This window comes from Beta vulgaris, chromosome 9 (assembly GCF_026745355.1).
Source record: "Beta vulgaris subsp. vulgaris cultivar EL10 chromosome 9, EL10.2, whole genome shotgun sequence".
NCBI classification, from domain to species: domain Eukaryota; kingdom Viridiplantae; phylum Streptophyta; class Magnoliopsida; order Caryophyllales; family Amaranthaceae; genus Beta; species Beta vulgaris.
In genome coordinates, this window is record NC_079210.1 from 32,905,644 (window position 1) to 32,977,732 (window position 72,089).

A 72,089-nucleotide genomic window follows, 5' to 3' on the forward strand; every position below is an offset into this window, starting at 1 on the left:
ATATCATACATAAACTTTGTTATAACGGACGTGAGAAAGAAACAAATAATTGAATGCAAAGCAATGAAAAACAGACAACAGATTTATCTGGTTCACCAATTTGGCTACGTCCGCGGGTAGAGAGAGAATATTTTGTTATGTGAGGAAAACCATATTACAAAGAGCATTAGACTAAATTCTTAGTCTAAAACAATTAGGTAAAATAACCTATTTATACTCCGCATCGAAAAACGCGTTTTCCCATAAATCGGGGCTTCACCCGATCGGGTGGTATTTTCCCAGATCCCAATTGTATGCGGGCCCAATCAGGCGACCTCCAAATTCAGCTGTTGACAAAATCATTCTTAGGCCTGATCGGGCGGCACTCCAGAACTGCATTTTTTACGCATTTCGTCGAACACATTCAAGTCATTAATCATAAAAATCTCCACCTTGACTTGAATCCTCTCACAATAACCCAGAAAACAGATGCATTGATCACAACGCCCAGATTCTCCCTACAAATAGATTTGTCCCAAAAGACAACCAGACCAAATTAGTCCCTGAGGACCCTAAATTTGCCCCAAGAGGGCATATAACAATCACGAACATTGAGTAAGTTCAAACAATGTTGAAACTTACTCTGCGGAACCGGCTTGGTGAACATATCAGCAGGATTATCAGCAGTTCCTACCTTCTTCACCTTAATTCTTGTCTCACTCATCAGAAAATGATATCTCACATCAATATGCTTAATCCTCTCATGATGGACTTGATCCTCGGCTAAACATATTGCACTCAAACTGTCACCCGTATTTCGTCTTCGTAGGTGAAGGCATTAGTAGATAAGACAATTGAGGTCCAATAACTATTCCATTAAAGTAATAAAAAGATGTTTAGAGTTTAGTTCAGTTAAAGTTATCTACAAAATATTATATGATTATATTATTATTTATCCCTGCATGTTATTTATCTAGTATCATGTTAGGAATGCTTATGTTTTAGTATGTAGTACTCAGCTTTGCTGATTACGTGCTTTGTTTGTGACAATGATCATGGCTTTGTCTTATTGATTCTGTGATGATCTATTTTGGTGAGCAGATTCATTAAAGCATTGACATTACAGGTTTGTAGATATGCATCATTTGGAATTTGGAATGGAGAGAATGTGTAACTAGTGTATTTTACTTTTCTGCATTAATAAGAACATATTTTGTTAAGTTTGTTTGCGTAGACTCATTTAGATGGTTTGAGTTCTAAATACCTATTTATTTGTTTATTGATAATAAAGTTTAAAGATTAGTTATTTGTTTTCTGTTGCAAAAATTCTAAATAAGCCAATACATTATCACATGGGCGATAATACTTAGGTAATTCTCTACTTTTATATTATAAAGGTATTTATGAAAAGAGAGAATTATCGGGGTGTTACATTGGCGCTGCAATGAGCTGGTACTACCAGCCACCTTGCTGCTGTTGTTGATGTCCTTTTTCGCTTCTTTGTTGGAGCACAGTCTCTCCCCTGCCGTGCGTGTCATCCCTACTCGAAGTGAGTAGAGGTAAATCATACCTCCTTATTTTCAGTATCAGGTTTCCTATCAGAATTTACAAATATGAAGCCCAAGTTGTTATTGTTCTTGTTGCTGTGTTGATGTTATTGTTGTTGTCCTGTTGTGGTGTCTCCTTCGTTTGTGGGCTGTTGGGGTGCGGTTTTGCACTACCGAAACGATGTCATGTCATGATGTTACTACTGTCGTTTTGTGGTGGTGGCTGTTATGATTCTTGAATCATTGTTGCTGCTATTATGTTGTTGTTCTGTTGGTGTAGTATTGTTGTTGTTGGGGTTATTGTGGTGGTGGTGTTGTGCCACTATTGTTGGGTTGTTGTTGTATTGTTAGGTTGTGGTTGTTGTGGTATTGCTGTTATTCTTGATTTAGGGGAAGGTTGTGAGTTAAGCTTAGTTAGTTTGGTTTAATAATTAAAATTCTCATTATGATTTGAAGATTATGAAATTGAGATGGTTAGTGTAGATAATTTCTATATTGGGAATTGGTTATGGTTTCATTTTCTAGTTTAGAAAGTTAAGATAGGTTATTGATTATCGTTCTCATTGTGAGGTGATTGTTGGAGGATGATTATGGAATTGAATCTCATTTGGAGATGAAGATTAATGAACAAGGTTGTATTGTTGGAATTTGGAATGCATTTAGGTAACTTTTTATGTTCAGTAAAATCATTTACTCATGTCCATGTGTGTGTGGATCTCTGTTCTGTTTTTGATACTTAAGTTTGTATTATGACGATAGATATGAATGTGAGGATGAAATGTCATTAATTGATTATGAATACGCAACTATTTTGCTGGCTTAGTTTATGAACTGAAAATAAAAAGTCGGCAAGGTATGGGTGAAGGATGGTTACTCTTTTGACCTGATACGGCTGGCGACGCTTCATAACAAACCTTGGGGGTAGTAGTGCTGGGCTCCATAACGAACCCTTGAGGCAGTGTTTGTAGAAAGTCGGTATTTGCCACTGATTTGTTTAAGAGAATGAGCTATGCTAGCATTGTAAACGAAAGAAATGATTTGACAAATAAAATGTTTATAACGGGCTGAAGTAAAGGTTACGAGTTTTTCACTCATTTTGGAAATTTGTTTGTTTTGTATTTCTTTATTGAATTTGTAGGTTGTGGATTGAGAGTTCGTCGTTGGAAGTGGCTGGAGCGAGATTAAGAATTGGATTATGGACTAAGTTTCTTTTTTAGATAACTGATTCGAGAATAGTTATTAATATTTCATTGTATGCAATATATGGGGATTTAGTCAAGTTATTTGTGTATTTTAGGATATTTTTTCCGTTGCGAATTAATTTAATTGAGATTCTAATTTTAGTTTATGGTTGTAGAGTGTGTTTCTATTAGCAACTCGGAAGGCGGGTTGTTACAAGATGGTATTAGAGCAACCTTCATTCTTTTCCTGTTGCTTCTTCTTTTTAGGACATTCAGTTTTCCAAAACCCCTTTTCTTTACATTAATTACAGACATCAGTAGCTTTAGGACACGTAGAATTCGAATTCTCATGGTTCAATTTCTTTTTACCAGATTTTTCTTTGTCCCTTACCCCTAGTAACAACTAATCTCGATGCCTGATGTCTCTAGTATGAAGTGCAGATCTTAATTCTTATGATGACATACTATCTTTCCCAACAATAAAAGAATCCACAAAATTCCCATACGATAAAGGCAAAGATACTAACAATATTAAAGCAGCATCCTCATCATCTATTTTAACATCAATATTACGAAGATCTAGTAAGATAGTATTCAATTTATCTAGATGATCCCTCAAAGACGTACCTTCTTGCTTACGCAAGCTGAACAGACATTGCTTCAAGAGCAACTTGTTGGTTACCAATTTCGTCATATATAGACTCTCTAACTTCAACCACAGCCCAACAATAGTTTCCTGCTCCACAACTTTAGTAATTATGTCGTCAGAAAGACATAACATAACTGTTGAATTTCCCTTTTCCTCCATAATGTACATCTCAGCGGTGAGTGAATCCGTTGACTTCTTTGCCAAAGGTGCCCACAACCCCAGTTGCTTCAGTAAAGCCCGCATCTTGATTTGCTACAGACTAAAACTACTCCTCCCAGTGAATTTATCAATTTTCACATTCATCCCATGCATCTTTCTCACACAGATCGAACATAAAGCTCTTGATACCAATTTGTTATAACGGACGTGAGAAAGAAACATAATTGAATGCAAAGCAATGAAAAATAGACAACATATTTACGTGGTTCAACGTTTGCTCGACGGAGTTTCAACGTTCGCTCGCCAGGTTTGTCACTCGCCAAGTTCATCGCTCGCCAGGTTCGTTGCTCGCCAGAGTTTCAATGTTCGCTCGCCAAGTTCATCGCTCGCTAGGTTCGTCGCTCGCCAGATCGGTTCGTTCGTTCGACGGCGTTCGCTAGTGGCGTTTTAACGTTCGAGGCTCGCCACTAGCGGTTATCACGGCGGTTTTGTATTAGGATTTTTTTTGGATTTTTTATTATTATTATTGTCCAGGTCTGATGTTTATTTTTATTGATATTTTTTTTATTTTGTTAAAATGAATTGTTAGGTTTTTTTTTTTGTTTTTTTTTTTGTGTATTTTTCTTGTATTTCTTTTTATATATATATATATATTCTTTAAAGTTAATTTTCTATTCTGTTGGGATACAAACTACACTGTATATTTACCTTTGAGATGAATGAGAAAGGCAAGGAAAACAATTCAACCTAAATCTATTGTTAACAAAGTGCTACAATTCGCGTTTGTTAGTGTTTGATTGTTTTCAACATTTTTGTTTTCCAAATCTGATGGTAAAATGCAAAAAAAAAAAAAATTTACCTGTACTAGTACCTATTGCTGCAGTTTTGGCTAGGAACTGCAGCAATAGGTGTAATATATTGCTGCGGTTTTGGCTACGAACCGCAGCAATATCTTAAAATATTGTTGCGGTTAAAAACCGCAGCAATATAATATTTACCTATTGCTCCCCCTTTAATTGTTGCACGGTCAAAACCGCAGCAACATGCCACTTAATGACCGCAACAATAAGCAATTATTCTACTAGTGTTTTATATTTAGTAATTGTCGGGATGTCTAAGGACATACTCCTTCAATCTCCCATTTGTCCGAAGACAAGAGCGCAATGTTAAATTCCTTAAATCACTTAATGCCAAATTTGATAACATAATGTTATTCTCAAATTTATGTTCCTTAATCGCTGAGTTCGAACTGCTTAAATACGGATTAACTCTTTAATCCTATTCCGCATGGCCATGCAATTTTCTACTTCTCGCTCATCAAGAGGCCCAGACACCATTCCTATTAAATAGGAGGACTTATCCACTCTTGTATGACCATAACTCCCACTCAGTTCTTAGCCCACCTGATAACTGCCTTTATAACCTTCTTTTAGGGCACGACGTTTAACAATGTCAAGGTTAAACTAGTCATATTGTGGTATGTCTAAGTAATCCACAAAATATAGTCGTTTGATTCTACTTATAGAATCTAATTAGGTCAAGTCTCAATGTATCAAGTATACATCCATATAATCAATTAGACATCACTATGTCTCCATATCCCATGGAATTGCGCTATCAATTAATTATACACCATTCTATTGAATAAATCACTTATGTCCAATTCAGTGATTTAGACTAGGGACTTCAAATAAATTGTGATTTCAGTTTACCTTATAGGATTTCGATATCAAAACTTTTTCGATAATCCTATTTGAATACACAAATTATTTGGACATTTTATTTAATACTAAACCAAATAATTAAATAAGAACGGAATTTCATCAATAAACATTTCAAAGCATAATAAATGTCTTTACAATTGTAAACATGAAGTAAACAACCTAAATCCATTCTCTCATATGCTTAATTCCCATGGACCTAGTATGACACTTATGCTTAGGTTGAGCAAGCGGTTTAGTCAGAGGATCTAGTACGTTATCCTCAGTATGAACCTTGCTTACTTTCACATCCTCTCTACCAACGGTTTCTTGAATAAGATGGAATTTCCTGAGCACATGTTTAGACCTTTGATGCGATCTAGGTTCCTTTGACTGAGCAATGACACCATTGTTGTCACAATACAACTCAATGCCATTATCAATGCTAGGAACAACACCAAGCTCACCAATGAACTTTTTGATCCAAACAGCTTCCTTTGCTGCATCAGTTGCTGCAATATACTTAGCCTCTATGTAGAATCCGTGATGATACTCTGCTTAGAGCTCTTCCAGCTCACAGCTCCTCCATTAAGACAAAATATGAAACCAGATTGAGACGGAACCCATCTTTGTCGATATGGAAGCTTGCATCGGTGTATCCAGTAACAACCAACTCATCATCTCCACCATAAACCAAAAAATTATCCTTAGTACTTCGCAAGTACTTAAGGATGTTTTTGAAGCACACTAAGTCTTGCCAAGTAGCATTTTCGATCTATATATATAGATCTTTATTCGTAATATGTACTCTGCCTCTCCTAAGTCTTTCATATAGAAACAGTTTTTAAGCCATTCCTTGACAGACTCAAGCATGATTCATCCACATACAAGACTAAAAATTAATACTACTCCCATTTAACTTCTTGTATACACAAGATTCCTCTTCATTTCTAAGAAAGCCAAATTTCTTGACTGCCTCATCAAATCTGATGTTCCAACTCCTTGATGCTTGCTTTAGTCCATAAATGGACTTCTTAAGCTTGCATACCCTCCCTGGATTTTCTAGATCTTTAAAACCTTGAGGTTGTGTCATGTACACATCCTCTTTCAAGAACCCATTCAAGAAAGCGATTTTGACATCCATCTGCCATATTTCATAGTCACGAAAGGCAACAATCGTAAGGATTATCCTAATGGACTTCAACATGGTACTAGTGAGAAGGTTTCATCATAGTCAATACCATGACTTTGCTTGAAACCTTTCGCAACCAACCTTGCTTTGAAAACACTAATGTTCCCATCCTTGTCTGTTTTTAACTTGAAAATCCATTTGCATCCAATGGGTTTTACTCCATCACGCAAATCAACCAAGTCCCATTCTTGATTCTCCGACATGGAATCCATTTTAGATTTCATGGCCTCAAGCCATCTTTCGGAGTATTGACTATCCAAAGCATCGTTGTAGCTAGTAGGTTCTTCTAATTATAAAATCATTGTTTCATAACTTTCAGTCAAAAGGAAATCAATATATCTCTTCGACAGAATGATCGTCCTACTAGACCTATGTCGGGGAACAATAGAAGAAGTTTCTACCCCACTAGGTTGAGTGACATCGCATGGAGTATCTCCAAGTGCGACGGTAGGAGGTGCGTGAGTTGAATGCACCGCATCGTGAGTATTTTCATGCCAGGTCGTCTCTTATGAGGTGTTATCCTCATCCATTTGTTACTCATCTCGAACTTCTTCAAGATATACATTTCTCCCACTTGTTTTTTCTGGAAATAAACTCCTTTTCCGGAAAGACACCATTACGAGCAACAAACACTTTGTTTTCCCTTTGGTTATAGAAGTAATATCCCTTAGTCCCTTCTGGATAACCCACAAAGAGACATTTATCGGATTTGGGTGAAGGCTTATCAGAAAGTAAACGTTTTACATAAGCTTCACAACCCCATATCCTTAGAAAAGACAATTTTGGAGCGTTTCCAATAATCCACATTTCATATGGGGTCTTTTCAACTGCTTTAGATGGTGCTCTATTAAGTGTGAATGTCGTTGTTTCAAGTGCAAATACCCAGAATGAAATAGGAAGATCAGCAAAACTCATCATAGATCGAACCATATCAAGTAGAGTTTAATTCCTTCTTTCAGACATTCGACTGTGGTGTTCCTGGTGGATTCCATTGTGAAAGTATTCCACAATCCTTCAAATGATCACCAAATTCTCGAGATAAATATTCACCACCATGATCGAATAGTGGTGCCTTAATTTTCTTCCCAAGTTGGTTTTGTATTTCATTCTGGAATTCCTTAAATCTTTCAAAGGATTCCGACTTATGTCGCATGAGGTAAACGAATCCAAATTTGCTTACATCATCAGAAAAGTAAAGAAGTACCTAAACCCGCCTATAGCCGGCGAGATCATAGGTCCACATACATCCATATGTATGAGGGCTAAGAGGTCATTGGTCCTTCCACTTGAACATGTGAAAGGAGACTTTGTCATTTTTCTTATCAAAAAAATTCACAAGTATCAAATGATTCGAAATCAAATGATTTGAGAATTCCATCTCTATGAAGCTTGTCAATACGCTTTGAACTTACGTGGCCTAATCAACAATGCCATAAGTATGTAGGGTTTGAATAATATCTTTTTTTGTTTCTTACGTGTCTATGTTATAGATGTGGGTTTCTAAGTTTAGCACATATAAAGCATTTGATAACTTGGCTGAGACATAGAATAAATCATTCAAGTAAGTGTAACAACAATTATTCTTAATTATAAATGAAAAACCTTCCGAATCAAAAATTGGAATCGAAACAATATTCTTGGTAATAGTTGGAACATAATAAGAATTATGTAGTTCTAATACTAAACTAGAAGGTAAAAGTAGACTACTATCTCCCACAGCCAAAGCAGCAACTCGTGATCCATTGCCCATGCGGAGGTCCACTTCTCCTTTACTCAACGTTCTACTTCTTTCTAGTGCCTGCACATTATAGATAATGTGAGATCCACACGCAGTATCAAATACCCATGAAGTTGAAGTAGATAAGTTAATCTATATAACATAAATACCTGAAGTTGAAGCACCACTCTTCTTATCTTCCAGATATTTAGGGCAGTTCCTCTTTCAGTGGCCAATCTTATGGCAAGCACTCATGTAGTGTTGGCACTTTTGCCTTAGGAGTGACCTTTGGCTTAGAAGTATATATCATCCGAGGTAACAGTCTTGCCCATGTTCTTCTTCATAGGTGCCCTCTTTTTCTTGAATCGCTTGCCTTCCTAACCATAAGAACATATGTTCAGGTTCAACTGGCAAGCTCTTTTCAGCCTGAGTAAGCATACCATGCAGCTCTTGCAAGGTAGCCTCCCCTCCTTGCATGTAAAAATTCAACTGAAAATTAAAAACATTTGCAGGTAAGGATTTGATCACAATATCAGTTGCCAGTTCTGGGGGATAAGGGGAGCCCAATTTTTCCATGATCTGAAAATGCCCAATCATATTGAACACATGCGGACTAACGAGTTTCCTTAGCCCAACTTCCACTCCAGCAACTTACAATAAGCTTCAAACCTCTCCAGCCTCGCGTTCTTCTGAAACATAGTTTTCAGCTGTTGGAGGATGAAATAGGCGTGCAGACCATTAAAACATTTTCAAAATTCTGGTTCCATGCAAGCAAGCATCAAGCATGTTACTCGCAGAGAATTCGCCTCAATGGTTTATCTTGCTCTCCTTTCAACTAGAGTAGCAGTATTTAGCAGGGGTTCAGGGAGAGGATTGTCAAAAACATTTTCCCGTCCTTCGGCTCTGAGAACGTTTCTCACAGCCATTTCCCATTCTAAGAAGTTATTTGAAGTCAATTTGTCTTTTTCGAGTAAATAACGCAAATTAAAACCGGAGGTGTTGTTTGAACCAGACATGATAACTACAAAAAAAAAAGAATAATAAAGCAAGATTTAATCAATTTTTATCAAGAAAGAAGCATTAAACAAATGTTAATTACTAATACCCTATTCAAAATAAAATTCCCCTATTGAATAAAGAAATAACCAAGATCTCATCCCACTACAATCAAACGGACTTTGGCCCTGCCTCCAATTTATAGTAGTTGAGGTAAGTAAACAACTTACTAATCATAACTATATATAATTCTTGGTAGACAGGTTAACAACTCCTTGTTTACTCCTATAGCTTAGCTTTAAAACCCAAAACTTTGTCTTTTGATGATTTTGTTGAATTAAACAAAATATTAACATGTAAGTTTCAAATAAACCTATGCTACTATCCCTTGATAAAATGAGCAACACCCTACTTTGGCAGAACTTATTACTTACTATCTAAGGCGTTATAGGTGTTATTTGCAAAAGCAATTAAAACTTAATATTACATGTTGGGGATCCAAGTTTACTATGTCGGTTAATTCAAAGTGAACACATAACATAAATAACCACACATATAAACTTAAGCATACATTTAAACATGTTAAACTTCTAAATAATATAAGCATTAATTAGAAGTGATCCTAGTATGATCCTTAAATCTAGGATAAATAATCTTCATGAACTCCTCCTTGAATCTTTATAGATCTCCATCCTTGATTCGCATGGAACTTTATTCTTGAGTACATAGAATTTATAATGTAAATAACTAAAATTTAAATAACAAAAATACAAACGATTCGTAGATCGTATTTAATTTACATTCAAATATAACGATTTGCATATCGTATTTACGGTCCTAATTTGGGCCATACTAGTCATAACATGCAAAATGCAATACCATATATATTATATTAAACATTCATGCATTTATAATATAAAAATAAAATAAACACAAACTATTTACTTATTAACCTTTAATAAGCCAATACAACTTTCCATAATAATCATAAAACTTAACAAATTTAAGCTATAAATGATATTGGAAACTTTATTATTTTTACTCAATTACTTATTTAAATATGGCATTAATTAATATTGATAACTGAATTTGCATTATTGAGAAGATTTGATTTATGCTCAAAACTTAGAACATCATATTTTTCAAAGAATTTTATTTTCTAATAATAATAATTTGGAAACTGTTGTCAAGCAAATTGCCAGTCCACAGACCCAAAAACATTAGCGTTCGCCACAGAAGAACGCATTGGTGGAACCACCGATGGAAAACCACCAGCTATCACACGCCAACGCAACACCCACTGCATTGACGACGGCAGTCACGACAGAATTCACCGATAAGCCTACCGCCACCATCACACGCCTGCAGGAGCTCGCCAGCGTGTGCCAATTGCAACGCATGTCAAACTTGCGATGTTGGTTGTGTCTTCCACCACTTGAGCGCGTCGGCGCCCTTCGCCGGCGACCCAGAACTTAATCTCGCCGACCCAAAACCAGCCTCCACCGTGGCTCGATGAATGCTGATGGTGCTACTCAGCCGTGGTGGGCAACCCTTTTGAATTTTGTAACAATTTACCAAAATTCCAATTAATCTTTAACAAAGAATTTATTTAAAGATTTAGGATTTAATTGGGTTTTAAGAATCCAAAAATTATGGCAGAAATTTTAAATCAGTCAACAATTCTTAAAAAACATTTAGGTTTATTGATGTAAGATTTGAGTGAAAAATCTCCATTAAACACTAAATCTATCAAGATTTTCAAAATTTTGGGTTAAAAAATCAAATTATTTCCTAAATTTAGAAAATTAACAATTGAATTCTGAAAAATTCGAAAACAAAAATATTTTTAAGGGTGATCTAATGAATTTTCTTTTAAAAAAAATAAGATATTTTAATTGTTATCTTAAAATTTTATGAATAATCAAATTAAACATGAAATTTATCCAAAATTCATTAATAATATGATAAAAATTCAAAAATAAGTGAGAAAATAATCAAATTATTTTCAGTCATCATACTTTCTAGATCTATGTGGGTGACGAATATTAGATTTATTTAACAAGTAAAAAAAACAAATCTTTTAATTGTTAACAAATTATTTCAATGATTAATAATCAAATTAAATATTAAATAATTTTAAATCAAACAAATATATTTATTAACTTCCAAAAATGCCAGGGTGAAATAAACAATTTATTTCTTCCATAGTATAAAAAATTTGAAGCTTTGTAAAAATATTTAAGCATAAAACAATTATTTATAATTTCCAATCAATTAGTATGAAATATTAATTACGCAAATTCAAGCTATAAATAAACCCTTAATTGAATAAATATAATAATTTTGCATACAACTACGTGATCATAAAATTTTATGCAAGAGGCAAAACTGATACCACTGTAGGAATATAGCTGAACATATAGCAGAATTTCAGGAAACACACTTCCTAACATCTATCACAAGGTCGCATGCATAACATAAATATAAATCATATTATTATAAGGAAAAGAATGTATAACCTTTGTAGCGTATCTGTTATAGCCTGAAAATCAGTGGCTACAATGATGACACATGGCACCATCCTAGCCTTACATGTGGCATTCGCTTATGAAAAGAAAGTACATAGGTCTGCAGGTTATTTGGGCTAGAGTACACTTTTTTGAGGAAAAGGTGTACTGAAAAACTCTCGTGTGGCCCTAAAATTGTACTTAGGCCCAATGCAAGTAAAGCCTGATTCAGCAATAGAGTGAATTGTACTCACCAATCAACACTTGCCACGTGTCATGGTATTATTGCTTAGCCAATCAGATGCCCCCAAATTAGGATGACATCAAGGTACAACAATCATTTCAAACAATATAAATAGTCCTTGAAATCAGGGAAAAGGTCTTTTTTCAGAGCATAGTACTGTTATTCTTCCATAAATTATCTCTCTCTACTTTCTCTCTCTAAAAGTTCCTTCATATCCCTGATATCTGACTTAAGCATCGGAGGGGGAAATACCCCCCAAACCTCCAGGGTGGTCCCTTTTTTGCAGGTTGCTGATCGGAGTTCAGTATCGGGATCTGAGTCCAATCATTGTTGCACAAGTCTCCAAATTAAGAACCTGAAGTTGGGAGTTGTTGTATTAAATTACTCGTTTCATACTACGTAACATTTGGCGCCGTCTATGGGGAGACACAACAATGACGGATTGTCACTCATCCAACGTGGCAAGGAATAGAAGTTTCAGAATTCAAGTGGAGGATACGGTGTATGACGAGAGGCCACCCCGAGGACGGGACATGCACCATGTTGCCCTTCATCTTGAGGGAAGGACTGCGACCCCTGTCATCCAGGAAAACCTTGATCGTCCAGTGACAGCTGGTCACCTGGAAACTGTCTTAAATGACTTTCAGACCAGAATGGCCGCTGTTATGGAAGAACAGATTAAGAACAATATGTTGTTCTTTCAGATAAGCCAAGGAAAAGAGGCTGCTGAGCCGCTCAAAGGAAGGTCCTAAGAAGGTCGTCCAGGGACCAGCCGGCCACCACGGACAGAGTTGTCCAGGCCACCTTCTAAGGGAAAGCAGCCAGCTGTTAGTGAGTCAAGGTGGAAGATGGACTGGAAGCTGGTTTTCCGTCCAGGAGATAATATTCTTCCCACTGGTCACAAGATGGAGAAGAACACTAGAGAGTACCTGGAGGCTAAAAAGGGTTGCTGCTCTTCAGCGTTCAGCCTCTGGTTCTACTCCTTACATGAAAGATCTGTCATTGAGAGTTCCATCTAAAACAGTAGGAAGAAGTCATGGACCTTCGGCTATTCAGCCAACGCAAGAGAAAACAGTTTTGCAGCTAATGGTGTATGGGCGTTAGGCCTTAGCTAACACCTCTTCTAATCCAGTATTGAAGGAGTACTGCCGGGAGCACATACCCACCGAGGGTCAGGCTGGGCACTCCAAATTAATTAGCCGACTCCCTTTTCGGTCAGAATCAGGGATTCCCCTCCTTTACCAAAGGTTAAGCTCCCGACGATCGAACCTTTTGATGGTACAACGAATCCAGATGATCACTCGTCGGGAGTTGGGAGTTCGGAGTTGTTGTATTAAATTACTCGTTTCCTACTACGTAACATTTGGCGCCGTCTGTGGGGAGACACAACAATGACGGATTGTCACTCATCCAACGTGGCAAGGAATAGAAGTTTCAGAATTCAAGTGGAGGATACGGTGTATGACGAGAGGCCACCCCGAGGACGGGACAGGCACCATGTTGCCCTTCATCTTGAGGGAAGGACTGCGACCCCTGTCATCCAGGAAAACCTTGATCGTCCAGTGACAGCTGGTCACCTGGAAACTGTCTTAAATGACTTTCAGACCAGAATGGCCGCTGTTATGGAAGAACAGATTAAGAACAATATGTTGTTCTTTCAGATAAGCCAAGGAAAAGAGGCTGCTGAGCCGCTCAAAGGAAGGTCCTAAGAAGGTCGTCCCGGGACCAGCCGGCCACCACGGCCAGAGTTGTCCAGGCCACCTTCTAAGGGAAAGCAGCCAGCTGTTAGTGAGTCAAGGTGGAAGATGGACTGGAAGCTGGTTTTCCGTCCAGGAGATAATATTCCTCCCACTGGTCACAAGATGGAGACGAACGCTAGAGAGTACCTGGAGGCTAAAAAGGGTTGCTGCTCTTCAGCGTTCAGCCTCTGGTTCTACTCCTTACATGAAAGATCTGTCATTGAGAGTTCCATCTAAAACAGTAGGAAGAAGTCATGGATCTTCGGCTATTCAGCCAACGCAAGAGAAAACAGTTTTGCAGCCAATGGTGTATAGGCGTCAGGTCTTAGCTAACACCTCTTCTAATCCGGTATTGAAGGAGTACTGCCGGGAGCACATACCCACTGAGGGTCAGGCTGGGGCACTCCAAATTAATTGGCCGACTCCCTTTTCGGTCAGAATCAGGGATTCCCCTCCTTTACCAAAGGTTAAGCTCCCGACGATCGAACCTTTTGATGGTACAACGAATCCAGATGATCATTTGTCAGCCTATAAGCACCAGATGTACGTCCAAGGAGGTGACGATGCTACATGGTGTAAGAATTTTCCAGCTACATTGAAAGGAGTGGCGCAGAAGTGGTTCAACAATTAACCTCCTAACTCAGTGAATAACTTCACTAAGCTTAGTATCTTGTTCACTAGCCATTTTGTGGTAAATCGCCAAGAACAGAAGACAAGCATGCATTTAGGAAAGGTAGTTCAAGGGCCTAAAGAAGCCTTGAGAAGTTATGTGAAGTAGTTCAATTTGGAAGCGTTGCAGATCCAGGATCTGAATGCTGGAGTGGCGTTTGACGCCTTCATCCGAGGTCTAAGACCTGACAGCTTTAAGTTTGATTTAGTGAAGAAAAAGATAACAACCTTAACAGAGGCTCTGAAGGAAGCCGAAGCATTCATCCATGCCACAAAAGTTTGTGCAGAAGCCAAACAGCCGGAGGTAAAGAAAGCTGAAGAGGCAATTCAGCCAAAATAGAATCTCCCCAAGAAAGCTGAAATTTGGGCGATGACTTCAATGACCACCTCATCCAAGAGGAGCAGGATATCTGAGCCGGCAGCCTCAGTTGAGCCCATAGAGTTCAACAAAGATCAGTATTCCATTCTCATGGAAATTAAAGACCAGCATTAATTAAAGGCGCCGGCAGAGATGAAAACACCCTACAAAAATAGGGACAAAAGTAAGTACTGTCATTTCCACAAAGATTATGGTCATGAGACGAATGAGTGCAAGCATCTCAAGAGAGCATTGGAGGATTTGGCCCGGAAGGGAAAAATGAACTCTTATCTACCTTCGCCAGGAAGGAAATTCCAGAAAAAAGATAATCGTCAAGGAAGAAGGAAAGATGACGAAAGTACTCATGAAGACGTTGTAATGGTAATCTCTGGGGGATTCGCAGCTGGAGGTCCAACAACTCGCGGCCATAAAAATTATCTGAGGGAACTCAGCCAGGTGATGCTCACCAATCAAGCATAGGCTGATTCTTTCCCCGGGGTTGTGGTAAGTGAGCAGGATCGGGGAGAGACAAGAACCCCTCATGACGGATCCTGATTGATACAGGAAGTTCCACCGACATCATTAGCGCGGATTGTCTTTCAAGTTTAAAGTTTGATGAAAATGAATTGGTTCCAGTAAATCATCCGATCATTGGTTTCGGAGGGGGGGTAATTCATCCTATGGGGACGATTACCCTGCCCGTCAGAGTTGGAGACAAAGAAGCTGCGAGAACGCTTTTTGTGAAGTTCCTGGTAGTACGAGACCTGACGGCATACAACTTCATCCTCGGACGACCTACCTGAAATCATATCAAAGCCGTCATTGTTACTCACCTGATGCTTATGAAGTTTGAGTGTGATAATGGGAAAATTGGGTCTTTGTATGGAGACCAGCAAGCGGCCAGAGAATGCTATCTTATTACGTTGAGACCATCATCATGGAAGGAGAAATCAAAACGGCCAAAGGCTATAGAGGTAGAGCCGGCCGAAAAGGTGAAAGGCCATATAACTGAGTTGAAGCATGAGGTAGAGAAAGCCCAGGCAGAGACTCTCCAAGAAGGCAAGCCGTCAATGCTCTTACCCAGCAAGAAAAGGAGGTGTTTAGCTATCAAAGAAGAGAAGAATTCATCCGATGAAGTTATGGCTATCATGACCTTGGGACTAGAGCGTCCCGAGCCAGTAGAGTCCCCGGTGGAGATCTGTAGTCCGGAGAGGACATTGAAGATTGGGTCCGTCCTAGGTTCTGAAACCGACGCCTTGGTTGCGTTGTTGCGAGAGTTTGAAGATGTTTTTGCTTATACTGTGGAAGAAATGCCGGGAATAGATCCCGAAGTGGCAGTGCATAAGTTGAACATTGAGCCGGGGCAGAAGCCAGTCCGGCAAAAGAAAAGGCATCTGGGGCCGGCCAGAAATCAAGCAGTTGATAAGGAGGTTCAGAAGCTGCTCCAATCCAAATTCATCCGCGAAACCTATTACCCGGATTGGGTGGCCAATGTGGTCATGGTTCCCAAGCCGAATGGTACTTGGAGGATGTGTGTTGATTACACAGACTTGAACAAGGCTTGTCCTAAGGATAGCTTCCCACTGCGTAAGATTGACCGGCTGGTTGACTCCACGGCAGGGCATGCCCTGCTTAGTTTCATGGATGCTTGCTCAGGTTTTCACCAAATTCCTATGTGCCGGATGATCAGGATAAAACCTCTTTCATTACTGAAAAAAGGGCTATATGGTTGGCTTCGGATGCCCTTCGGCCTGAGGAATGCGCCGGCCACATTTCAGAGGCTCATCAATATTGTCTTTCAGCCGCAGCTAGGGAAAAATATGGAGGCTTATATTGACGATATGATCGTCAAAAGCCGAGAAGAAAAGGATCACTTGGAAGATTTAAGAGAAACCCTCATCACCTTGAGAAAGTACAAGTTAAAGCTCAATCCGCAGAAATGCGTATTCGGCGTAGTGGCCGGGAAGTTTCTAAGGTTTTTGGTCGATCAGTGAGGGATTGAGGCCAAACCAGACAAAATTCAAGCAATTCTGAATATGACTTCTCCGTCCAAGATCAAGGAGGTCCAGCGTTTGACGGGATGTCTGGCCGCTCTTGGATGGTTTTTATCAAAATCAGGCGACAAGTGTCATCACTTCTTTGCAACTATAAAAAAGAATGCAAAGTTTGAATGGACAGAGGAAGCTGAGAAAACACTTCAGCAGGTTAAAGACCATCTTCGGCAGTTACCTAGGCTAATCATCCCAGCCGAAGGGGAAAAGTTGTATGTTTACCTGACCGTGTCCCCATTCGCGATAAGTGTTGTTCTCCTAGCGGAGAGAGATTCAGTACAAATACCCGTTTATTTTGTGAGCCATGTGCTAAAGGACGCAGAGGGCAGGTATTCGTCTATAGAGAAGTTCGGCCTGACACTGCTAATGGCCAGCCGGAAGTTGAGACCTTACTTTCTTGCTCACAGTATTCTAGTCTACACTGATCAGCCGTTAAGGCAAGTATTGCATAAGATGGACGTATCCGGAGGAATGTTGATGTGGGCCGTAGAACTCAATATGTTTGATCTGACATTCGAACCCAGAAAAGCAATTAAGGGGCAAGCTCTGGCGGACTTTATTGTAGAGCTTACCCGGCCTACAGTAGAAAGCATCCAAGACCCAGCAGAGGGAAAGAGGCATTGGACCCTAATGGTGGACGGATCATCGACTGCTAATGGATGTGGAGCCGGGATCATTTTCCAATCACTAGAAGGGGACAAGTTTGAGTATGCTATGAAGTTCCAGTTCCAGGCTTCAAACAACGAAGCAGAGTATGAATCTCTCTTAGCCGGCATCAGAATGTGCAAAGCGGCTGGAGCCCTGGAAATTGAAGCTAAAACTGATTCCTTGCTAGTCGTCAGCCACGTGAATGGAGACTTTGAATGCAAGGAGGCGTCTATGAGTAAGTATATGAGCCTGATAAAAGAGGAGGTTAAGTCTTTGAAACGATTCGTCCTGGATCAAGTACCAAGGTCTGAAAATCATCAAGCTGATGCTCTCTCCAAACTAGCCAGTTCGGCTGAAGGGGATGTGCCTAGAATAGTGTTCTGGGAGGTCAAGGCGGCCAAAAGCATTAATGCCAAGGAAGTCCTGTTTCTTAGCCGAGAAGATAAGTGGATGAGCCCCATTATTGAATATAAAAAGACAGGCCGGCTGCCCCTTGATCCTCAAGAAGCTAAGTATGTGAAGGCTAGGGACAAATGGTTTGAGTTATGGAATGGAACTTTGTACAAGAAATCCTTCAACCGGCCTCTTCTCATGTGCATCAGTAGAAAGGACGGATTGGACGTTTTGAAAGAAATGCATGAAGGAGCATGTGCTTCCCACATTGGGGGGAGGGCGTTAGGAGAAAAAGCTCTAAGGACTGGCTATTTTGAGCCGACCTTGAAGGAGGACGCCTTGCTCTACGCGAAGAAATGTGATAGTTGTCAAAAGCATGACAACATCTATCAGAAGCCGTCCAATTACTTAACTCCAATCATTTTTCCTCTTCCCTTTGTTAAATGGGGAATGAACATCCTTGGCCCTTTTCCTATCACTGCCGGCCAAAAGAAGTTCGTAATAGTAGCTGTCGACTACTTTACAAAATGGGTGGAGGCTGAAGCACTAAGAGGCATTACCACCAACGACGTAAAAGGGTTCATCTGGAAGAACCTCTTCACAAGGTTTGGAATGCCCCAGTCCATTGTCTTTGACAATGGACCACAATTTGAAACACCCAAGCTTCGTCAATGGCTGGCCGATCAAGGAATCAGGGCTCACTTTGCGGCAGTGGCTCATCCGCAGGCTAATGGGCCTGTCGAAGCTTTTAATAAGATCTTGTCGGCCGGAATAAAAAAGAAGCTAGGTAATGCAAGGGGATTATAGTTTGAAGAGTTACAATTGGTCTTGTGGTCCATACGAACAACGGCCAAAAACTCAACGGGTGAAACTCCATTCATGCTCGTCTATGGATCAGAAGCCGTTCTCCTTATTGAGGTTGAGGAACCAACTCTGCGAGTAATGATGTACTCAGAAGATGCTAAATGGGCTGCCCTTCGGACGACCTTAGACTTGGTTCCTGAAGTTAGGGGCAATGCGCTGCTGAAAATGCAACTCTACAAGCTAATAATGGCTAGATAGTTCAACAAAAGAGTGGCTAGGCGGCCATTGAAAAAAGGAGACCTCGTCCTGAGAAAAATGGAAGCAGTAGGCCGAGCCAAAGAGCTAGGCAAGCTCACTCTAAATTGGGAAGGCCCCTACAAGATCGTCGAAGAAGTTCAAGAATGGTACCTTTCGTCTGGAAGGAATGGACGGTTGTTCTATTCCTAGGACGTGGAACTCTGATAATTTGAAAAAATACTTTGTTTAAGATATCTTGAGAAAGTGTAATCTTTTCTTAGTGCCTTGCAATGAAAAAAGTAGAAATGTATACATGTACCTTGGCTCTTCGTCAAACAAAATTCATATAATATAACTCTACTTCTCTCCTATGGCTGTCTCTCTGTTTTATTTATTTGCTTTAGTTAAAAATGCGTACCTTCGTCTGATAAAAATTCAGGCCGAACAAGTTATTAACTTAGTTTTAAAACTTTAATTATTAAACTTAAGCGTCTGATAAACGTCTAGAAATATTCGGCCAATAAGAGCCATTGATCAAATAGACGTCTTGAAATATGTTTTGAACTATTCGACCAATGAGAGCCATTGGATCAGATTAAATGTGTTAAGACGAGTTGCTTTCGTACTTAGGCATAAATATTTGATCAAAAAACAAGACGTCCATTGCATAAAAGTATAAAGCATTGGAGATGGAAAAAGATAACTCTTTTATAGATAAAAGAAAAGATTACAAACTAATTACAAAAGTAAGAAATTGAAAAAACTACAAGTACAAGAGGCCCAAGGCCAAGACTATGGGAAGAGAAGAGAAGACTAAGGCTCTAGAGGATCAGTGTTGTTCTCGTCTTGAGTATCGGGGTCGACCTCTTCCTCTCCTTCATCATCTGAAGATTCTTGGAAGATGGGAAGTTCCTCCCCAGCCACAACAGCCTTCTGGACGCTCTCCTGGAAGTCTAGCCGCCGGACAAATCTAGGGATGTCATCCTCCTCGGCTAGCATTTCAAAAGCTTTCACAGCCCAGGATCGAGAAGTCTCGATCACCTCTTTCAGCGACTCCTTGGCCGCCTCAAAAGTGGAGTCAACCTCATTAGCCAAGGCCTGGTTTTTACCTCGGAGATAACGATTCTCTCTCCGAAGCTCCGCCGCGGCTAGCAGGGTTGTGTTTCTCTCGTCCTTGAGAGAGCGTTCCAAAGCGTCTCTCTCGTCCAGAAGTTCAGTCAGCCGAAGAAGGTAAGCCTTGTTCTGGGACTCTATTTTGGCCGACCGCTCCTCCCAAGCTATCTTGGACTGTTGATGCAGAACCTCCTGCTCGGCCATAGAAAATTAAGCAAGGTTGGCTGCCTTGGTAACGTCCTGGACGAGCTTCTTATTCTCTTTCCTTAAAGGCTTTGCCCAGCCTTTGGTTATAATGGCGCGAGCAAACAGCTAAAGAAAAAGATGAAATATGGTTAGGACGATGGCAGAGTAATAAAATTTACAGGTATAGAAATCAAGCGTCTAAAGGAGAAAGGCATACCTCGGCAGTGAGTTGGGACATATAGCCAACATGTCCTAATGAGGCTCCCCTCAAACCCTTTAGGTAAGGTTGAGGGAAGCATTTGAAAAGCTCATGCTTGAGCTTCTCACGATTGGCCGATGCCATCCTCGCGAAAGCCGCCGAGGACTCATCGTCCGAACGAGTAGGAGAGCCGGCTGGAGCTTCCTCAGCAATTGCCTTTCCCTTATCTGAAAGAGGTGACTCGTTAGTATTTTGGACGGGTATAACGACAGTCTGACGGTTGGAGGGACTCATTGGCCGCCCGCCAACGCGCAATGTTCTAACTATATTCGAGTAATAAGACTCACCAGAGGATCGGGAGGCCGTCCGATATGCCTCTGGCATCTGGGAAATTAGTTTGGCAACTGGCCCAGAATAGGCAGACCCGGCCGCGGCCGCGTACGGCATGGCAGGTTGGGTCCCTGCTCCGTCCAGAAGAGCAGCCGCGTCCGCTTTCTCAGTAGCTAGTGGGCCGACAGGGCCCCTATAGGTGACCAAGGCCATTTCCTCGGCCTTGGGAGGGTCATCCTCAGCAGGAATATCGATCACGACCTTGGGAGCAGGCCGTTATGGTTTCTTCTTCTTTGCCGTGAACCCCTTTGTTTTTTTTTGGAGGAGGAGCATCACTGGTGGTGGCCGGTCTTTTCTTGGAGGCCGCCTTCTCCGCTAACGTCTTGGACGTTGGGGCATTTTTCTGAAAAAATTAAGTAACAATGATTAGTCAAAAGAGAAGATTGGAAGAGAAAGGAAACCGTCCAAATAAGCTCAGGAAGTTCTATCCTTCGAAGAAGGAAGACGTCCAGAGTCAACTATGGACGTTCTGCTCCATGGAGAGGGAGCTCGTCCAGAGTCAGCTCAGGACGTTCTGTCCTTCGAAGAAAGAAGTCGTCCAGAGTCAACTTCAAACGTTCTGCTCCACGGAGAGGGAGCTCGTCCAGAAGTCATCTCAGGATGTTCTGTCCTTAGAAGACGAAAGTCGTCCAGAGTCAACTTCGGACGTTCTGCTCCACGGAGAGGGAGCACGTCTAGAAGTCATCTCAGGACGTTCTGTCCTTAGAAGAAGAAAGTCGTCCAGAATCAACTTCGGACGTTCCCCCTCATAGAAAGGGAACTCGTCCAGAGTCACTTCAGGATTTTATGCTCCTCGAAGAAGGAGCTCGTCAAAAAAAAAAAAGAGAGAAAAGGAAAAATTTTGCAAAGTATACCAGTGTATCCGTCCTCTTCTCAGCGCCGAATTTGCTGAACTCCTTCCAGAGGGAGTCTGTGAATCTGGTCGAGCTCATGTCTCCTATCCAAGACTTTTTCAGTTTAGCTCTGGCCGAATCTGCAAAAAAGAAAGAAGGAAGAAGCTAAGTTAGACGAATGATAATTTAGACGAAAGTTCTACTTAGGAAAACTAAACGTATTATACCTCTATCCTCGGCCTGCCGCAAGCCGGCAGCAACCAGGAAGTTTTCATGGTAGAACATCTCTTTAAATGAGATCCAATTGGACGGACCCTTAAAAGAGGTATTGTTGATGGAATACTCCGAAATTCTGAAGTATTACACCATCTCTTCAGCCGAATTACTCTCCAGCTCTAAGTAGGAAGCCATTCGTCCAGTATTGTTGGTACTTCGGCTGAAATAGCGAAGCCGTCTAGCAACCGCTTCGTTAGGCGCCTGGACGAATAGGAATTCGGCCTTCCAGGAGTGCATCTTGGATGTGTTATCCCAAGACGTCAGGAAGCCCTGACGGTTTCACACACTGAACCAACTTCCTTCTACTGTTTTAGGAACTTTGGAAACATAGTGGATTCGGGAGAAGGCGGCCAATGAAGGATCAACCCCCTTCAACTCAAAAACAGCCGAGAAGGTCAAAATGTTTTGCCAAGAGTTCGGGGCAAATTGATTGTGGCCTATGTTGTAATAATGAAGAAGTTGGCTCATGAAAGGGTGAAGAGGAAATCGTAAGCCGGCATCTAGAGCAAGGCGATAAACGGCAAAATGACCCGAAGGGGCGCTAAGTATGGTGTCCTCTCGGCCAGGGATGACAAAACGGTAACCCGGCATAGGCATGGCCGCATCGAAAGGCCTAAGGTCATAACCTACTCGTCCTAGCCAAGTATTATCGGCCAGGATGAATCTAGGGTCAGAAAGAGGTCCTAGCCGGCGCCTAAATTCAGACGAAGTAGTGGACGACTCCTCCGACTCACTAGCTGGACTAGAGGAAGTCTCCATCTCGCTAATAACCTCATCAGTGGCTGCTTTCATTCTGGCCGGACTGGGGTCAGGAGACCTCTTGGCAGTAGCCTCTTCCTGGACGCTTCCAGGGGAAGGATGGGGGATTTCTGGACGGTCGCTTTGGACTTCGCATTCCCCGTCAGTGGGAATTCGTCCAGTGGATGCCTCCATTTCTGAGCTGGAGGCCGGAAGGTTAACCCCTCGTCTGATGCGAGCCGTTTGCCTGACGTGCACCAGATTACCCTGCACAGGGAAAGACTGGGTCGTTTGACTTTGCCGTCCATGACTAAAGAAAAAGAATGCATGTCCGGCCGAGATAGGTCCAACTCTAGAATGTGCCGAGGAATACATGCCCTCTTTTCTAGGGTCAGTACCAACCCTTGAGCGGCCGGGATAGTTCGATGAAGAAGACGAATCCATTTTCTTAAAAAATGCGGGAAAATACAAGGGAAGTGAATAAAGTAATACCTGTAGAAAATACTCGGACGAATGTCAAGGACGAGCTGGATGAAACCTCGGACGATTTGAAGAACAATTAGCAGGAGCTTGGACGGGAGTAACTTCTCTCTCTAAAATCTCAGTAAAAATTGCAGAGTCTCTCTCTCTAGAAAATCTCTCAAGGATGTTAAAATGATTCCAGAAGCGACAAAGGTTCATATTTATAGGGAGGTAAAAGTGACCCCCTCATCCGGTAAAAAGTAATTGTTGCCTCCTTTTTGAAAAAGCGAAGGGCAGTTCAGGTCGGTTAAAAGAGGAAACCAACTGCCTTGGCGCCTAAATGGTAACTTCCTCTTTTAAGGGGCAAATGTTGTAGCCTGAAAATCAGTGGCTACAATGATGACACGTGGCACCATCCTAGCCTTACATGTGGCATTCGCTTATGAAAAGAAAGTACATAGGTCTGCTGGTTATTTGGGCTAGAGTACACTTTTCTGAGGAAAAGGTGTATGTACTGAAAAACTCCCTTGTGGCCCAAAAATTGTACTTAGGCCCAATGCAACTAAAGCCCGATTCAGCAATAGAGTGAATTGAACTCACCAATTAGCACTTGCCACGTGTCATGGTATTATTACTTAGCCAATCAGATGCCCCCAAATTAGGGTGACATCAAGGTACAACAGTCATTTCAAACAGTATAAATAGTCCTTGAAATCAGGGGAAAGGTACGTTTTTCAGAGCATAGTACTGTTATTCTTCCATAAATTCTCTCTCTCTCTACTTTCTCTCTCTAAAAGTTCCTTCATATCCCTGATATCCGACTTAAGCATCAGAGGGGGACATACCACCCAAACCTTCAGGGTGGTCCCTTTTTTGCAGGTTGCTGATCGAAGTTCAGTATCGGGATCCGAGTCCAATCATTATTGCACAAGTCTCCGAATTAAGAACCTGAAGTTGGGAGTTGTTGTATTAAATTACTAGGTTCATACTACGTAACAGTATCATATTATAATGGAAGATCATATTGCAAGTGCTAGAGATCAAAGAACAACAACTGATATCGCTCTACTTATTCCACCAGCACCAATTGAATTTCCATGTTTGCTAGAACAAAAGAGGATGAACAAATTTCACTCTCTTGCTTTTTAGGGAGGGTGGCCGGATTTTCCAAGTGGAAATATTAGGGTTTTTCTCTCTCTTTTTCAGTTTGAAAATTATTGACCAAAAAGAACGCTCTATTCCACTCTCCTATTATAACCTTTTATAATAGTAGGAGAATAGATTTAGAGAGAGACCTAACCTAACCCTAATTTCTCCTATTGGCGGTTTCCTTACTTCAATAAGTTACTACAATGTGTGACCTTATAGGATTAGGTTAACTTAGTTGTACGTTCAATCAATATTGTCCCACTAACCAATATTTATTCTCTAGCAAGTAAGTGTGATTGTTAAACTAACGTAATTTATTATCGCTATGATAATTCCTTTTATATTTAGTAATTGTCGAAATGTCTGAAGACATACTCCTTCATTATGCAATCTACTAATTATCTTAGGATAGATGTCCGTTAGTTATTATTCCTAATGTATGGAAATTTTCTAGCATATGAGATGTTTTCTTACTCCCTGATCTTTTTTCTCTACCCATGCATTAATTTTGTGAGTGATATTTTGCTAGCACAATTTTTATCTTAAGAAATAATATTATTTATTAATCATAATCTTTGTTCCTAAAATATCCAGTAATGTAAAACGTAGCATAGTATTAGTTATCAAAATTCAAAAAACTATGTCAGGTAAAAGAAAACACAATAATATGATCTAAAAAATTGTATGACAGATAATGAAATTTTAAGTATAATTTAACCATGAGTAAGGTGCTTTTTTTTAAGTTGTATGTTACATGTAATTTGTGAATATTTGATTATTATCATTAACTAATATTCTATAAGTGGTAATTATATATAATTACTTGTAGATACTATTGAAAGATGCATGGATAAAACCATACTATCAATATTTTCTGCATGATTTTCATAATTCATATAAATATACTATCCAATGTTGCAATTCTTGTCCAGATCTACACGTATGAAATAATTTTAGTTATTAAAATATTTATGCATAAAATCATGTCATATAATGTGATTTATAATTTTCGATAAGAAACCATAATGAATTTGTAGTATTTTTTCTACTCCCTCCATTTTATAATGTTCTTCCCAATTTTTGTTTATAAAGATTTCATAAAGTTCTTTCCAATGCTACTTTATTTCATTTTTAGCAAAACAAATATATTATTCTATTACCTAAATGCCCCACTATGTACCCACTGCTTTTAACAATCTCGTATAACCATATTCTCTCTCTTATATATAGATAATAAATGACTCACATAAATATTCTCTCTCATATTTTTCTGGTTTTTGGAGCTCAAGTAAAGAATTTTATGTAAGAATGGTATATAGTACTATCGTTATATTAATAAAAAGGAACAATATATTTGAGGCTTTAGTTTTTCCTTTATAACACATTTTCCAAAATTTGAGATATATAACTGTGAATTGAAATTTTCAACAAAATGATCAATTACAGCTAAAATTAAAAACATAAACCGATGATTTATAATTTTATGATGGCACAATTATTTGACTTTTGCACTATCAAGACGCTCTTCTTTGAATCGTGTTTTGCGATTTTTACGTAAGAAAATATATAATCATGTGCAATTTTGTTAGATTTGTCTCGATAAACACTTTCATAATATCAGGTTTATATAATTTTTAAATGTAAGAAATTTACATATTAATAGTTAAAGTTAAGTGTTGGTATTTTGGCAAGCGTCCTAGGCCCTGTGTTAAGTATTTTAGAACAGACCGAGGAAGTTTATTTTAAATAATAATTAATCTACTCCCGAACTTTTGAAACTATATTTGCTTTTAACCAACTACTAAGAATGTAACATATAGGCTCATTACGATTCTGCATTCCCTTATAATGTGTATCATTGATTTTCTTGTTTGACCAAAATCACCATTATTCTAACTACTACTATTTTTAGAGAACATCGATACTACATAAAATTATTCTTATTATTATCAAATGATAATAAGTGTTTATCCCTAAAAATAGAGCTAACGGTTAACATAATATATTATAAATATACTATGTTACTGTGGAAGTACTTCAGTCTCAAAATCTTTGCTTTCCAAATTTAAAAAATCACAAAAGAATTTTTAAGAGATGGTCAACCAACAAGTTGGCTGCTCCACAAAATTTCTGTGGCGAGTGCTCGAGGCAGAGGTTCAATATGGACATCCTCCAAGAAGATTCGGAGGAATTCAAAGAAGAAGAAATAAAGAAGTGACAGTCTAAAGTCACAAAATTCTTTGGGAAGGGTTCAAAAATCCAACCAAGGGATATGGAGGAAAGAGGTTCAGGCGATGCACTTATGGGAAATGACATAGATTTCCTGCGTCAAACCTCTGGACACGGCTAGAAAAGGGAGTACTGCTCAAACTCCTAACAGTCTATAAGGCATGGAGAATGTATTGCTAGACAATACTTCCCTCCTGAACTAGCCTTCATGTATCACAGATCTATCATATGTGAGAATAGTTTATGGGTCTTCACCAGAAAATACATGGTAATATAGGTCGATGAGTATACGAGCTTCAAAAAGCTCATACAATATAAGTGTGCATGCCTTCTATGGCAAGAACACTTACTGGAGATGGGGGTTCCAATGCCTCTAGATGAAGATTATTCAGATAATGATGACCCTGACGTGGATGAGCATGAAGAACCACAGATCATCATCAGTTTTTCCCACCTTCAAACTTGATAGATCAAGTAGTAGAGTGAAACATTTTAGTAGTCATTAATCATGTTTATAATACATAGTTTATTTCCCTAGGAAACTATGTATTTACTTTTGAGAATTAATAAAATGTCTTTTGTTTAAAGATATCCGGTTATTACATAATATTGTTTCAATTAAATGAAATTGTTTTATGTTTATTATTCCACTTTTACTTCCATACCGTACCAAATTACGCGTATTAATTGTTGTTCACAAAATGAATGAAAAATCAAGGGAGCGAAGTCTAGGCCAAAAGGTCTAAATATAATATTTTTATAAGGTTTATCAACAAATTGATAACTTTAACATAAAAATACCTATAAGCTTCTCGAAAAAAAGGGTCAAGGTATTCAATTACTTACTGATCCTGGAAGTTATGATAGAAAAAACCATTGAGAAAATGGACCGGTTATTTTAAGGAATTTTGCCACAACAATTCATGATTTCATTTTCATTTCATAAAATTCAAATAAACAACGAGGCCTATGCAAACATAGCAGCCGAGTTCGATGATGACTGCTTCAATCACCGTTTTGTTTTCAACAGTATAAATGAAGACAAACAGGTCTTCATCACAGCTGAAAATGTGAAATGGGAAGAAAAAATGATGAGGGTGTTTGGCGCTGAACCCCTAATGGAGCCAAAAGATTTGGCACTGACAGAATCAAGTGCTACCAAAGTTCATGCCAATATTGATCTTCTGTCCACCCATGTATGGCCTAGGCTAGCATAAAGATTACAAGATCAACTGCTAATAGTCTGCAAAAGATGGGAAAAAGAGGTTATCACAACCTTTAATTTCCCTAGGCCTCAAACTATGAACTGGGTATATGAAAAATGTCTAGTTCTCTCCTGCAGCCAATCCTCCCTCAAAGTGGTGAGGATGAAAGAAAGTCAAGATGAAGCTGAATGGAGGACAGTGCACTTTGAGTGCTTGTGTAAGCTCTGTAAACTATGGACCTAAGATAACTTCTTCTCATGGATGTACCTGGCATTGATTGACAAGAGGTATGCTTGGGACAGTGACTACCACAAACTTATCTTCAAAGCCAGATTCAACAACTCCCCTTGAGAGGGCTACTACTTTGGAGTCACCAGAAGTGTTGTAAGGAGAGAATTAGAAGCTGGAGAATATCATGCCATGGTAAAAACTGTATGTAGGCATCATTTTCAAATGTTATATCTGGATACAAATCTTTATAATTATTTAAGATGTAATCAATAATTGTATCTAAATATAGATAAATCATAATATTAATATTAAGAAATTACTTTCAATGGTAGTTCTCTTATCATCTTTAATTATTTAATCACTTCAAACAATTAGTTTTTGTTTCATCAAAATGAAATAAAACCAAACACGTATCTATTTACGCTTGCATTCCACAAAAATTGGTTATGATGTATATACATATACCTACATATATATATATATATATATATATATACACACACACACACACATATATATATATATATATATTATATTATATATTATATATATATATATATATAATATTATATATCACATATATATATATATATACACACATATATATATATATATATATATATATATATATATATATATATATAATATATATACATATACATATATTATATATACATATACATATATATATATATATATATACATATACATATATATATATTACATATATACATATATATATATAATACATATATACATTATATATATATACATATATATATATATACATATATACATATAATTATACATATATAATATATATTATATATATATATATATATATATATATATATATAATATATATACATATATATATATATATATATATATATATATATATATATATATATACATATATACATACACATATACATACACATACACATATACATATACATATACATATACATATACATATACATATACATATACTATATACATATACATATACATATACATATACTATACATATACTATACATATACATATATATATACATATACATATATATTACATATATATATATATATATATATATATATATATATATATATATATATACATATACATATATATATATATACATATATACATATACATATACATATACATATACATATATATGTGTGTGTGTGCGCGCGCGCGCACGTGTGTATATATATATATATGTATATATATGTATATATATATATATATATATATGTATATATATATGTGTATATATATGTGTATATATATGTGTGTGTATATATATATATGTGTGTGTGTGTTTATATATATATATATATATATATATATATATATATATAAAATCTCATTTGAGACTCAAAATGGATTATACTCGCCTATTCATGTTTCATCAAATTTGCCTCAGAATATATGTCATATCAATTCAAAAGCCCAAATCATCATAAGGCATTGAATATCATGTATGGAGATAAGGGTGAAATTATGAATAATGAATCCACTAAATGGATTTCTTCTAATAAAAAAATATTTTGGAGATAATCTTGTCATGCAACAGGATCTAACACATACAAGAGGATCTAAAGACTTTCAAGTATGGTTCAATTTATATTTCATGTAAGAGTGGATATTTCCCAAACATAAAAAGGATGATCAATTTACCTCTCTTTTGGTTTGCAATTCATGGGGTAAAACCATGACAGAAGAAATTTGGCAACCTCATATACATTGGAGATATCTAAGAAAGCTTTTTGTAAAAGGAAGCACAAAAAGCCTAAAGGTTTATAGAATGGTGGATGAGTCATGTTTAAGAGGGGTAATTTGTTACTACAGTTTTTAGATGCTTAATAAATATTTATTATGGTACATTGTATTAGGCCTCAAAATGTTTAATATTTATTTTAATTTAGAGGCCAAATCATATTGTATAGCCCATGCAAGAAATTCAATGGAAGTCAAGGATTAATCAAGGTTTTCAGGAAAAAGTCAAGCAAGGACAAATGTATGAGCAGTTAACGAGGTGATCATGAGACGAGCTACATATGCAAGAACATGTGCAGTTCCGCACTAGAAAGCAGTTATGATTTGAATCAAAGATGATTGAAATCATTTCCCTCCAATGTTGCATGGAAGTTACGTAGCATATTGGTGTATAAATACAAGGAAGCTAGATCATCAAGCAAAAGACAACAAACACGACACACAATAACTTGCAAATTACTTTCCTAGCATAGCCTAACTTTAGCCTAGCCAACCCCCTTCTGGGGTAATAGTTTAGTTCTTCGATCTAGAACATGTACTAGCGACAAGTTTGTTCATTTTTGAGTTGAAGCAAGACCTCATGGAGGTAATAATCTTCGTATTTTCCCTTTAATTGTCCAGCCTGAATTATCCTTGTATGTGTTGTAAAACTTATTCTAAAAGTTTGTGATGTGAATGGGAATATCTAACTTTAATTGATAGATTAATTATTGCATCTTGTTCTATTTATTTTTTTTCGCCTAATTTTATTAGGCGTTATAGTACAACAAAGTACGTTAATAAGGTTTTATCAAATTAAAACTGGTAACCCCTAGGGAGTAAGACTCCTGTGGCATTCAATATAAAACTATTAGATATGTATTGACATGTTTGCAAAGTCAAACAACTGATTTTGCACTAACATAAGTATAACATATAATCCGTTTATTCGTTTTACTCGAAAGATTTACAAGGGATAGGGAGAAAATAAATAATTGTATGACTATAAGCTGCTAAGTTTGAAAAGTCTACAATTTAAATTAGCCACTTAATTTGGGTTAACCCCATGCATGCGACGTTGTCTGATGACTATACAATGATTGATGATTGCTACCTATATAAGTAAGTAAACCACTTAAGTTTTAATTTGCATTATCCCTCCCAAGATTGCAACAAGCTACAATCAAGCTTCATACACTGAGCTAATCCATGGCTTCCAACATAGTCTGTTTTTGTGCAATCTTTTCTCTCATTTCATTTTTCTTATGTACTTCCCATGCATGTGATCTTACGCCAAACTATTATGCTTCGAGCTGCCCCAACCTTGAAACAATTGTAAGTCGTACGATGGCGCAAGCACTTAGAAAGGAAGCTCGTATGGGTGCTTCTATCCTTCGTTTGTTCTTCCATGATTGCTTTGTCAATGTAAGTACGTTTGATTTTAACACATTGATACTAGCTTAATAACAAATGACGTTTCATCTTTATAAAAAAAGTGGAACTTTTGTCAATCTTATTGTTAGATTCGATATTAATAAATCATAAACGATAGTTGCACTAGGTACTTCTTTGAATTGATTAAAAGATTTACGAGACACTCCCCGAGTTAACCTATTAACTAACTTATTATATTTCTTCTTAGAAACTCATACACACTAGTTTACCAACTAACTTACTCTTTCACTATATTTAACCTATTAACGGTACTCTCCTATTCACTTGAGAGCGACCCTTGTCACCTTCGATTGGTCATCAACTCTTTCAACTAAGCCATCCAAACCCAATAGCCGTTATTGGTCTCCTTCCATTTAACTGACAACACATGATACGATGTACCACCAACAATCACTTTATACCTTCCTTTGTGAAATTAGAAGGGAAGGGTGTTCTAGGGTGGCTAGGTGTTAAACTGCATTACGCCTTGGTTAACATAAATTTTGATTCGACATTTTTGTAAACCTATTGTACTGTTAAGGTCATTGATAACCTAAGTGCTAATCAGTACTTAACATGATTTAACAACCACTGCTAAATTATATTTTTGTACTATGATTGCTTAATACTTCCTGCATATAAAAGATACATGTTACACTTTCTAAATATGGTTGTAACAAAAATAAATGTTACACTTTTTTTAGGCAATAATCTCTCTCTATCTCGTTGATTTCTCGTCTCACATAGGTTCCCTTTTTTCACTCTATCTCTCTCCTCTTCAAAAAATACATAAAATGTATAACATTTATTTTGTTGTAGAATAAGTGAACAATTTATTTATATATTTTTGGGTCAAATAAGAAGTGGATCATGTTTGCATGTTAATACGTTGTCAAATGATTATGACCCATCAGAAGGTACACCGTCTGTGTATATAACATAATCCACATGGATGATGGAACAATTATATTTAGCACGTAAATGTAGAAAAATAGATAAATAGTTTGAGTGATAAATCCATTTAACGCAATTGTGACAGTCATTGTAACCATTAGCTATCGGGTATAAAACAAGTGGTACATATATCCTCGATTAAAAAGATTATATTGGCTGAAATTTAGAATCCTCGATCATAAAAGATCACAAAGGCCAAAATGTATTATTGTTTACGACCTAATCTTGCGTGGATCTCATCCACACTAAAATTATTGTGGACGAAAGCTACCTATATAACATTGTAACCCTTTTTTATTATATAGTGACCATCTAAAATCTTAAATTACACCAATTTATTATTATCTAACATAGTAACATTTTTATTTTGATAAAATCACCATTTCTTACATTAATTTACCATTACGAAATTTTCACTTTTTATAACATTGTAACTTTTTCATCAATGTAAATTTGGTTAGTGTTATTATATATATCAATTACTTAGCAAAAAAAAAACCTTTTCCTCACATCGTCACCCTTTACGATTTAGATTTACTTCTCTTTTATATCTATTTTTTAAAATTATAGTAACTTTTTTTCATAAATCACATGTACTAGGATTAGATCCACAAGAATTTAGTATGGACTAAGTCCACATAATTTTATACATGCGTACAAATAGAGTCATCAGTAATTAAAAGCAATTGTTACAGAGGCAAATTATTTTGGCGGATGACTTTTTTTTATTCTCATAATTAATTTAATTCCTTAAACCAATAAAGAGAGAAGCTTATATCTATATATCTATACTAATATATTAAATAGGCGTGCGTAACAACGTCGATGCGCCACGTGGCACCCATTTTGCCACGTGTCTGTTAACCAACAAAGGCAACTGGTCATTATTTTAAAAATAAATATGCTGAAGCTTGGGCTCGAACTCCTGACCTTATGTAAGGATTTTTAAAGAATCACCATCTCATCTAACTTCTCTTGGTGATCCATGTTTCCACAGTTAATGTTATTAAACATATCCCTAGCATCCTTAAAAATAAATAAATTTGCATGTTCATTAAAATTAATTATGTATGCATGATACCATTTGAAGAGCAGTGTTGACCACTACAGTACTACCCTTAGGGAGTTTTAGTTCATGTAATCTATGTATAATAAATTTTTTTAGGAATTGTGTAGTATAGGGTTTGATCACGAGACCTCAAGTACATATACTAAAGTCTTAACCACTAGGCTAAGTTGTGTTTATTGTTATTATCATAAAGTATTATATTAATAAATGAAATTTTTCTTACCCAGGGCATAGCCCGGGCCTAATAACTAGTTATTGGCATTAAAAGTAATTCGCCTAGTGCAGCACGTCAATTATGATGAACCTAAACAAGCATGATAAGTTTAGGGACTTCTTTCAGATTGATTTTGTTTTGTTGTTGAAATTTGTAGGCTGGTATATGTTGTATCTAATTTCAGACCAAGATAGTATGTATGTAAAATCTGAAAATTCTGCGAAGGGTTAATTGTTGAATTGTGATGTCGTCGTATCAATATAGGATAATTTGAACCACGTATAAGCCCAAATAACATTCTACTGTAAAATGAAATGACAAATGAGATAACTCTTCAAACTTATAAAATGTGTTCTTTCTCTCGTCTTGTACAATGTTTCACACACAATAATGGGAGTTTTTATTTGGATTTCACCAAAAGTTCATGTAAGATAATCATACAACAAGTCATCTCATAGATTGGATTTAATTGTGTAGTCAAATCATTAATGCCTGTCTTAAGATGCTACTCTCTCCGTCCCAAAATATAGTTCACGTTTTCATTTTGGGTGTCCCAAAATATAGTTCTCATTTTCATATTTAGTTCTGCATTTTTCTATGATTTGTCTAGAAAAACGGTGTCCCGTCATTTATTTGCTTCTTGAATTTTGTTTTTTCCATTGTTTATTCAACCAAAATATTACAATTAATGCTCTTTTACCAATTATTCTCCATTCTCTCTCCTAAAATCATCTTTTTCCATACTACATTTATTTAAAAAAAAAAACAAAAAATCTTTACTATCATTCCTAGATTCTACTTGCATAAATTACAGTAAAAAAAGAAAAATGGGAACTATATTTTGAGACCAAAGGAATAATATATACAATTACGGAATTACCTGCATGCTCCGTTAAGAAGTTTGGGTTCCACAATCGAGTCCATGAAAAATGAGAGTAAGGGACTTACTTGATAGACGTTGCCTGTATTTTGTTTAAGAGAATATCCGTTCATCTATTTTAATAGACGTTACTAAACAAGAAATTGTGGCACGTGGCACTATCCACATACAATAAAAAAATTAGAAAATGTGTGGTATAAGATTGGACCACATAACTTCAAGTCAATATATAAAAGGTTTAACCGCTAAATAAAGTTTGGTGTTATAATTCTAAACTAAAATATGATTCAATTATGATTTTCGTAGCATAACTCGGATCTAAAAATTAGCTTTTATGTAAACTCACCTATATTTATGTTTTCTTTATTGCATTAGGGTTGCGATGGCTCTGTACTCCTAAACGATACACCTACCTTTACCGGAGAGCACACTGCTTTTGGAAATGCGAACAATTCAATAAGAGGCTTTGAAGTGATTGATGCAATCAAGTCTAACGTTGAAGCTTCTTGCAGTGAAACCGTATCGTGTGCAGACATTCTAGCTCTAGCTGCAAGAGACGGGGTTCGCTTGGTAAGCAAAGCGCGCGCGCTCATATTAATTAATTAAAGCTTATTAAGACTCTTAAACAAATTAAAGAATAATCTCTTTCTTTTAGGTAATGGCTTTAGGTGCCTTATTGCAAGGAACTCATAGAAAGTACTTCCTTTTTAGAAGCCACCCCATGCATGATGCAACCTTTCGGTATGGCGTTTTCCTCCCAGGGGATTCTGCCTGCGAGGAGCTTCAGTGTTTTCTTACTTTCTCCGTTCTTTTTTAATTGAAACGTTTCCCTTAGTTTGATGTTTCATATTAATTCTAACATTTTCTTATCTAGTAATATCTTCACGCACTATCTTTCTTTTATCACGTAGGTCTCACTTTTTATCTATTTCTATCTATCTTCTCTTTACATGGGTTTCTTAAAAAATTTGCTAATGGAATATGTTGCAATTATTATAAAACTGACGAAGTATTTTTTATCACCAGTCAATAAACAAAAAAAATAAAAGCTAATAAATGATAATAACATATTAACTAGTAGTGGAGCTCTGAAGTTGTTAGTACAAATTTCAGCCTTTCTGTATGTTGTTTTGTTCTGAGAAATCTAAATTAACCTTGATATGGAAGGAAGACACTATACTCAATATCATTCTAGCTAACTTATTTTTTTTGTTGTCGTTTCAATATGCAGTTAGGAGGTCCCTCATGGATAGTACCTCTAGGCAGAAGAGATGCAAGAACAGCAAATCGTACTTTAGCAAACCAAAACCTACCACCACCATCTGCCAACCTAACTGGCCAAAATGGGCTTATCGAGTTATTTACCAGACATAATTTAACGGCCAAGGATATGACTGTCCTCTCTGGAGGTCACACTATCGGCCTTGCTCGCTGCAGCAGCTTCCGCCCCCACATCTACAACGACAGCAACATCGACCCAAGGTTCGCGGCTCTCCGCCAAGCTAATTGTCCTAGACCCCGAGGAAGTGGAGACTTTAATTTGGCACCTCTCGACCTTCAAACTCCTACAAGATTTGACAACGATTATTATCAAAACCTTGTTGCAAAACGTGGCCTTCTGCATTCTGATCAACAGCTTTACAATGGAGGTTCCGAAGATTCTTTGGTGTTGACTTATAGCAGAAATCAAGCTGCATTCTTCCAAGATTTTGCAAATTCCATGATCAATATGGGTAACATTCAACCACTTACTGGTACTAATGGAGAAATCAGGAAGAAATGCGGCTTTGTCAACTAGTTCCATTACTTGATTTATATATGTACTATGTTTGTAATTAGTGTTGGAACTGGATTGATGTTTCATTATGCGTTCTACTTCTTGTTGATCTATAGGGTATCACTTCAAAATGATTTAAGTATAATTCTAGTTTATTAAAACCAATGGAGTTACATAAATGATTTTGTGGTTATGGTACTTTTAATTTTATGGCTCATATGTAATCATACAATAAATATGAACTTATTATATCTTATTAGTCCTTATCAAATTTTATATAAGTTCATGCGAACTAAAAATTTTTTATGAAAGAATTGCAAATAAGGTGAACTAAACATTCCCAATTCTATTTGAAATAGTGCGAGATGGATGACTTCGCTTGACAACACAATAAACGTTTGTTCTAACTCGCAACTAATTTGGAATGGGGGAAATAGGAGCCGTGATTACGGAGTTATATCTTACACTAGTAACTCTTAACTTGTTTTTCCATGTTTTGACTATACGAGGAATATTCTACACCTGAAATAAAAAAGATAATAACCTATGGTAATCATTAGAGAAGTTTTAGTTGATTTAGATGGTTGTTTGTTCGTTTGTCATTAAGAGATTCAATTAAAGGGACATGGGCTGGTAGCGGAATATTGAACTTCTGGATACATAGTGATCATTTCGTTAATGATGTAAAGTTTTTGTTTAGGTATAGATGAGCCGCTAAGCGCATTCATATAGACAAAATTTAATATGAGGTTTTAAATATCATTCCTAATACAGACTTTATCAATTAAGTTAGGGTGGGTTAGATGACATCGACATTAATGATATAGAAATAATGCCTACACGATAAAATTTTCAAGTAGCTGCATACTTTAGGAAGTGCAAAATCTTATTGTTTCGTTGGTTATGGTAAGTTTTCCTTTACATTGGAAGTTTTATTTACTTTAGAGGTGCTAGTTAATTAAATTCATTCATTTTATAAAAACTTCCTAACCAGTGGATTTTCCTATTTGATTAACCAAAAATTAAAGAGTCCGCCTAATTGGCGAATTGTTCATTGGTGAACATCTTTTCCTTTCATTTTCTTTTATTGTTTCCCTAAAAACATTTTTTGTATATACATTAACAAATGTCAAAGAATGTGTACATCTAAAAACTATTTGTGCAAATTCACAAGTCCGAAAATTATATTAGTACATCCACTATATCTTGTACATGGATCAAAAATCTATCTTGTACATTTAGAATTTTGTTTGCACATCCAAAAACTATATTTGTATATCTATAATTATTTTTTTTAGGTTAATATTACATTTATCTTACAGCCAAAAGTTAAGTTTGAAACACCCGAAGAAAAATTGTATATTAAAAATGCCAAAAAATAATTATCAACCGTAATAAACAATTAACGGTTGTATTTCCATAATTGTTTTTCAGGAAATCATGTAAAGTACAAGGCAGTAATGTTCACCATACTTTTACTCTCTAAAAGTTTGAACTTGTCGTATTTTCTATATCAACCAAACAAACACTATTATATCTTCAAGTAGAGGTTACAAGGCTGATAATTATAAATGGACATCTTTTTTGTAGTAAGAAACTAAGGAAAAATCTTAATAAGTTAGAGAGTAAAATAAATCTCAATTTGCTGAAGTTGAGAATAGATCCAAAAAAAACTCTTGAAATTGAAAAATAACCACTTATCTCTAACTCTCAACTGCAAGTTGCATGGGATATTTTGTTTCAATTATTGACATTGGTGTGTCGGTTTGCGTGACAGATCAAAAGGTGCGTACCAAGTTATGCAAAAGTTTTGGTGAATTGGTCATAAGATGTTAATCCAGTTTGCATAGAAAATTCTCTCAATTATTTGTTAAATAGAAAATTCTCCTTTATCAAATCGACTAAGATGTGCAACCACTTCAATGACTTTGATTTATTAAAGATCCCATCCTACAACAACATGGATAACGAAACTCCAATTAAATCTGTCTATCCACTTTTTCCTAGCATATTTAATATGTTTCCTAGCCAAGCTCAATTAGGGGTCGTTTGGTATGATTGGAGAAAACGGAATGGAAAGAATTTGGATTAGGAGGGGAAATGAAAATAATTATTACTATCTTTAATAATTGTTTGGTATCCTAGTAGAATGAAAATAATTGAATGGTTTCCCATTGAGGAAGAAAACGTGATATGATTCCACTAATTTGATAAGGGTAACAAATGGGGGGATTGTGTTCCATCCGAAAATGATATTTGTTACTTAACACTCATACCAAACAATTAGAAATGCAAACACTTATTTGAATCTGTTTCCTACATCATGTTTTTCTATAACAAATACCCTCTAAATGTATCTAAATGATTTTGATTATTCCCTGTACTATCTAAAAAAAGTATTTTGATTCCTTTCAAAGAAAAAAAAATTCTTTTAATTACTAAATGATATTTTTGTTCATTTAGAAGCATTCTATGAGCACATAATTAAAATTTATTGCCTTATGTACACCTAACAAAAGCAAAAGGGTATTAACTCTTATTTATTTCTAATTTTCTTTTAAAGTCAAATAAAAGAAAAAAAAGTACCTTATTCTCCCACCTTTTAGATTTTTTTTATTAAAAGTCGTTATTGATATGCGTTTGAAACACATAGATAAGAACCAAATGACACTCGAGTAAATAAACTTTCAAAGTGCCAAACCTAAATAAAAGACGGTATATCTTAGAATAAGAATCAAAAGTAATGAGTTGAATAAAATAGAAAAGAATGAGAAATAAGGATATACGAAAAATGTGTAAGACACACTCCAAAAACTAAATTCCAATGAAGAAGGGTCCAAATAAATTAAAGACCTTTCAATAGACTATTTCTTAGCAAAATTTCATTATATTTTCATATAATATATGTGTGTTTTAACATTCTATTTCAACAAGTTTTTTTTTTTTTTTTTGGTAAAATGTATGCAATTTATTACCAAAAGTAATTCAAAGCCAAATTACAAGCAAGGAAAACACCAACAACTAAAGACTAGAAGAACCACCCAAAACCAGCCAAAAACATTAAACACCCTATAGAGGACTCACAGTTAACATGAACTCAACACCCAAGACTTAAATGACCAAACGATTTCCTATCTTCCATGCTCCATTTTTCAGAAGTTTTACTTCTCATTTTAATACATACATTAGTTTTTATTTGCTGAACAATGTATTCAGGTCTCCAAACTGCCTCCTCCCAAAGAGAGTGATTCCTTGCTTTCCATAGATGATACACTATTGCTGCCAAGCTTGCATAACAAACCCGTTGTTGCTTTTTAGAACGAAATATTCTAACCAATCTTTGCCAATTACCAGTATAGAAACATTCATTCTGACTGTAGGAATCTGCAACCATTGCTTGATGTTCCTGCAAACTTGTGTGTTGTAGGGACATTTAAAAAATATTTAAATGGTTGCAAGAATCTTCCCCATTTGTACAAAACAAACAAGTTTTAGTATTGCTTACTCCAGCTTGATATAAATTTTCTCTTGTTCTGAGTTTTCCTATGGCTGCTAGCCAATAGATGAAAGAGTGTTTAGGAATATTTGCTTTATTCCACTCACAGTGGTACCATGTCACTTTTTCCTGATCTCCAGTCAACCACATGTAGCCCTCTCTGATAGAATAATCTTTTGGCCCACCAAGCCACTGATTCTGCACATAAGCCTCTTGAAACTGATTCTTCATCTTATAGATTACCTTCCAACCCCAGCTGGCTTGTTGTGGAGCTTCAGACTCCCACCAAATAGTGTCTTTGATGTAAACACTATGCACCCATGTTATCCATAACATATCCTCCTTTTATGCTATTTGCCAAACATACTTCCCAAGAGCAGCTTTGTTCCATAAGTGACAATTTCTCACCCCTAATCCGCCTTTGTTTTTTGGCTTGCAAACCTAGTCCTATGCTACAGTAGGATGTTTTTGTAACTAAGTTTTCCACTCCCATAAAAAATCTCTACACACTTGCACTATTTTATCAAGCACAATCTCGGGCCACATGAAGACTTGAACCCAATAAGTGTGAATACTTAGCAAGACAGGTTCCAGAAGCACATGTTTGGCAGCATAAGACAGGTGCCTTGAAGACCAACATAAATACTTGAAGGGAAAGATACCTTTAGAAAAGCCTGTAACCTATAAAATTCTCTATTGGATATCTTCCTTAACATTTCCAAAGTACATTGCAGTCTTCTCTCTATTAGCTTCCAGTCCAGCAGCTTGTGAGAAAGCTTTCAAGGCTCTCATCATAAGCATAACTGACATAATATTTCCTTTGCAAACATCATCAAATCATCTGCACATACTAGATGCGATAATTTGAGAGGGGCACATCTATAATGGAACTCAAATCCTTCTTTTTGACTCATTCTCTTTAAAATTCTTGTCAAATACTCCATTACTATCACAAACAGCAGTGGAGACAGGGAATCTCCCTGCCTGAAGCCTTTCTTTCCTTTGAAAAAACCACGTATACTTCCATTCACACTAGGAGAGAAAAAAGGAGTTGAAATGCATACCATAATCCACTGGATGAATTTCCTAGGAAAATTTAGCTTCCCTAGCAAATCTTCAATGAAACCCCAGTGCACTGAATCATAAGCTTTGCGTAGATCAATCTTCATGGTGCATCTAGCAGGACGAATTTTACTCCTATACTGCTTCAACATATCCTGAGAGATGAGAATATTATGCATTATCATTCGCTTTTCCACAAAAGCACTCTGGAATTGCACACAACATCTTTGAAATCACTTTATATATGATATTACAACATGCAATTAGTCGAAACTGCATCACATTCTTAGGTTGGTCAAATTTTGGAATCAAGCATAGGGTATTGCAGTTAATATGTTTCAACAATTTTACTATTTGGAAAAAGTCTAACCCTGCACTAATTACATCCTCACCAATACAATCCCATGCTTTTGTAAAAAAACCACTAGAGTAGCCATCAGGGCCAGCTGCCTTGTTCTCATCAATGTCAAATAATGCCAATTTCACATCCTCCCCAGTAAAAGAAGCACATAACACATTATCCTGAGAACCAGACACCAGAGGACCCTCTCTAATGATACTAGCACTAACATGACTCATGTTACTATCATCAACTCCCAACGAATTTTTCATAATACTGCACAAAAGCATTCGCAATTTCCTCCACTTCCTAATGCTAAACCCCAATAACATTCTTAATTCTACACACCTGGTTCTACAACTTCCTCTTCCTAATATAAGCATGAAAGTATGTTGTATTTTCATCTCCCCCTTTAATCCAATCTACTTCACATTTATGTTGTATTTTCATCTCCCCCTTTAATCCAATCTACTTCACCTTTTGCCTTAAGAAAAGCATTCTAGCTGCATTTAATCTATTGTAAACCTGCATAATACTCTTTTCCTATCTATGCAATTCTTCATTCAGAGGATCCAGATGAATTTCTTTCTGTATTTCAGCTATTTTTGTCAATGTTATCATAGTTTCATTCTTAATGTTTGAGAATTTGTGTCTATTTAGCCTTTTTAAGCCACCCCTCAAACTCTTTAGTTTAGAAACAAGTCTAAACATAAGCACGCCAGACACATATTGATTCTAGTGCTCATGAACAATACTTAAAAAATCATCTGCCAATCCCCACATGTTACAATATTTGAAAGGCCTTGCAAAATTCTAGCACTGTCAAGCATTATTATTGCAGGACTGTGATTAGAATTCCCTTCTCTAAGTAACATAGCATTAGCAGCTTCAAACATATGATACCACTCATCATTACACAACTTACTGTCTATCTTTGAAAAGACCCTATTAACACCTTCTTGCTTGTTAGACCATGTAAAGAATGGCCCACTCATACCCATGTCATGAACATTGCAGTCTTTAATGCATTTGCCTAAAACTAGCAACCTTAGCCAAGGTGACAACAGATCCAATTCTATCCTCTAAGTTAAGGACATTATTAAAATAACCCATAATCAGCCTTGTGAATCCTTCTTGTGGGGATCCTTCTACTTATAAACTCCAAATCCGTCCACAAATGTTCCCTTTCATACTGATCATTAGCACCATACACTATGGTAACATCAAATCTCTTTCCTGTAGCCTTGTGAATCACCTCACTATGAATGAGCTCAGAAGAGCACTCTTTAACATTCAAATCAAACATTTAATCATTCCAAATCAACCAAATTCTGCCTCCTGGGTGATACTGATAGTTAGTAACTATGGAGTAACTAGCTAGAACAAATCTTTGGAAAAACTTTAGGGAAATTTAAAGCTTTCACCCTAGTCTCTAGAAACCCAAATATCCCTAAATGATACTGAGAAAGAAAAGATCTAATCTTACTATGCTTCTAGGGACTATTTAGGCCTCTAACATTCGACATTCCCATACTATCCATGGGGTAACATTGTTACCTCACTCCTATGCACGCACGTCTTCCCCCTGGGTTGCATCCTTTTGAATCTGCCTAGCCTCAAGTCCCTCTGCACTTCCCACTACTGGCCCTGTATCAATCCTTTTTGTGTTCTGCTCACCTTGATTTTCTATCACCATCTACTTATTAAGATTTAGAGGTGCATCATCCTGCTTCTCAAGCTGATCAGTATTAGGAGTTGGATGCTTTGCAGCCTCTTTCACACCTTTTGCCACCCACACTTGTCTAGGCTTAACCTTGGCAAGTGCAATTTCATACTTCTTTTTCCTACATTCCTCACTAGTATGACTAATGCCTTTGCATTCCCCACAGATTATAGCCTTACATTCATATACAATATGTTGAGAAGTTCTCAGCCCCTTCTCATTTACAAACTGTACTTCATTAGGAAAAACCCGATATACTTCCACTTCTACTAAGACTTGAGCATATTCTATAACATCTTTTTTTGCTATTACCTTATTTGTCTTGATAGGTTTTCCAATCATTCCAGCTATCTTATTTAAAGCATTCTGTCCCCACTACTTCAAAGGTAACCATGGCAGTTTAATCCAAATAGGAACTACCTTAACTGTCTTAGATAACAAGTCTATATCCGGAGACCAGCTCTTCCTTATCACATGCTTGTTATCGTACAATATTGGTCCAACATCCAGAGCTCTTTGCTTACCTTCTAATGCTCTAAATCTCACTATAAAGACACCGTTAGCACTTATCACCACCTTATCAATTCTAAATTTTCCCCAAAGTCTTCTAATAAAAGCATCCACAATCCTATATGGTGGTTTCACACATAACACATAACATCAGTACTATAATACTCAATTTTCTCCTTGACATCATCATCTATAATCTAAACATCTTTACTGCCTTCAATCCCCTTATCATTTGATTTTGTCAAATCAATCCCTTCCTTAGCAATCTCTCAAACAAATCATTCCGCCAATTCATAGGGTGAGGCGAAGGATTCACCTGATTCATACTTGCTGGTCTCACTGGTGTTCTACTGGAAGAAACTCGGTTCACAACTTGTGTTTAAGCAGCTTCAAACCTCAATCGATCCATATTCGACACTTTCCTATCAGTAGAAACATTCGAATCTACATTGTGTTTCTCCTCCTCAGATGTCCAACTCAAAGCTGCCACTTCCGAAAGCTCATTGATGTTTTTCAGCTTCTTCGCATCCCCCTTGCCCCCTTCTGTCGTCATCCTTGAGGTTCTTCGTCATCTCTTGACTTTGTTTCGCCTTTTGTTCACCATTTCCCTTCTTAGATCCTTTCCTCATGTTTCAGCTATGTTGAGAATCCAAAAGAAAATCAATGGAACAATGCTATTCTAGAGAGAATGAAGATATTTGCTCTCTCGATATTTCCCCTTTGCCTCGGTCTATTTCAACAACTTTGTCATATCATATCATCATATAGTTTTGGCATCAAGAGATATTGTACTAATTAGTAACTTATTATATCTTTCACCAATATATTTTCTTTTTTGTTCTCCATGCTTCCTCTAACCCTCACTACTACTTTTCTTTTTTTATAAAATCCTGATCCTCACTTAATTGAAATGCACCAATATATAATTTCTATTTTGTTATTCCTCATCCACCTAGGCTTTCACCATCGTTGTTTGGTCTGATTCTTTTTCTTCCCTATGGACGATGACAACAAACTTGACACATCTTCTCCATACTACCTTGGTTCTGAGGATCAAATAGGGAATTTCATTACTCTTGTCCTCTTGTGTGGGATAATTATCTGGCTTGGTCGAGGGCAATGATGTTGTCGTTAAATCACGCCAAAAATTTATCTTTTGCTGATGGCACAATAACAAAATCAATTGAAAAGAAAAAGTTTCTTGATTTAGACACTATGAACTCAATGCTACTTTCTTGGATGTTGCATAACATGGATTCGAAAATTGCCTCTTCCATACCTTATTATGAAATTGCCAAAACTCTTTAATTGTGATTTGTTGGCCATGCTAACGGACCTTGCTTGCAGCAGATTTTAGCCAATATTGTCAACTACAAACAGACCCCAGACATGTCCATGGAAGATTATCACGCAAAATTGACTTGATTGTATGCAGATTTGGTACAATTAAAACCCTTACTTATGATGTGGCAACTGTGATTGTAATTTGATTGGGAAAATGATTGTTGATGGTGATGAGGAGATCTTTCATCAATTTCTCATTAGCATGAATGATACTAAGTACGCTATAGTATGTACTACCCTTCTATCTGGGGTTCCATTACCCTCGCTCTTGATGAGACGTATACATCTTTTGTTCAAAAAGCGTGCTCTTAGAGGATAGCAAGGGGGGAAGACTGAAAAGGCAAACCATCAAACTCAGGTTGTGTTTGCTCTTCAGGTTAACCTTAACAAGCCTCAGTTTGAGAGAATTGATAAATCAAAGCTTTTCCTTTCTTATTGCAAGACAAGTGGCCATGACTCTTCTACCCGCTTTAAAATACATGGAACTCCATAATGGTTTGACGACCTTTGTCGTCGTTGTAGCAGAGAAATTACTTCCTTTAGACCTTTTACTTCCACACCACTTGCTTCTTCATGTGGTCGTGGTACTCTAACAAGTGCCCATGGCATCCAATATGATGGTAGCTTCAGTAGGGGAGCTGACTTCTCCCTACCTGATCTCAAACCCGATCAATTGAAGGTTCTTGTAAATATGATTAATAATCAGCCTCTTGAAAGCTTGATAGGTGAGTTCTCGACTGTTTCATGGATTATTAACATCCGCGCATCTCATCACATCACCGATGATGTATCTTATTTGACAAATATTCGTTTATTAGCTTGTCGGCTGGTTCACCAGATGAAAATCACGTTATTGGCTATCAAGGAGGGCCAAGTGGTCCTTTTTGGGGATTAACACTTGTTAGGGTGCTTTGTGTTCCTACATTATCTTGCAATCTTCTATCGGTGTTATAATTGATCGATGATTCTTGTTGTTTTGTTCATTTCCTGACTCTCTATGTGTTATACATGACTAATATTCAGGGAGCGTAATGGGAGCCGGTGAACGACAGGATGAACTCTATTATATACGAGGTATACCTATAGTATGTGCGGTCCCAATTCCTGTTTTATCCATCTCAAATTTATGACATCGTCGATTAGGACATCCATCAGACATGGTTCTCAAGTTAGTCCCTCCAGTTAAAAATAAACTTTAGTACTCAAAGCAAGAAATTAAATAGAGCTTGTGACATCAGTCCTCAAGCTAAACAACATCGTGACTTTTTTCCTTTTAGTGATACCAAGGCTAGTCGTATTTTTGAACATATTCACTGTGATCTGTGGGGGGGGCTCATAAAATTCCCTCCTTTAGTGATGCATCATTTTTTATTACTTTGGTAGATGGTTTCTACAAAGCAGTTTAGGTTATTTGTTGCATTCTAAAACTGATGTTTATAAAGCATTCTGTTCTTTTTGGTTATGATTAAGCGTTAGTTTGACACTACTATCAAATGTATTTTAGATTAATTCAATGCTCCCGGTATGTTTTTCAAACTTCTTCAGTTGGCACTCTTAAAAAAAATGGCAGGGTCAAACATCAACATCAAGATATTCTCAATATGGGGTCGTTCATTTGATTAATCACACTCCTTCGGGTTTGTTATAAAATAAAACCCGTTTTGAGATTCTCTTTGGTAAAGAACCTGATTTTGCTCATTTGCATACTTTTGGGTCCCTTTTATTTTGTACACAATAAAAAATCTAAAGGAAATAAATTTCCCTCTCGAAGTCGAAAGAGTGTACTTGTTGGGTACCTAATGGAAAAACACTAGTAGAATAAATGCTATTTGCTGCGGTCAAAAAGTGGCCTATTGCTGCGGTTTTGGGTGCGCAGCAATTAAGAGGGCAGCAATAGGTAATAATTATATTGCTGCGGTTTTAAACCGCAGCAATATTTTGACATATTGCTGCGGTTTTTATGTAAAATAGCAGCAATATATTTATTCTTTATTAAAAACGTATAACGTATTGCTGCGGTTTTGGCTAGAAACCGCAGCAATATCTTGGTCTATTGCTGCGGTTGTTGCCCAAAACCACAGCAATAGGTCGGGGTATAGGTAAAAAAATTTTATTTTTTTTTTTTGGAATTTAACAATTAAATTTGAAAAATTAAACCATGCAAACAGCACATCCACCATCCACCAAATTTGAAGACAAATTAAACATGAAATAACTTGAATCTCATTAAAATATAAAAATAAAAAACTAGTTACATAAGTAATACAAAAAATCAAAAAGTAAAATAAAAAGCAAAAATAACAAACACAACTATTACAACCTTAATAACTAATTACAAACATTACGTTTCAAAAAAAAAAATTACAAACATTATAATAAAAACAAAAAATAAGAAACTGAACTAAAAAATCAAAAAAAAAAATCCTAAAACAAAAAATCTACCAACGCTAAACGAGAAATCCCAGATCTAAAAAAGAAAAAGAGAAAAACGAAAAAAAAAACGAATCAAACAGCTTCAACCAATCGTTTCTCAAAACCCTCGAGAATGATTCAAAAAACATCAAAAACGATTGAGAACGGGACAGCCCTATGTTGAAAGCGAAACCCTCCTTTGAAAACGAAACCCTCGTTTGTCGGATGAAACCCTCTGTTATGTTGCTCGCGTCTCAACCCTTGAGGACCGGACAAAAACTATTGTTGCTCGCGTCTCCATCCTTGAGAACCGGATCTCGTTTCTTGAAACATGTTTCTCGAAACTGGATCTAAAAAAAAAAACTCACGAATGAACGGCAGATGAACGAACGGCACTGGAAGGCGAGATGGCGACAGGATTCGTCTGGTCGCACAACACTCTTGCTGGGACACTCTTCGTGGGTAGGAGAGAGGCGAGAGACATTAAGAGGGTAGGAGAGAGGAGATCAGAAAGAGGAGATGAGAGAGGAGATCAGATCGAGAGAGGAGATCAGAAAGAGGAGATGAGAGAGGTGATCAGATAGAGGAGATGAGAGAGGAGATCAGAGAGCGACCGGAGTATGAGAGAGAATGAGAGAGGCGTGGTTGAGGCCTTGAGGGTGAGAGTAGGCGGGTTTCAGACATTATATGCGAAACTCTAATTTTTTTTTAAATACTTTTGAATAATATTGCTGCGGTTTTGTCCAAAACCGCAGCAATATTTTAAAATATTATTTTTTTTAATATATTGCTGTGGTTTTTGAAAAAACCGCAGCAATATATTTAGTCAAATAGCCAATTTTTTTTAATATATTGCTGCGGTCGTACTTGGAAACCGCAGCAATATTTGTTGTTCAAGGCCCCACTTATTTAAAAAAGTACTTGTTAGACAATATTGCTGCGGTTTTGGGCGGGAACCGCAGCAATATTATCAATTTCTATTTTTTTTTTTTGCGTGTTATATTGCTGCGTATAGGTAAAACCGCAGCAATATCGCAGCAAATAGCATTTATTCTACTAGTGAAACATGGGTCGAAACTAGATGGCCATACATTAGGGGACATCTTTTTGTCGCTCAATGTTAAATTTCGATCACGAGAATGAATTTCCTTTTGCTGCAATAGAACACCTCCCTCTTGACAAAACCAATGTGGCAGTCGATATTGGTTTTTTTTTTTTTTTGGATAAGAACAATATGGAAGTTGATGTTTATTTTACTTTGAGCTTATTTTGGATGAGCTGATAGTAGCTACAAAAGTACCCCCGACAGATGTTTTCATTTTTGGCAACCCCACTGCTGTAGAATAAGCTGCCACAGCAGCACCCTTGTATACGGTATCCCCAAAAAATGTTGTGATGCCCCTGCCTGCCATGTTGCAGCTTTTGTAGGTGGTCCAACTAACTGTAACTTATTTGCAGTAGTAACACTCCAAGATGCAACACCCATTATAGCTGGGTATTAAGTCTAGGCAGACCCCACGCCACTCCATAGAGATCATGTCTAATGAAGTTCCTCTTAGTTTGGATGGTGGCTTACGTGCTAAACGTCTTCTGCTTAAAGATTATGTCACATATACTGTTGAAGTTATGAGTCCTTTTGGAGTTCATTGCATTTCTTCTAGCTCCTCAGGTACTCCCTATCCTCTAGCACATTTTGATAATTGTAACAATTTTTATGTGAGACGTCGTATATTTCATGTAGCTGTTCTTATAGAGACTAAGCCTCATACTTTTCGTGACGCTATGACTATTGTCGGTTGGAGAGAAGCAATGCAAAAGTACATTGGTACTTTGGAGGCCACTGAGACTTGGTTCATGGTGGAATTACCACCCGGGAAAAAGGCACTCGGATGTAAATGAGTGCATAAAATCAAATTCCACGCCAATGGTACTGTCGTAAGATTGACAGCTCGTCTTGTTATTTTTTGTAATCATCTGGTTGAAGATATTGATTTTACTAAGACCTTTGCTCCAGTTGCTAAAATGGTTACCACATGCGCCTTTTGTTGTTGTTATGGTCGCTGCTAAAAGTTAGGAATGATATCAAATGGATGTTCACAATGTCCGCTTGGATGAAGAGCTCTATATGAAATCGCCTTCTAGTTTTACTGTCGATAATCCAGGCATGGTATATTGTATGACAAAGTCTTTTTATGGTCTCAAGTAAGCCCAAAATGTTGGTTTTTCAAGTCGGCTACTTCTTTGAAGAAATATGGTTTTGTACAATCATACTTAAATTACTTCCCTTTTAACTTTGAATCCATGCAAGGTACAACTCAACAATCTCGTTTACGTTGACGACTTAATCCTTTATGGTAATGATCCTTCCATTATTGTCTCTTTATAAAGTACCTAGGTAAATGTTGTCATATGAAAGATTTGGATATTTTAAAGTATTTCTTTTCCATAGAGGTGGCACGGAGTCAAGAGGATGGGATCTACTTGTGTTAATGAAAATATTCTCTAGTCTTATTGCTAAGACGAGGATTTCGGGTGCTAAACTTGATGACTTTCCCATTGAGCTAAATCACACATTAGCTCTTGCAAATAGTGTCTACTTGATGATCCCTAGAAGTATCGCCGAGTTGTGGGTCTTATATATTTGTCGTTCACTCGCCCTGAATTGGCTATAATATGCTTGTTTTGTCACAATTTATGCAAAGAACATTGGGATGTAGTGATTCTTGTAGTATGCTACTTAAAAGGTTATCCAGGCCAAGGCTTCTTTCTCCATGTTGATTGTGATCTCTTATTGTATAACTGTTGTGACTCTAATTAGGCTAGTTGTCCTTTAACTCGGTGTTTTCTCATAGGTTGGCTTGTTTTTTTTGGTTGTTCTCCAATGTCTTGGAAAGCCAAAAAAAAAAAAACATAATGTTTTCATGTTCATCTGTAGAGGCAAATTATTGTTCGATGGCGGCCTTAACTACAAAACTCATTTGGTTGAAAAACCTTCCTTTAAGTCTTTAGTGGATCAACCCCGTGCTATGACCTATTTTGTTACAGTCAGTCCGCACTTTAAATTACTCGGAATCCCTTGTTTCATGAGAGAACGAAACATATTGAAGTTGATTGTCATCATGCTCGCGATGCGATAGAGGAGGGTAGTATTGTCACTAGTCATGTCTCCAAAAACAAGTAGCTTGCCGATATTCTTACAAAGGCTTGAGGCAAGCGGAAATATTTCTATCTTGTTTGTAAGTTGGGCATTTTGTGATCTACATGCTCCAACTTGAGAGAGTATTAAACCTTATGCCTTATATTGTATTTAGATTAATATAGTAACTTGGCTAAATATTAGATTGTATACATAATCTCATGAGTAATACAAAGGCAAGGAAAATTAGAACCTAAAAGGTTTAGCACACACATTATCAACTGCAATTTTTCCACGCGATGCGTGCTTAGATTTTTTTCGAGACAGAAACTCCGTTTTGTTCGACATAAGTAAGCTAAGAGTCAAATTTTGAGACATACGAAGTATAATTGTTTTTAGTTGCAAAATTGACAGGTTTAGTGTTTGTCACTTAAGTCTCTCACCAGTCTTTTTTTTTTTTTTTTTGTCTTTCCAAAGTTAAATTCTATGAACAAAATAAATATTTTATTGAATTTATTTATGATTTCTAATATTATAATTTTTTTGATGATTTTTGAATTAATTACACTAATTCATTCAGCGCGATGGGTGCGTTAATTTTAAAACTTATTATTTTATTATAGATTTTTTTGCAAATGCAAAACTTTTAAGTTGCAGCCTACAACATATCTTCACGCCTTTTGGGCTCCAACTCAAAAGTGTTTTCTTTATTTGAGGCTGCAATTAAAGATATTGAAATGAAAGAACTGCAATTAACAAAGTGACCACTTTAAAGGGATCCATCTGACAAAATTATTATATATACTCCATTCGTACTATAACTATGATTACACTTCAAATGTCAAAGATTAATAGTTAGATGAATTTAGATATATTAATTTGCCAATATAAAAAACTAATGAAGGTTGTGAGTGATTTTTAATTGGAAAAATTGACAAAAATAAGCCAACCTCTGGCCCGTATTCCACATTTAAGCCAACGTTTTGAAAATCCAGATATAAGCCAACCTTTGTATCATTTTTACCAATTTTAGGTCAGATTACCTCCAACCTGTTTTTCAGGTTAAAAAATATGTTCATTTTTTTCTGAATTTATTTTGTTATTTTTTACCTCATTTTTTCCATTCAATCCTCTCCCATCTATTCTCTCCCTCATCTTTCTTCTCCCTCGTCACTCATCGCCACCGTCGCACCGCCATCTTCGCACCGCCGCCATCGCAGCCTCCGGATCTCCTCTCTCCTCTTTGTTTCATTTTTATTTTTTAACTTTCCCCTTTTATGGTGGGGCTGCGGGTTTTGGTTCTGGGGTCTCAGTTTGGTGGGGGTGGTTCAGTTTTGGGGTTTGGGCTAGTCATGGCTGGGTTGTGGAGGTTTTGAGTTGTGGCTGGGTTGGGTTAATTCGGTGGTGGGTGGGTTTCGGGTGTTGGGGTTGTTGGGTTTGGTGGGTTGGTTTGGTTATGGGGTTGGGTTTGGCTTGAATGTTTGAGTTGTGGTGGTGGGGGTTCGATTTTGGTGGCGGTGGAGGTTCGGTTGTGGGTTAATGATAGGGGTTCAGTTGTGGGTTAATGTTGGGGTCCGATTTGGCTTTGTAGTGGGGATTCGGGTGGTGGAGGATCGTTATGATTGTCGTAGGTTTGGTTATTTTGGTGGGGGGTCGGTTCGAATGGGAGTTCGATTGGAGGGGTCTGGTTGTGGTGAGGGGTCGATTCGAGTCGGGGTTCAATTGGTGGGGTCTGGTTGTACGTGGTTGTGGGTTTGGTTCAAGTGGGGGTTTGATTGGTGGATTGGGCACTGGGTGTTTTCCGCCTCGGGGTGGGCATCGGGTGTTTTCAGGGGAGGGGTGGGGTGTTGTCGGGGTGGGAAGTGGGCGTTTTTAGGTGAGGGATGGGGGTTGTTGGGGTGGGCGGCAATGGGTGGCTGGTGTTTGGCAGTGGTGATAGTGGTGGGTGGTTGATGTTTGGTGGTGATAATAATAATAATAATGATTAATGATTAATAACAATAACAATTAATATTTAATAATAATAATAAATTAATAATTAGTGATAATAGCATTATTAACCTGAAGCAACAGGTTACCAACAGGTTAACCTGGCAATTAACCTAAAATTGGTAAAAATGATACAAAGGTTGGCTTATATCTGGATTTTCAAAACGTTGGCTTAAATGTGGAATACGGGCCAAAGGTTGGCTTATTTTTGTCAATTTTTCCTTTTTAATTTTAATTTTTTGTGATTGAATTAAAGAGTATAAAAGGTAGTAAGTGTTTTCAGACTTTTCAAGTGGACGTCATGTATACCATATTCTCTTATAAAAAAAAGTTAAGATATTTTGTCCATTTAATTTCCGAATTGAAATATTTGACATTACCATTTTTAACTTTTTTGAGTGGCTCAAATAACAAATGATTCTTAAATTCTTTTCTTTTGTAATTTTTTTCATTCCATTAGATCATTAAGTAATTTGGCACTTCAAAATGAGGACACCATCTTCATCCCCATTCCAAGTATAATAAAGATATGATCAATAAGCCTCTAACTGATATGATCCATAGACTTATTAAGGAGGAGAAACATCCGGTTAATATCTCATATGATCACTTTTGGTCATTTTAATATTCAATGGTATATGTATCCAACAACAATTAGTACTTCCTCCAATCGTTTTAAATGCAACAAATAGGTATTATTTGTCAGATATAAAATATTCATTTGTTGTATTTAAATTTAAATGGAGGAAGTAGTATGTTGGATTAAAACTAAACTATATATAATGAATAAGAAAAGTGGAATACAAAAACTAAGCTATGTGTGGACCTGGTTAATAGTAAAATTAGTATGCACCAGGCTCAGGCCCGTGAATCGTGACGCACACTACTATAATACACCGAAACCCACTCACTACAAAAAAAAGCTTATATAGCGACGGATTTTTTGAGACGGATATATATCCGTTTCTAATTTAGAGACGGATATTGATAATTCGTCTCTAAATTTATTTAGAGACGGATTTTTAAATCCGTCTCTAAATTAGAGACGGATTTAAAAAAATCCGTCTCTACTTTAGGGACGGATTTTAAAAATCCGTCCCTAAAGTTAGAGACGGATTTTAAAAATCCGTCTTGAAATAAATTTAGAGATGGATTTTGAAAATCCGTCTCTAACTTAGGGACGGATATTGATAATCCGTCCCTAAAGTTAGAGACGGATTTAAAAATCCGTCTCTAAAGTTAGAGACGGATTTAAAAAATCCGTCTCTAAATTTACATATGAATATTTTATTGCAAGTATTTAATTTAGAGACGGATTTTCAAAATCCGTCTCTAATTTAGGGACGGATTTTTAGAATCCGTCTCTAATTTACGGACGGATTTTTAGAATCCGTCTCTAAATTTAGAGACGGATTCTAAAAATCCGTCTCTAAATTCAAATATGAATATTTTATTGCCCTTCTTTAATTTAGGGACAGATTTTAAAAATCCGTCTCTAAGTTAAAGACGGATTTTAGAAATCCGTCTCTAATTTAGAGAAGGATTTTAAAATCCGTCTTTAATTTAGGGACGTATTTGAAAATCCGTCTCTAAATTAGGGACGGATTTTTGAATCCGTCTCTAATATTTCTTCTCATATTACCAATATTATGTGGAGAAGTATACAAGTTGTATTTGGTGTAGTTGGTTGGAGCTTCTTCTCGTTTCTTTGAGGTTACAAGTTCGATCCTACGAACAGCGATTCTTGCGACTTTGGAGTCTTCTTATCCTTTCCCTTGTAGAGCTGAACCGGGTTTACTTAAGGGATATTCCTAAATGGTAATGAGATCAACTTGAACTAGGTAGGTAATAATAGGTGATTAAATATAATCATGATAATATTAGGAACTATCGTGTTGTTAATTTCGTTTATATATTTTTTTTATTTTCAGCGAATTTAGAGACGGATTTTCGAAATCCGTCTCTAACTTAGAGACGGATTTTAAAATCCGTCTCTAAGCTTAGAGAGAATTTCAAAATCCGTCTCTAAACTTTAGAGACGGATTTTTAAAATCCGTCTCTAACTCGAATTAGCGACAAGGGTTTTAGAGAGGGACAATATCCGTCTCTAAATCCGTCTCTAAGCCCATATAGCGACGGATTTGACCTATAGGGACGGATTTTGTCCGTCTCTAAATGAACTTTTTTTTGTAGTGACTATGTCACAAACAGATACACTAGATACGAGACAAATACACTATATTATAAACAAAATACGCTATAGCACAAACACTATAGCTCTTGTAAATAAAAAAAACAATATAGCACAAAGGAGCATACTACACCACATACTTACACACTATATCAAAACTGACAATATTATCCTAATATTCTATATCAGGTTCAATTGTACAATCAACTATAATACTCAGAAACACACTATATCACAAATAGGTACCACTATATCAGGAAGAAATACACTACATCACAAATAAACACTATCAAAATAAACATACTATAGCACATAGAAACACACTATATCACACACAAACACACTACATCAAAATTGACAATATAATTATAATATTCTATAATAGGTTCACTTGTATAATCAACTATATCATAAAAAATGAAAAATGAAGTAAGAACTTGAAGAGAAAAGAAAGAAAATGAAGCAGCTGTGATAAAGAAATTGGAAAGGCAAGAAAATATAAGGAGAGAGAAAGACAAAATAGTAGAAGTTGTAATCATTACAACCTACATAACATCTATTGGGTACACACTAACATCTAGTGGGTTCATATGAGTTTTTTTTCCAGATGATAAGCATTTATTAGCTATAACTAGATTTTTTTTTTTGTTTCTATATATTATTTTTTTAGTTCAGATTACTTTTTATGATTCAATATACTATTTTGTATCGTAAATACGAACAAATTAAATAATGGTAATATTGGATGTGAGCTGCTCTAACCTCTAAGAAGTTCTCAGCCTCCTAGCTACCAACTCAATTATAGACTTCCACTTGCTTCATGTACTCACAATGATATGTTAGAGATACTTTAATCATGGAAATTTTGAACTTTCCGAAGAAACACTTGGTAGAAATCTGCTAGGCGCAAAACTTTGACTACAATAAATGATGTAAAATTTATGCATTTTTTGCTGATCTGTACTATTTTCATACCTTTATATAATGATCTGAAACATGGACTTGTTTAATCATACACTGATTTCATTCATACAAAATCAAGCTCTCGAGATAAATTTAGATTTATAAATATATGGCTTCCAAATTTGTTAGATTTTGTGCAATCTTCTCTGTCCTGTCTTTATTTGCATGCGTATCTAACGCACAACTTTCAGCAAACTTTTATGCATCAAGCTGTCCTAATCTTCAAAAAATTGTACGTAAGACAATGCAACAAGCTGTTAAAAGGGAACAGCGCATGGGGGCTTCAATACTCCGTCTCTTCTTCCATGATTGCTTTGTCAATGTAAGTAATTTCGATCTTATTTAACTCGTACTGTGTATAATATCTTCTCCCCCTCATTAATTAATATGTTATAATTATTTTTGATAAGAAAATTAAGAATAATAATCAACAGATGTAATATGGGAATGAACAAAGAAAAAGCAAGACAGTGTGAGTTGGACAAGTACGATGAGCGTAGGGCAATAACCATATTTATTGTAACAAAAAGATAAACGAAACATTTATTTGAAAAGGTAACTATATGCAAAACACTAATGCTCCGTTTGGTTAGTGATAATAAATGATGGTAATGATAATATAATTTAGTGCAAGTTTGTAAAGAAACTCTAATATCAATACCCATTATGAAATTTCATCACAAAACCTGAGTTTTCCTCTATAAATTTTAATTATCACCCAATATCAATTTTTCGAGTGGTAATGAAAAGTAATGAAATTTTAGGAAGAAAATAGATATTTGAGGATGATATAGCATTACCGGGATAATGACATGAGATTTTCTTTACAAACTTATAATATAATAATGCATTACCAATACCATTACCACCACTTAGGACCACTAACTAAACCAGCGGTAATACACAAAATAAATACTATATATGTGCTAGTGCATAAAATTTACTGCCGTACTTTTTCATTTAGTACTTCCAGTGTTTCATATTTGTCTGATCACTGTTGCGACAGGGTTGCGATGCTTCACTACTTCTAGATGACACGCCTTCTTTTACTGGAGAAAAGACTGCAGTATCAAATAGAAATAATTCAGTTAGAGGCTTTGAAGTGATTGATGCTATTAAGACCAATGTCGAAGCTTCTTGTAAAGCTACCGTATCTTGTGCTGATATTTTAGCTTTGGCTGCTCGAGATGGGGTTAATCTGGTAAGTATAACTCTTACAAAAACCTACTAGATAGAAAATAGTAAATTTGGCAGCATGGCGACAAAAATTCACCATACAAGAATTTGTTAATTCCAGAATTAATTGGTTACTGTTCCCTTGTTCATAAACATGCAAGTTTACGTCATTTACATATCTAATACTAGCCTTATATATACGTACTGTGTGCGAATAATACATATAGAAAATTGAACTAGTTGTGTAGAAAAATTGTTTTTGTATTATATTTTTTTTTAAAAAAAAAACTGCTATTCAATTTAAATATGTTATTTTTTTTTCCCTTTTTTCGCTTAGACAAAGTAGTTAGTTTTTTTCTTTTTTTTTCTTTTTTTTTCTTTTTATCCTATTTTAATTTTTTTGGTCCCCGGCCTACATATGCTGTCATATGATAGAGATAACTATCCACCTTAATTAATTATATCATTTTGGTATATTATCCAAATTAATGTAAAAGTCTCCGTCCTCTGAATTACTAAGTTGACATTGTTCATTTTGATGAAGCATATGTACATAAACCGTGTAGTTAAAAGACATAAAGAATACTGAACCATGTATTAGAGTATTAGTATTGAAAATATTAGAGATATATATCACATTAGGAAGTTAAAGCACAGTTTTCTACTTGTATATAAAACGATCACTTATCCAACTTTGCTGTAAATTTTTATTACATGTAGCTAGGAGGGCCTTCATGGACTGTACCACTAGGAAGAAGGGATGCAAGAACAGCCAGTCTAAGTGCAGCAACAACTGACCTTCCGCCAGGATCTTCTAACCTCAGCAACCTCACCTCCCTGTTCAACCGAAAAGGTCTAAACCCAAGCGAAATGACCGCGCTCTCCGGCGCGCATACCATCGGCCTTGCAAGGTGTCTTACCTTCCGGCGCCACATCTACAACGAGAGCAATATCAACCCTACTTTCGCCGCTACCCGCCAGGCTAACTGTCCTTTAACTGGCGGTAACCAAAATTTGGCTCCTCTTGATCTCAGAACTCCTACCAGATTTGATAACAGTTACTACAAAAATCTTGTGGCCAAACGCGGCCTTTTGCACTCAGATCAGGAGCTCTTCAATGGAGGTTCTGAGGATGCTTTGGTTCGGAGTTATAGCAATAATAATAATGCGTTTTTTAAGGATTTTGTTGCTGCCATGATTAAAATGGGTAACATTAGTCCATTAACTGGTACTAATGGAGAAATCAGATTGAACTGTCGTGTCATCAATTAGTTGGTTCACAACTGCATACTTTGAGTGTGATAATATGGTTTTCACTTTCAGAGTATTTAATTAATGTAAGTGTAATGAAATTTCTATTTAGCTAAAGCTTTGTATTAGAGAATAATTCAAGAAGCAAATTATGGTAGAGCTCTTGTTGTACCTTAAAACTTACTATCTTGATTTTGTCTTTACTCATTAGGGGTCAATATATGTACTTATGTAAGGTTGTATGTGTGATGAAATTTTAATTTATCTAGAGCTTTGGTTTTTTTTTTTTATCCACGAAGCAGCGTACAAAGTACAAAGAAGGGGAGGGAGAATTTTGACCTGTCACAGCACCTCAATATTAACCACTAGGCCAAGATTCCTTGGTAGCTAGAGCTTTGATTATATATATAAAAAATATCATAACTTAACTTGTATCTTAATTACTAACGAAAATAAATTGTAAAACATAATATCTTCACTAGTCGAAATACTTAATATGTTGTGCCTATATTGTTCGATGCATGAAAACCAATATATTGCTGAGATTTGTAGGATTAGCAGAGCAGTATTACATTTATTATTGCGCGTGCACTTGTTCATGCGTACGAGTAGGAGTGTTAATGAGCCTAGATGGCTCGCAAACTATTCGAGCTCGGCTCGGTCTCGGCTCGAGAAGGCTCGACTCGAGTTCGAGATCGGCTCGAGACGTTAACGAGCCGAGCCTCCATAAGATCGGCTCGAAAGTTCGTGAGCCAGCTCGGAAATATTTAGATAGTTTGTAGGTAAAATAATATTGTCCCACATCGATAGAGAAAATAGGTAACAATCTTATTTTTCCTATAAAATCTGTAATAAAAAGCATGTATTTGTATAGTGGACTATTTTCTAATGTTGCATTTGTATATATTCGTCTGCAACTTATACAAAAAAATTTCATCTGCTCACTAATGCAATCAACTTGTATTTTATATATACATATATATATATATATATTATATATATATATATATATAATTATATAATAATTATAATATATATATATATATAATATTATATTATATTATATATATATATATATATATATATATCTAATGAAAGAAGTAACATATCCTAATAGCAAATGCCTACAAGCAGCAAATTCCTATGTACTGCTACTGCCTATCTTATCTTTTTCGGTGTACTATAAGAATGCATGCTAGGGGATTAGTTGGGATTAGATCCCACATTGCCTATTTCACTTTTTCAGTGCAACAGAGTGCTAGGGGTTAGATGGGATTAGATCCCACATCGACAAGGAAGTAAGAGTATTGTGGGAGTTGCTCTATTAAACGAGTATAGTTGGAGAAATCTTATATATGGATGTTGGGCCTAGCCTATTAATTAAAGATCACTCTTTAACATCCATGCTTAACAAAAGTTTGACAATAATTCATTGGGTCGTACCTAATGAATAAGTAATTCATTGGATTGTACCTAATGGATTAGTTAAGCTGAATGTTTTTTTTTAATATTTAAATTATCAAGTTATCGAGCCGAGCTTCGAGCCGAGCTTGATTTCGGTCCTCTCGAGCTCGAGCCGAGCCTCAATTATTAGGCTCGACGAGCCTCGAGCTCGAGCCGAGCTCAATCTGAATTATTGTCGAGCCGAGCCGAGCCTGAATATGTTCGGTCTCGGTTCGGCTTGTTAACACCCCTACGTACGAGTAACATACATTTTTAATAGTCTATTGCTAACTTGTGCTTTGGAATAGACATTCTATTCCAATCATTTTGATCCCAGTTCACCCTGGATTCTTCATTAAACATCAACTGAAACACTTTATTGATATGGTAACCGATGCTTCTATCTTAAGTATGGAAATTCCATGTCTTCAGTTCTTCTTTAACTTTGCATATATATTTCACCACCCAACTTGTACTAGTGGGAGCTTGATAATCCCAACTTATGTACTACAGCCTTAATCCATTTTTTGAGATCTCTAAAATCAAGCCCTCCTTGCCTTTATTTTAGGAGTGCAAACTCTATCCCACCCTTCACATAACTAGCTTTCCTTCTCTAAAGAAAACATCTGCAAATGCTATCAATTTTGATTATCACAGCCATCGGAAGAACAAAGATCTAAGACTAGTAGCTACAAATGCTCATAAGCACAACATGAACCAATTATGCTCTTCCTGAAAAGAAAGATTTCTTGCTCCATTTCTTGATTCTTCTAACCATTTTATCAACTAAACTTTCACAATCCATAACCTTGATCTTCTTTCAAGAAATGGGAACACCTAAATATCGAAAAAGCAAGTTCTCTTGCACAAAACATGAGAATTCTTGAATTCTTGAATTCTTGATACATCACTATCAGATAGCCTAGCACAATAGAGAGCAGATTTAGTGTGGTTTGCACATAAAACTGAGGACTCTTAAAATAATTTCAAAGCTTTTAAGATGATGTGTCATATTTTTATATAGGTTTTGGTTGCATTTAGGTTGCATTTTAGGATCATTTAGGTGCATTGTAGTTCATAATTGTATATATACTTTTACTTAATATGCAAAATATTACTTCTCTTGTGCGTTTTCGGTATTCTTTCATGAATTTCAGGTATCGAGAACATAATTGGAGCATTATTAAACAGGCTTGAGTACTTAGGAGCAATTCGAAGCAAGCTACATAGATAAGGATCATTTTGGATGTATTTGAGTGCAAATTGGAGCTAAATTGGAGTTGGAATTCATTGATAGAATTGTGAAAATCGAGTCATGTTAATTTTTTTATCCATAATTTCTGACTTGATGTTGGTCTTGGTTGATTCTAGTGGCATTGGAAAGTATGCTTGAAGAGATTTCTGTCAATGCTTTCTATCAGAAGTATTGACACAAATATCTTCAAGCATACTTTCCAATGCCTGCTTTCTGTCAGAACTACTTTCCTCCAGGAAATACTGCCAAGTTGCGCAATGCCATCACATCCTTTACTCATATCTGCTTATCTTCTTGCTTCTTGTTCTTAACAACCCATATTTGCTTCTACTTTTTCTTCTTCCTTTGATTGCAATGGGTTTTTTCATGGCCAAGACCATGAGAGTGTTCACAGGTAATTAGTTTCCATTCACAATCTACGTCTTGTTCCATGATATTATCCGTCCTTTCTCATTTTCAGAACTGATAGTTTTTGGGAACTCCTGGTCCACCACAACTTCTACTTGGTTTCTTGCAAAGTTCAATCTCTCCTTAGCCACTATTGTCTTGTCCAATTTGACAAGATTACGAAATCCTGAAACTAATTTGAACAAGCACTTCTCTCCCCAATACATCATATCAACCTAGGGAATTAAACCCATATTTGTAACTTTTGAATCTCCTCTTTTTGCAAGTCCATATCAGGATCCCAAGCTTTTAGCACAACTAGATTCTTATCAAAAAATTGAAAACCCCCCTTAAGAACTGCATCACGTTGTTCCATAGCTTTCATCCTAACTACGAAAAAACCTCTCCCTACAACAACAATCTTACTAATTCCTTATTCCTCCAAATTCTACGAATAAATCCTTCCATGCGACTTAAAATGGCAGATTTGCACCAATGACATAGCACACAATTGCATGCTCCCAGTAAGTAATTTCATCGTTAACATCCTCAAAATCAATCTTAATTGTTGATAATTTTGGTTCAATTACTTTTTTTATAGCAATATTTGCATCAACATTAACTGATTGAGCTTTTCTGAAATCTTGAATTAAACTTCTTGATTGAGGCATACCACCTATTAATAGTTGAAAATTCTATGGTGCTCCCAGGTGCATGGTGCACATAGTGCAACCACTAAATGTGTTCAATTTTTAATGAGTAATTGTTCTATTACAATTAATGTTTGTTTTAGGCTATTTATCAGCGAAAATATATTTACCGTTATCGTAAAAATTGTTTAATTTTCATTGAGCAAATGTTCTATTTTAACAGAGCTTCGTTTTAAGCATGTTTTCATCAAAAAAATATGTTTCGATAAGAAAATATTTATTTTTAAAAATATTTGTTTAAAGCTATTTTTCAGCAAAACTATGTTATATTATCCGTGAAATATGTTCTATATTTGAGGAGAAAATGTTTTATTTAAGTAATTGGATTATGGTAATGTTCCACTTTAAAAGTAAAATGTTCATTTTCTTAATTGAATGCTGGAATATTCCATTTCAACAATAAAATTTCGTTTTCGTAAGTGAACTCTTGTAATATTCCACTTCAGCAGTAATATGCTCGTCATCATAAGTGAATTCTTCTAAGGTTCCACTTCAACAATGATATGTTCGTTTTCATTTTTGTAAATTTTCTATTTTGCATTATGGGAACACAGTTCTCATTGTGCTCCTAGGAGCACAATCCACGCCTTAAAATCAATCGCTTTAATTCTGCTCTGTGTTTTCTTCATAATTGTGAGCCATTCCGATAGATGGTACTTATCCTTACACTATTGTTGCAATTCCTAAATCGAACTTCGAGGTGCAAAAGGTTCTCCAAAACTGGGTATTCCTCCATTTGAGAATAAACTCCAAGAAGCATCGCAAAAGGTCCTTCATTCTTGCCTTCTGTTGATCCAGATGGACCACTCTTCTTGTTTTACTTTTGATGAAAGTATTTCTTCACTTTTCCGTTCGATGATCGTGCCATGGGGACGTTGCAATTTAGCAAGCCAATCTTGCGTCAAGAGAAAACGAGAGCGCGAAAAAGTGTTTCAGTTGACGATGACTCAACTAGCTGGAATATCAACCATAGGTCCCAAACAGCGCAAAAAAAATTATTGGTCCTGACTAGTGAAGAAAGTGATAGTTTGGGTCCTTTTGTGCCCACCAATTCTCTTCATCAGAATGCTGCATCTCATTAGCAAATTACAAATTTACATAAATTTTGAGAAATACCAACAATTAGTCATTTAATAAAACACTTAATTTACAGTAGAAAATGGCAAGTGTTTCCTCCTATGTTGCTCGAATTCTATTACATGGGTAGGACAATTTTTTTTGTGCCAAAAAGTTGAAAAAAAGTTCCAAAAAATAATCGAGTACTCGGACACTTGGACACGTACAGATGTTGGACATAGTTACGCGAGTTTGAGCAACATAAGTTTCTTCATCTCTTTTTGTTTGCCTCACTTTTTGTTTTCTAAAATCTCCACAACATTGTGCTATACCCAAAATAAATATTGGCAGGGGGTCATTACTTTTGCCTTTTATGAAGTCCACTCGACCAAAATTTAAAAAGTCAACAAAATATCATTAGGACAAACAAATGGAAACAGAGGGAGTATCATTGTAAGGGATGGTAGCATACCTTTTCGATTGATATGTTCTCATTATACGCAGGGCCAATGATACTTCATCCTCGACATCTTCTTAGGTGGATGTAACCACTAACTCGGACGCATAAAATACTACTCCCTCGCAGCAGCCCAATTATCCCAATTCCAGAATTCAGGGTTGTAGCCATGGCGGCAGGAATGGCAACACGCCAATCAACAATAGCAGTCTGCATCCCCTAGCCCGCATGACAATCAATGGACAAGCCCACTTCAAAGCCCTTAAGTCTAGGCCGCTTTTCAGAATTGTCGGCGCCAGTGGGCTACCCCACCAGCCCAATACCCAACATATGTGCATAACAGGCCCAGTTAGGGATCCTAGCCCTACCACACCTATGGCTTGACCCATCCCTCTTACGTACCTGCTCAGGCCCACACTATAGGTCCAATGTCCTACGGGCCCCATGAAGCCCACCGAACTTGGAACAATTTTTTCAATTATGGCTCTTCCACATCCTGATGATACTTGGTACTCCCTCTGTCCCAAAATACTCTTTTTACTTTCCTTTTTTAATAGTCCCAAAATACTCTTTACACTTCTATTTTGGGATATGACCCACTATTATTTTGATCATTATACCTTTTAACTATTGACCCACACTCTCTCTCTACTTCGAATAAAATAACACCACTCTTATTACCTACGAACTCCAACCATGACCCACATTTTTCTCCTTAAAATAAAATAATACTACTTTTACTAACTACTAACTCCTATCACATCTACTTTTCAATAAAATAACAATTGATAACCAAACAACAACTTATCATCTAAAATTATGTATCTGGATAAGTGTCAAGAGTATTCTAGCAAGGAGGGAGTATATGAACTCTGGTGCCACCTCTCACATGACTCATTCATCAGGTAATCTCTTCCCCTTGTTTAATTTAAGCACTAAAAATCATATTTTAGTTGGTAATGGCAATCGCATTACGATAATGAGTTATAGTCACACCACTATTCCCTAACAACTCTTAATTATTCGTGATGTCTACCTTTCCCAAAAAATTATCAAAAACTTAATTTACATTCGTAAATTCACTACTGATAAATCTATGTCTATATAATTCCACCCTTTTACTTTCAGTGTGAAGAACCTTCGAATGTGGAGCATTATAATGAGATGTGAGAGCACTATGACTTCTATCCTGTCACTCAAGCCCAACCATTCACATGTCTAGCCACAACTCTTGCAATTATCTCCCCTATAATGTGGCATGATAGATTAGGACATCTAGGAACAAGTTCAATTAATTTTCTTAGGAACAATAATTATATAATTTGTAATAAAGACCATGACTCTACTTTTTACAACTCTTGTCAGATTGGGAAACATATTAAATTACATTTTTATGAATCAACCAGCGCCACTACCATTGCCTTTGATATTATTCATGCAGATTTATGGACCTCTCCTATTTATAGTAGTTCAGGCAATCAATGTTATCTTATTCTCATTGATGATTTTACTCCCTTTGCATGAATTGTTCCCCTTGCCTACAAATCCAGAGCTTACCAAGCCCTTCTTAATTTCCATGCTATGTGAGGACTCAATTTGAACGTCCCATTAAAGCCTTTAAAGGTGATAATTGACACCTTTTCAAGCTTTATTTAACAAAACACCTATCTATGACCATTTACGAGTTTTGGCTATTTGTGTTATCCTAATCTGGCCTCCCCCACCCCTCATAACTTTCTCCAAGGTCCACTCCTTGCATTTCCTCGGTTATCCTAAAAAAATCATCGGGGATTGTTGTTATAATCTCTTAACCAACAAATACATCATCTCTAGACATGTAACTTCTGTTGAAACCCTTTTCCATATCAACGAATGGCCCAACCCTCTTCCCTGCTCCAAGACACGCCATCCCCATTACACAATCCTTCACTCTTTCCCTTTATGATGGATCGCACAGCGCCAACAAACCCTCATGCCCAGCGCGCAACTCCCCACATCCAGGTCCCGCACACTATTTACACACCCCAGACCCATGCTTAACATTTTTGTTGAAACTCTGGTGCTTGATAGCTTTCTCCAGAACTTCGAGTGAATGACAACCGCAAAGTTTTTATCATGCTTCATCATCTGACAAAGTGATTAGTGAAGCCAAGTGGACAACAACTATGCCCCCAAGCCTCTGTTTCATATTTTGTTAAAACATATTTAGACTTGATGGAGTACAATTTTAAAATCATACTTACTTTTTTTGTGGCTGCTCTTGAATATTTAATTATATTAAATATTTAATTATCCAAAATGCCTATGTACCAAATAAAATGGTTTTTTACACCTTTTTGGATCAAGCCAAACGTAGTTCGATTTTCAATTTTTTGACAAGTATGCAGTTTATACTCTTACTTAGGAGTTTTTTTTTTTTTTTTTGAATTTCAGTTTATACTCTTGCTAAGGAGATTTTTTTTTTTTTTTGGTATTTCTGTCCTTTTGTGAATTTTTTTTCACAAGGTTGTAGCCATGAACAACCATCGACGTAGATGTCTAATCATAATTCTCTTCATGGTTGGCGATGGTCATCTCCATTTCGTGAGCCCGAGTTGCCAGTTCTTGGAATGTGTTTGGCTTAATTCCTTGCAATATGTAAGCCAGGTCCCAATGCATGCCTTGGGTGCACAACTCTACAGTGGATGCTTCAGACAGGTGATCTTTGCACTGAAGACACAACGTTCGCCATCGATTGATATATTCTATAACAGGCTCATCCTCCAGCTGGGTGGTTTGTGTCAACTCAGTCATGCTGACAATACGGCGAGTGCTGAAGAAACGATCCATAAATGCTTCTTCCATTTGTTCCCAGTTGTCAATTGATCTAGCGGCTAAGTCTGTGTACCAATCGAATGCCACTCCTTTTAAAGATCGAACGAACTGCTTCACGAGTAGGTCTTTTTCAGTACCTGCATTATTACAAGTTTCAACAAAGTGTGCTATATGTTGCTTGGGATTGCCAATGCCATCGAAATGCATGAATTTGGGAGGTTGATAGCCCATAGGCATTTCTAGGGCATCGATTCTCTTTGTATAAGGCTTGGTGTAGTGGTCGTTCCCGTCAAAATCTCCACCAAGTTGGCGTTTGACAGCTGTGGCTATCATATCTTGAATTTGTTGGAAATTGAATGAATCGCCATGGATAGCTCCATCCTTTGCACTAGTCTTTGACTTCATGCTAAATTTGGATCCACCACTATCGCCTTCGCTTTCACCAATCGACGTTTCTAAGTTTCTTTGTTAGAGCAGCAAGTTGTTTGCTTTGAAATTTGATTTGTCTTCTTTTTCCTCATTCTCTTTGGCGAGTTTGTGAATGAGCATCTTCATGTTTGCTAATTCTTCCTCCATGGTATTTGCTTCAATGGTCATGACACTTACATTAACAACGTCCGTCGCTCCATTGATTGACTCCGTCGAAGGATCACGCTTGAGAAAAGGATTTATTGCTGTCATGAACAGATCTGTCTTGGCCACCATGGTCGAGTGAATTTGCTTCATTGCTTGAATGGAGAAAAAGATGAGAGGTAGAGATTGTCCCACCGAGCGTGCCAAATTTGTAAACACAAATTTTAAATCTGCAAAATAGAGAGTCAAAATATGTGAACCAAAATAATATCTTATTAATTTTGTATTTTTTGGTTACAATCTCTAATGTTTTAATCCTCTGATTAAATCTCCACGTGTATTTGAACTTTGCAATTCACGAACAGTTTTGATTTTCCTGAATAAGGGTCTGCATGCATGATCTTGTTCAGGGATGTTGATGTAGAATAGAACGGCACGTCAATTTGTATGCTTGTTGTTCTTCTTCTATTGGAAGTATTTGATGTTGGTTTGTTGTCGCTCACGAACCAATATGATCTTCTTGAATGAGGGCCTTCGGGCTTGATCTCGCTCAAGGTTGATCTTGTTCTTCTTCTCGGAGAGAATTTGATGCAATTTGACTGGTAGAGAGACTACTTGAGAAATTTAAGTTGTCCCTTATGTTTTTCTCCTTGCTGGCTCTGGAGTCTAATTTTCTCTCCCCTCTGCAAGTGAAGAGGAGAGCTCTATTTATAGAGTTAGGAGAACCCTAGGGTTTTCACTTATCCTGCCTCATGGACATAACCTTTTCATAAGCCCAATGGGACATTGACCCAACAATAGATGATTAATTAAAATAGACCTAATTTAGTGATAAGCCCAAATTAATTAAATTTGATTATCATCCATTCATAAAAGTCAACATTTGACTTTAAAACTTTAATGGGTCAATAAATGTGTGACGTGGCATAAAATAAAATTTTCATGCCTACAGTCATAAAATGAGATTATTAAGTATTTGATTCTGATAACATAGGTAAAACCGTCAAAAAGAGAGTATTACAAGCGAAATATTTCCTCCGTCCAATAAAAACATTATCGTGACATTTGTGTAGACTTTTAGAGTTTAAGTAGCGTACTGTAGGCTTTTTTGGTATAGTGTAGAAGCAAGATTAAAAGAATCTGAAAGAGAGATAGTTGTGGATGGGATGGGGGTACTTCACAAGTTCACATCACACATGGGTTGAGTTAGATAAACTTTCCATTAAGAAAAAAAATGTAAGATGTTTACCGTTGTGATGTCAATATGACAAATAAATGATTGTCCCAGTTCTTCTCCACATAACATATGTATAGCACTGTTACTTATATTACTTGAACTCTTCATTTTGCCTCAAGTACCCGCGTCGAATCCTCGACATTCTGTCATGGATAATAACAATTTGACACTTTATGTTGAGACAAAATCATTAACTTGTTTATCAAATAGCTGAGTGGGACAGTTGGACACGTACCAACGTCCGATACGGGTACTAGAGTTTGAGTAACATAGGCTATTACTAGGCCCATAAGACCTTATCAACAATCAGACACTATAGGATGTTTGCTATAACTAATTTGATGCAAAAATACAATTCATATGTTTTTCAATTACACAAAGCCAAGTAACCAAGAAATATTAAATTCAGGAGTAATTCATCAGAAATTCTACAAATTCTCGTCTGCATCATTTCCTAGGACCAGTACATATGCTTTCTCAATATACCAAAGATATATATTACTGCGATTCAGATATGAACGTTGCGCGACATCGGCATTAAAGAAACATAGCAAAGTGAATTGACAGTTAACTTACCATCTTACACCTCACAAATTCCCACGGCAGAAACCAGATTGAAAGGGAGACGATTTACGCAAACCACATGGAATATAATGTTATGAAATTAATAATGCTAACCAAAAAATATCTCGAAAAGATTGAAAACATAGGTTAAAGGAAAATAGGACAATGATATTGGCAATGCAAAAAATCTATAACTAGATCACTAAAATTAATAACAAAATTAACAACATATAACTATTATCATTTGACAAATACAAAGCCAAAATTAACTGATATTAAGAAGTAAACAGGCCACTCAAAAAACTTCAAAAATTGATGATTTGATGAAATAAACAAGAACAAATGAACAATCACATTAACATATGCGCATGTACAAATTGTAACATAAAAATTATTATCATTTGATTCCATGAAACAAACATGGACTAAGAAGTTATACCAAAAATTTGAATCACAAGTTCATAACATGTAAATTAGCCTAAAAACATGAAATAACATGAGATAAAAAAAAAGTTGAATTCATGTAACAAACAATAACAATTCCATGAATAATCAAATGAAGTAGATCGAAAAATTGCAAGAAATGTAAGATGTTTACCGTAGTCATGTCAATTCGATAAGTGAATGATTGTCCCAGTTCTTTGGTGTGGGAGAATCATATATGGGATTCCCCACCCACCAACACACCCACCCCTTGCACACACCATTCACGTCGACCTGCACACACACACACACACACATATAGACATACACCTACACACCCACGGCCCACCCGTCACAAACCTCCACATGCACCCCGCCTTCACATATCTACATTCACAGCCTCCTGCCAGCCCCCCTCCTGCATTACACCACCTCCCCTTCCATCCCCTCTTATCATATAGTAGATCCACTCAACCTTCAATTGTTGTATGCCTCGATTAATCTAGAGAGCTAAATTGCAAGCCCAAGTTTTATCATTTGCTAGTCCCTCATAGTCCATCAGTTATAATCCACCCTCACAACTATACCCATGTTAACAAGATAAGCATTCTTAAACACTAAGCTTCAATCCAAATCACTAAGAACAATATATTTTATATAATAACTGATAATGCTACTAAATATAATATCGCATAAGCAAACACAATTGAGCTCAACGATGCACAGGGCATCAACAACACAGCGTTGTCGACTCCACATTCTGAGCATCATAAGAATATAATTCACTTCAATACAATAGTCAAAAATAACTCAATTAACAGCAATTATGGCGGTACTCTTAAAACTCAGTCACTACACATCAACCTGGCAAAAAAACAATTATGACATGTAATAATCTTAAGAATTATAAAATTACAAAAAAGGAAGATTAGTACTTACTTTTTCGATCATCCATCTCGAATGATGCCATTTTTGCCAACTTAAACGATCAAATATAAGAAATTTGGCGAGAATTCCTATTAAAAAAAATTAGTAATAATTTGTTAAAGGTTTGAAGAAGATAGATCGAAAAGTGTCGCCGGAGAGTTTGATGCGCTCGAATTTGTCGTCGTTGAGATATAAAGACATGATTGCTGAGGAATTTGGGCAGGTATGGCAATTCTGAAGCCCATTAGAAGAAAGAACTCTGAGCCAAATTCGATAGGAAAAAGTTTGAATTTTAGTCCGCTAAAATAAATAACCGTTCCTTCTCGAGATTCCCACCTCAGCTCGCACTTAGGATTGCATTAATACTAGTCGGGTTATAGGCGAAGATTGTGCACACGGAGTCGAATGCAGATTGTGACTTGTAATGGAAGTATGATTACTTAGCGAGCTGAACTCGGATCAACTTGAGTCTAATCGATTGCTATTCCTAAATTTGGGGGTTATGTGAAAATTAGGGTTTGCGAAGGTTGGCTAGGAAAAGAATAGTGATTTAGTTGTTTGGTTTAGATCAGGACGAAGAAAGGAGAGAGGGAAGAGAGAAGAGAGAGCAGAGGGTGTGAGAATGCTTCAAAATTGCTTAGAGAATCAGCAACTGTAACTTGGGTCGGTGAGTCCACCTGATTTTTGTTATCCCAATTCTTTGGTGTGGCCCAATCATATATGGGGTTCCTCACGCTTGAATAGATTTGGTTAAAGTCAAAATCTCCTTGGCGCTTAAGAGTCCCCCCTTCTCCCCCTCCCTACATTCCTATGAACACAACATTCTGCTATGTTTTCCAATGCATTTTATGATAAGTCAACATTACATATGATGGGGGACATAATGTGGAGAGAAGACAACCATCAACCTAAGTAGACACTTCAGGAATGTGTTTCATGAAATTTTTCGTTTTTTCAATAACTCGGGTTCTACCACAGCCCACACCTAAAGAAATTAACTTTCTACATAGGATGAAAATACTATGCTGCTTGGTAGGAAAAAAAACCTCTCCAATTATGTTATGCAGAGTGAGTGAGTGAGTGACACACAGTGGATACGTGTAACTTGTAAGTCTAGTTTCATAGGTGCAGAGTAAACAAAGAGAAAACTATTATGAACTCTGATTCAATTGCAAGCAAAGTCCACTAGTAGAATAATTGCTTATTGTTGCGGTAGTATTGCTTCGGTTTCACCCATACGCAACAATATATCATGTAAAAATAAAAGGAAAATATAAAATAGACATATTGCTGCGGTTTTGGCTAGAAACCGCAGCAATAGATGTCAACGTGAAAATTTTTAAACTTAAATTGACTTTTTGACCAACTGTATTGTTGCGATTTTCAGTCGGAACCGCAGCAATATATTAAAAAATTAGTTTTTTTATTAATATTTTAACCTATTGCTGCGGGTCCAACAAATACCGCAGCACTAGGATATTTTAAAATAAAATGCACGGCCCAATTAGGGTTTTATTCCTTCTTCCTTTTAACAACTCTCAGCCATTTTTTTAAACCCTCTTTCCTTTCCCTCCCTCTCATTTCCTCCTCATCAGTAAAAAAAAAAATTACGCTCTCCTCACTCTCTCTCATTTCCTCCTCATCGACCTAAACCCTAAAACCAAACGAAAATTTTTCTATTCCCATCCTGGTTACCATCTTATCCTTCATCCCAAACCAAGCCATCATCGTCGTCTGTCATATCTCAGCGAAATTTTCAGCATCGTTGCCTTTAAATCTCAAGCACGTCGCCTCGAATTTCAGGTTCTTCCCTCACCTCGTCCATGTCTTCGTTGCAAGAAGCAGCGTGTAAGGTCGATCTTATAACTGACGAACTTACGATTTCTCCAAAGCAGCGTGTAAGGTGGGTCGCATCTCTCCATCAACATGGTTAACATCTCTCCATCGTTCATTTTCAACCACCGCCGTTCGAACTAATCTCGGTACCGATCTTTCGCATTCTCTGTATCGGTGGTGGTTCGTTTGCATTTCGTTCGTCTCCACCACCGGCGTTAATCGTTTGCGTCATTCGATGAATGCGAGTTGTTTATACTGGTTTCAAAATCTAATGATATTTTCGCTTTTTTCTTTAATTCTCTATACTTCTGTTTCATTTAAGATCTTTGTATATCTCTATTTGTTTTCTTTTTCGTTTTTTTTATTTTTTTTCCTTATTAGTTTAATTTGTTTTCGATTTTTTTATTTTGTGATTAGGGTTTGTAAAATATTATTTTTATTGAATATATGGCAGTTTGGGCTAGGTACTTTTGTGTTATTATACTGAAGTTGTCTCCTTGGATTTAAAAATGTTAATATTACAAGTGTATTATAACTACAAAAAATTTACACCTTGAGTAATGAAAAAAAAAAAATATATCTGCCCTGCATATATTGCTGCGGTTTTAGGAAGAAACCGCAGCAATGTTTTATGCTGAAAAAATAAATATTGCTGCGGTTTTCCTAAGAAGCCGCAGCAATATATTAATAACCTATTGTTGCCTCCTTAATTGCTGCGCGACCAAAACCACCACAATAGGGCATGAATGACCGCGACAATAAGCATTTATTCTATTAGTGGTCCACAGACATACCATCGTGAAGAAGGTTGTACACAAGAATGACCGAAGCACGAAAAGAGTAACAACTGAAGCAAGAACACCTACAGACAGCCTTGCAACCGGTCTTGGAAAATATTCCTAACAATCAAGAAGAATTCATAGAGGAAAAAACTACAT

The 72,089-nt window shown here is 36.5% G+C and overlaps 3 protein-coding genes across 3 annotated transcripts; all 3 read left to right on the top strand.

Annotated features, from left to right (window-relative positions):
- Positions 1-16,673: 16,673 nt before the first annotated feature.
- On the top strand, positions 16,674-18,791 carry LOC125493605 (uncharacterized). The gene is made up of 3 exons (XM_048637074.1): positions 16,674-17,440; positions 17,531-18,093; positions 18,628-18,791. The coding sequence occupies exons 1-3, from the start codon at positions 16,674-16,676 to the stop codon at positions 18,789-18,791; spliced, it is 1,494 nt and encodes a 497-aa protein (XP_048493031.1).
- An 11,897-nt stretch (positions 18,792-30,688) lies between these two features.
- On the top strand, positions 30,689-36,132 carry LOC104903393 (peroxidase P7). The gene is made up of 3 exons (XM_010691418.4): positions 30,689-30,973; positions 34,475-34,669; positions 35,331-36,132. Exons 1-3 carry the CDS (start codon positions 30,758-30,760, stop codon positions 35,895-35,897), a joined length of 978 nt encoding a protein of 325 aa, XP_010689720.1. The 5' UTR covers positions 30,689-30,757; the 3' UTR covers positions 35,898-36,132.
- An 18,430-nt stretch (positions 36,133-54,562) lies between these two features.
- On the top strand, positions 54,563-57,704 carry LOC104903392 (peroxidase 4). The gene is made up of 3 exons (XM_010691417.4): positions 54,563-55,364; positions 56,049-56,243; positions 56,939-57,704. Exons 1-3 carry the CDS (start codon positions 55,152-55,154, stop codon positions 57,488-57,490), a joined length of 960 nt encoding a protein of 319 aa, XP_010689719.1. The 5' UTR covers positions 54,563-55,151; the 3' UTR covers positions 57,491-57,704.
- The last annotated feature ends 14,385 nt before the right edge of the window (positions 57,705-72,089 follow it).

Excerpts from the sequence above, each read along its gene's own strand:
- LOC104903392 (XM_010691417.4), top strand. The coding sequence starts at position 55,152 with ATGGCTTCCAAATTTGTTAGATTTTGTGCAATCTTCTCTGTCCTGTCT. Across the intron at positions 55,365-56,048 it reads TCCATGATTGCTTTGTCAAT|GGTTGCGATGCTTCACTACT; the intron begins GTAAGTAATTTC and ends CTGTTGCGACAG. Across the intron at positions 56,244-56,938 it reads CTCGAGATGGGGTTAATCTG|CTAGGAGGGCCTTCATGGAC; the intron begins GTAAGTATAACT and ends TATTACATGTAG.
- LOC104903393 (XM_010691418.4), top strand. The coding sequence starts at position 30,758 with ATGGCTTCCAACATAGTCTGTTTTTGTGCAATCTTTTCTCTCATTTCA. Across the intron at positions 30,974-34,474 it reads TCCATGATTGCTTTGTCAAT|GGTTGCGATGGCTCTGTACT; the intron begins GTAAGTACGTTT and ends TTATTGCATTAG. Across the intron at positions 34,670-35,330 it reads CAAGAGACGGGGTTCGCTTG|TTAGGAGGTCCCTCATGGAT; the intron begins GTAAGCAAAGCG and ends TTCAATATGCAG.
- LOC125493605 (XM_048637074.1), top strand. The coding sequence starts at position 16,674 with ATGACTTCTCCGTCCAAGATCAAGGAGGTCCAGCGTTTGACGGGATGT. Across the intron at positions 17,441-17,530 it reads GCTTCAAACAACGAAGCAGA|CCACGTGAATGGAGACTTTG; the intron begins GTATGAATCTCT and ends GCTAGTCGTCAG. Across the intron at positions 18,094-18,627 it reads CTACGCGAAGAAATGTGATA|AAGCCGTTCTCCTTATTGAG; the intron begins GTTGTCAAAAGC and ends TCTATGGATCAG.